The sequence below is a fragment of the Amblyomma mixtum genome, chromosome 1 (assembly GCF_055824585.1).
Source record: "Amblyomma mixtum isolate Tamu chromosome 1, ASM5582458v1, whole genome shotgun sequence".
In the NCBI taxonomy this organism is placed as follows: domain Eukaryota; kingdom Metazoa; phylum Arthropoda; class Arachnida; order Ixodida; family Ixodidae; genus Amblyomma; species Amblyomma mixtum.
In genome coordinates, this window is record NC_143012.1 from 257,775,142 (window position 1) to 257,847,230 (window position 72,089).

At 44.2% G+C, this 72,089-nt stretch overlaps 1 protein-coding gene across 1 annotated transcript; it reads right to left on the minus strand.

Annotated features, from left to right (window-relative positions):
• Positions 1 to 7,299: 7,299 nt before the first annotated feature.
• On the minus strand, positions 7,300 to 23,137 carry LOC149371564 (cytosolic non-specific dipeptidase-like). The gene is made up of 13 exons (XM_089580439.1): positions 22,942 to 23,137; positions 22,162 to 22,231; positions 20,321 to 20,444; positions 19,500 to 19,670; positions 17,989 to 18,144; positions 17,354 to 17,511; positions 15,716 to 15,790; positions 14,032 to 14,176; positions 13,084 to 13,183; positions 12,065 to 12,236; positions 10,620 to 10,705; positions 8,688 to 8,848; positions 7,300 to 7,347 (listed from the first exon to the last, which is right to left on the minus strand). The coding sequence occupies exons 1-13, from the start codon at positions 23,135 to 23,137 to the stop codon at positions 7,300 to 7,302; spliced, it is 1,662 nt and encodes a 553-aa protein (XP_089436565.1).
• Positions 23,138 to 72,089: the final 48,952 nt, after the last annotated feature.

The following is a 72,089-nucleotide window of genomic DNA, read 5'->3' on the forward strand; positions in this document are numbered from 1 at the left end:
GATTACATCCAACAAAAGCTATTCATCATACATTCATGAGTTCATTAAGGAATTGCATTCAGGAAATAAAACTTGTTAGAAATTATATTTTTTGCAGAAAGAACAACCACTGATTTCTGAAGAACAACAGAGCCTTATCAAGTGAGGTGAAACGTTGACAACGCCGGAGAGATAAAAAGTTTCATGCGGTATGCGACATTCATAGCTAAAGCCGCTCTACGCAATTCGAAATTAATGTTGGAAGTCTTAATATACAGTTGTTTTATAGTCAATTGTGTACTGATTATGATAAGAATGATAACGATTTAACATAACTGCTCCCCTAGCGCTGAAGCTTTTATGTCGACCGCTGGGGCATTAAGGGTACTATTAATGCATCCTCTTGTGATTTTAATTGGTTTAATTTTACGCCATATTACAAAGTTGAAATCTGATACCCACAACAGACATTTATTACATCGACACCGCACACGCATATTTCCTATACTTCGAACGTTCCCAGGGCCCAGGACACCGTAATTATGCTTCTCCGCTGCATACCGGAAGCTTCGAGCTCGCAGTAATGGCTCCGTCGACTCCTTTCTAATTTGGTCGTTGGCGAATGCATAGCAGAGACCCGATGGCACAAAAGAAGCCACGAACGAAGTAATTGCGGGTCGCTAATTGTCTTCCCCTCTGCGCCAGAAAGTCACGCCGTCTTCTAGTGGAACAGGGAAGTTATCAACATGTTTCCCCTCTAATTGAGACCATTACAGACTATGAGGTCCTTAAAAGAGAGTAGCGAAAATCCCTCCACCTTGCTTTGAAAATCAGGTCATTACGTTTTCTTGTCATTTCTTCTACAGAAACAATGAATATGTTCGAAGTAAAGAACACAACATTACTCGAGGCGAAAAGTCTGGGTTGATTACAAATAAGAACTCTTTTTTCAGTTTTTACAACCTCGGGAAGAAACTTTTAATATGCCTTTGGAAGCTGGCAAAGGCCAATGACGCGCATATGCTGCATAAACGCTCTCGGCGAGTAGCAAGTTAACTGAAGACTCATTGGTTTCATGTTGCTAGTCGACTTAAGAAAAGTACAATGTTAGGAGGTTAGAAAGCTCTAAAAAATTATGTAAAATGCTCTCTCCTTACTTTATGATGCTGATTTTTGAGTAATATCCCACTGATTTCGTTGCCTATGAATATATTTTATTAACGTTTCCCTCATAAGGACGCCAGCTTGTCCAATTTCACGAGAGATAACATGAGGGATGCAAGCCTATTTGCTCATGACGCATCATTTGTCACGCAGGCACCAACACAGAAGATTACTGACGCCTGAGAGGCTTAACAAAATTCAGAAATTTACTGCAAGATTTACACAGAAGGATTTGTTGAAATGACGGAACGTGTGGTGAGACATGTCAGTAAGCTGCGCGAATTTCTTCATACCTGAAAGCTAGCTATTATCTTTTCTGCGGAAGTCGTATTAAAACGTACGAGGTGGATAGAAATATTTTGTTTCATACCCTGCTGCATTACGTCTCCGCATTCTTTCTAGACAAATTCAAATTTCATGCTCAGCAAAAAATGCCACAAATGGCAGTGGTCTATTGATGTCTATCATTTTATAACAAACTTCAATATTTTCTACATAACTGTCATCAACATCAACAGCACGCAACGAGGAGTCATCTTTGGCGTAACAGAATTTTCGGAGAAGGCAGCACTCGTAGGTTGAGTACAAATGCCCACCTGCGTAGCGACCTTAGAAAACACTAACGCTCAAATCGTTATCACATCTAATACACTAGAGAAACTTTTATTTAGATCTGAATAAAACTGTACAATGGGCCCGTACACTTCTTTTCAGAAGCTTATTGTCGTTCCTGAACAAGTCTGCCCGCCTTCGAATTGAATCAAAGACTTAAAAACATTCCTTTTGCACATTATTCAAGCACATCAACACACTCCTGCATCTGAGCACCCTTCTCGGGCAGATTAGAAATTAGGAAGGACTGAGGCGGCCGAAACTGGTACAGCAAGGATTAACTCTAGGGATATGGTGGAAGCCTTTGTTCTGCAATCGATGTAATTAAACAGATATATATATATATATATATATATAGCCTTGACGCCATAGGAAGCATAAGAGGGTTCTCACACAGCTTCCACCCTTGTCGTTCGATGGCGTTCTACGTCACACCAGCGGTAACTCAGGACGTTCCACGTCCGCCGCTTACAAACGTGGGTGGCGCTGATGAACACTCTCAAGGTTAGGTTATTTGTAGGGGTGTGCGAATATTCGAAATTTTCGAATATAATTCGAATATTACATTTTAGTATTCGAATTCGATTCGAAATCCAAGTATTCGTGTTGTCTCGAATATTCGACCCGACGCGAATATTCGTATCAAGCCGAATATTCATTGTGAGCACCGGCGTTTATTTCGGTCCGCAAGCCCTATTGACAGAGACATAACAACAAGACGGCGTCCAGAGCAATGCGCATTCCTTCCTCCAAGGGCCATGCCGTAGCTGACTGCGCTGGAGAGCTTCTTTGTGGCTATACCTGCGAAGCTGGTATAGTCAGAGCTGTGCACAAAATACCTCGCAATACGAGCCAGTCCAGTGCCAATTGAGAGGGCATTTTCTGTTGCTGGAGAAGTCGTTTCAGCTAGAAGGGAACTACTTCTGCCTGACCATGTGGAGCAGCCGGTTTTCCTTCACGACAACCCTTTATGTTCATCCCAGCAACGCGTTTTTGTGCTTATGGCAAGCTAGCCTTGATCAATGCCGTGTACCAGCCATCTTCTATGATTTTTCCACTCTTCTAAAAACAATGTTCGAGACTTTGATACTTTTTGTGCAGCCATACACACCTTTTGTGCTCATTTCATCACTGATAGTTGAACTGTGATGTTCTTGGGGGCTCAAAAAAAGGTTTTTTAGTGGTTAAATGCGTCTATAGCCTTGATTATTCGATATTCGATTCGATATTCGGAGCCCAGTATTCGTATTCGATTCGTATTCGAAGAATTTGATATTCGCACACCCCTAGTTATTTGTAAACATAAATACCCCCGAAAGCAGAAGGTTTGACAGCCGTCGCCGTAGCTCAGAGTTAGAGCACCGGACGCGTAATTCGGAGGTCGTGGGTTCGGATGCCACCGGCGGCATGTGGTTGTTTTTTCGTCTCCTTTTTTTTTTCTTCTGCTTTACTAATCAATTAGCTTTAAGCGACAACATATTCAGTATTATTTTACTTTATCAACACCAAAAAAATAAATAAATAAAAAAAAAATCCCCTGTGCTCCTTGGTTTCTGTGGCTGTTGGCTTCTCTCTCATATATGTATATATATATATATATATATATATATATATATATATATATAAGAAGTTGGGGAAGTCACATTGAAAAACTTAACAGATTTATTCAACGTTTCGACCAGGGACTGGTCTTTTTCAAGAATGATCACAAAGTGCATGGAAGGGTCTTCTTATAGCAGTGAACATGGCACACACGGGGCTTGAAAAAGAAAATGGAAAAATGAGAAAAATCAAAGGGGAAAGAGGAACACAGCCAAGACACGAAATCCAAACGCTAAGGTGCGCTAGCAAAGGCGCCGCGTGAAAGAGGTGAAAGAGGGAGGTGGGCGGCACGCACCCAGTTGGGTGCGTTGAATAAATCTGTTAAGTTTTTCAATGTGACTTCCCCAACTTCTTATATTTTTAATCAGTTGCCTTGAAGATTTTGTTATCCCCTATATATGTATATATATATATATATAAACAAGGGAAGGGGAATGAGGGGCTCATTATAAATATGAAAGAAGCCAACAGCCACAGAAACCTAGGGGCACAGGGGATTTTTATTATTTTTTTGTGGTGTTGATCAATTTATGATATTACTGAATATGTTATCGCTAACAGCTAATTGATTAGAAAAGCAGAAGACAAAACAACCACATGCCGCCGGTGGGATCCGAACCCACGACCTCCGAATTACGCGTCCAGTGCTCTACCTCTGAGCTACGGCGACGGCTGTCAAATCTTCTGCTTTTCGGGGGTATTTATGTTTACAAGTAACCTAACCTTGAGAGTGTTCATCAGCGCCACCCACGTTCATAAGCGGCGGACGTAGAACGTCCTGAGTTACCGCAAGTGTAACGTAGAATGTCATCGAACGGAGAGGGTGGAAGCTGCGTGAGAACCCTCTTATGCTTCCTATGGCGCCAAGGCTGCCAGAACCGAGGCCCTCGCTAAGCAATTAAGCAAACAAGGGAAGGGGAATGAGGGGCTCGTTATAAATATGAAAGAAGCCAACAGCCACAGAAACCAAGGGGCACAGGGGATTTTTATTATTTTTTTGTGGTGTTGATCAATTTAGAATATTACTGAATATGTTATCGCTAACAGCTAATTGATTAGAAAAATAATACGTGGCTTCCTTTCTTCTAAAGAACCTGATTCTTCGCCATGGTGCTCCTCAAGAACTGCTCAGCGACCGTGGACGCGTATTCCTGTCTGACGCTCTTGAGGCCCTCCTCAAGGAATGCCGCATTATCCATCGAACCGCTTCGTCTTACCACCCTCAGACCAACGGCCTGACCGAGCGTTTCAACCGAACCCTCAGTGACATGCTGTCCATGTACGTCGACGCCAACCACTCCAACTGGGACCAAGTTCTTCCCTTCGTCACCTACGCATATAACACTGCGACACAAACCACCACTGGATTCTCTCCCTTCTTTCTTCTGTACGGCCGCGAGCCCCCGTGCACGATGGATACTCTTCTTCGTTACCGACCCGACATTTCTGAGTCCACGCCACTGTCCGACGCTGCCAGGTACGCCGAAGAATGCCGCCAGCTTGCTCGCTCGTTTACCACGCAGACCCAGTGGCAGCAAAAACATGACCGCGACACTTCCGCGGCCTCTACCTCCTACCCTGCCGACTCCCTTGTGTGGCTCTGGGTGCCTCCCACAACTCCCGGCCTTTCGCGGAAACTGCTGCATCGGTATCATGGTCCCTACCGGATTCTCAAGCAAACATCTCCGGTCAATTATATTGTTGAGCCGGTTGCACCCGCTGCGGATTTGCGTCGCCGTGGCCGCGAAACCGTCCACGTCGACCGACTGAAGCCGTACTACGACCCCTCTGTTCTTCCTTCCCCTTAAGACGCCAGGATGGCTCCTTTTCACCCGGGGGAAACTGTAGTGTGCCAGCTGTGACAGGGTCCGCTACCGCCATGCGCCGCCACTGCGCTGCGCCTGACGACGACGAAGTTATGCGCCGACACTACGCTGCGCCTGACGACGACGAAGTTGCCCCGCTCTCTTGGTGCTGGCTACGCCCGTCTACGCTGCCAGATCCTGCACGGCGGTTCGGTCTCTTGAGGACGCCTAATAAACGCACCCCTACACTAGTAAGAGAGCAGTTGCCAGAGAAATTGTTATGATGCCATCAGTGCTTGTCTGAAATAATAGCGCGGCGTGGTAGACAGCTTGCTGTTTTTGTTTCAATGCCTTGAATACTTTATCCAATGCAGTGGCATCCTTTTAAACTACGAATTCCATTGCAACAAAGCAAACAAAATTGGAAGCTTCTCCATTGGAAATGTCATAATGAGTTGGCGGATGCCGCCCACGTCGTGCGGAGAGTACCGGAACTATAACTGGGCTTAATATAAAGTCTGAATTTTTTTTTCGAGCCACTTTTAGAAGGAACTGAAGAGATTTGGTTACCGGTATTAAGAATCACTCATTTTTACTCACTGCATCGGTTTGAGCGCTCTGCAAGTACATTATACGCTAGAAAAAAATTATTTGGTGTAGATGCTATGATTGGACGCTGTCTATTCTAACTAGACGTCGTCGCCGAAGCTTCTCGTTACATCGCGCATTTTTGAGGTGGCCGAAAATAAGTCAATGTAATGGTGAGGACATGTGGCTTTCAGATGGTTTGCGATCTACTTAAAAGCCTGTTTCAAAGAGTCGACATAGCTGCTGCAGGCAACTGAGGCGTGGCGTTGCCGCGACTCAAATTAGGTCTCATTTTATCACCAGATCATAGTCGAATCACTTTGCTTGCAGGCTCCTACGCATGCAGTAGTGTCGCCTTTAGTAGCGTGCCGTTGCACCCCTCTATCATTGTCAGTTTACGTTTCGCCTGTTAAAGCTAAACTCAGCTTTAATCTCCGTTGACAGAGCGCTGGAAACGCGTTTCATAATGCCCCTTATATCAGAGCAGCCGCTTCTTGGCAGCATTAATGTGCGTGCTTTAATTTGATTAGGCGCCGGCTTGGTGAAGTTTCAGAACATGTTGTCGTGGATATTGTGATTGCCAGACCCAACGCTCATTTTGAAAAGTGATCCCACGTCCCTGACTGATGCGCGTGGGTGTTCTGTATCCCCATCGTTACAACTGCGGTGCTCACAACAATGACTACCATGAATGCTAGTTCAGCAATACGAGCACGCTCGAGGCGTCTGATTGCGTTATTTCGTTTCTCAGTCACCTGGTATGCCTGATCACGGTTCATTGCTCTGTCGCTGTATCTACTTATCATATAGTAGAGGTTTCAATTCGTTCTCGGCCACTGTTTGAAAAAAAGCCCTGCGATACTGCGTAGCTGTGGCTCATAGCAAGAGTAGCACAGCTTCTTGGAACAGCTTGTATTAGTTCTCCTGGACCTCCAATGCCTGCTATGCGCCTGCAGCGCCACTAAGTGACAGCTTTGATTGCTGACGCCATTATACCGAAAATTGGCAAGGTTGAGTAAAGTGGATTTTATAAAAGCTATGTCCGCTATAGAAGCGAACGAGGTACTGCTCGTGTAAAAAAATCGTAGAAATGCGCAGCGAATACGGAAGATGGGCCTTGCGAACTCTGAACTGTTCTCTTTTTATAGGTGTATAGATTAATCCCTGAAACGGCCTTTACTGTCCCGCTAGATACTTACGTGAGACAAGGTGGTTTCTTTAGGCTGGGCAATATGACAGCGTTTTCTTAAAGTTACAATAAATGCTGGTAGTCTGAAGTGGAGGTGAGATGGCGATTGTTCAAGTGGTTTGGTGGCCAAATGATGCCCAATGTTGCCGGTCTAGATGGCGGCGATCACAAATGCCAATCCCTCGTTCGTGAACAACGCTTGCAAATAGAAGCTAGACGAACAGCGGACATTGCACGACCAAATTTTTGTTGTAATTTTCGTATTGCAAAAATATGCCCTTGGAATGGAAGTGTAGGTAAACTTGTGGAAGTTTTTAGTGTTATTTTTTCAGTCTAAGGTCTTCCATTTCCGGCGCGGCTTCACGGCAGCCTGGCAATCTCGCAGCAGTATGCCGCGAACAACTTGGCCTGAAATAAAAAAAAGAAAGTATACTTTGATCAGGGTGTCGTCTGTACTAGGGTAACCTTAATTTACAGTGAGGCTATGCAGTCTTAGTGGGTTAAGAAGTTGCTAAAGAATCTGAGAAAGTGCAGCAGCAGACAGCGTGAACGAACTACCTCAAGTGTTAAGGGATTACAGATTAATACGGGTTCACACTAAGAACTAAGCGGGCGCTGGTATAGTTGTGGATAAATTTAAAGGCTATTCGTTAAAGAATTACTATTGTAGTCCCAGACAGCAGAAAAGTTAGCAGGAAAAAATAAAAGTTTTCGAATGGCAACGAACAAAAAACCAGGCCCTGTAACATATCTAAATGCTGAACAAATACGCGCTGCGCGTACGGCAACTCGCACACAACACGCTATCGGCTAGAAATGCGTAAATGAAGGCCGAAATATACCAGGTGTTTCAGAGAAAATTTGGAGTCATTTTCAAAAATATGCTTTCTGGGGCGAAAATATCGGCTTTGCGGCATAGTATTACCAGTGTTGGCGGACGCTGGAAAGCAGATGATTTATCTTAAGTAATAAGCTGGTTAACTAATCTTTGATAACAAACTTTCTAATTATCACAGCTAGGCAACTAGTTGCAATTAGAGATTTGTAGCCACCGTTAGTAACAGCCATATCATTTTTTTAGAATTCCGAAAGCGTCATTATTCTAGGCGCTGTAGCTCGACAAAATTTGGCTATACCGTGCCCAAATGCATGCGCTTTCGAAAAGCATGTAGGCAAAGCAACTTCTCCAGTGCACGTAACTAGTCAAAAGCGAAACTTTGTCGAGCCACAGCACCAAGGGTAATCTCGTTTTTTAAATTGTGAAAACTGTCATAGCTATTAATAACAACCGGCTACAAATCTCTAATTGAGACTAGGCGCCTAAGTCTAATAGTTAAAAAGTTCGTTATTAAAAATTAGTTCACCAGCCTACTACTTAAGGCGATTCACCGGTATCGTGGCGTCCGCCTACACTGGTAATATTATGCTTAAAAGGCAATATTTTTACCTCAAAAACCTATTTTTGAGAAATACTTAGTCTTCCCTGATACACGTGACAGATGACAATCCTCAAAGAACACAAGGGACCACCCGCAAGGACCCAAGAGGGGGCAGGCCTCCTATAACGCTGAAGGCCGACGTAACTCACCACTCGCCATGGCCTGTGTCTTCTTCGTTCGTTGTCTGATTCTACGTCATAATGGTTTCGAATGCCGGACCAATCAGCCAAATTCTCTATTTGACCAAACCCACATTGTTGGGTGGAAGGAGGCGGGACTGGGTGACGAAGGAACGGTATTTGTTCTCACCCCTCGAACCAGGTCCTCGATGGGGATGCACTCGTTTTCACAGTAGCCACCACAGGCACTGATGGGCATCTGGATCACGTTTGCGGTGACGTGGTCGCGTAATGCGGCTGCGGCAGCTACAGTTCCGCCACTGCGTATCAGGTCGGGCTCCGTACCGTACACTGCGAAGAACAAATGGAACGTTCTCCTGCCCAAGTGCGTGCCCAAGCTTCTCATAAGATAAATGCGCATGGCTGCCGTACCATTGTTTACGCGTTGTATACATTGAAGGTCATCGTACTGAAGCATAGCTAAAGTAATTAACATAATTATTTTTTTTATTTTCTTATGCAGTGGAATATCCAGCTGCACGCATTCACATGAAATGGCTGCTTGAAACATTTTCAATCTTAGCACTCATGTTCTGAGGAAGTATCAGCTCTAGTAGCTACAGCGTTAAACACTGTAGCGACCCGCGCACGCGGCCGGCAGTGGCAAAATGCCGCAAAGGACGAAGTGTCGCTAGCCCGCGCTAGAGAGCATCCTCGGACCTTGGCCTGTAGAATACTGTAGAATAAGATCAGCTCACCACCTGATTGTATTCGCGTTCGCAAATTCAAGAAGCATATGCATAACATGACCCCATTTTATTCTCTTCTTAAAAAGTTTTTTTTCGTCAGTTCGGCACAAAACTACCCTTTTGAGGTTAGGGTCGGCTTCAGTTCAAGCCTGATCGGATCCGGTTCTGGCAGGTGCGTTTGTTTCTTTCACAATATTGGCAACAGAGGGCGCGGTTGTGTGAAACCATTAATACGTAGTTAGCTGGAAATCTTGCATAGCATCACTACAGCTCTTCCTGAAAGGATGCTAGATTGCAGCGTGTTCAAAAAAAGCTACAGCGGGAGCAAGGTGCCTAAAAATACCTCCGTAAACAAGTAACATGAACTCCTGTAGTTTTCTCAATCAGCTCTTAAATGTTTGTAAAACTACTTCCAAGAGGGTATCTTTAAAACCATGCTGTGGCCATAAAAAAAATTCCCAAAGAACCCCGGTACCAACTCTTGGAGGAAGTAATAAATAATTCCATTGCATCCAGATAAAACCTATCTGAGCGTAAATAAATTACTTATTCCCTTTTGAAGGAATAAAGTAAACTCCTAAAGTAAACTCCTATGAGAATGATCTAAAAAGCAGATGGTTTTATGCCCATTTGGGCGTCATTATGGCGTACCATGAGCGTGAGAACTGCATTGTCTTTGAAAACGGTTCTGACATTTTTGTAATATTTGCATCTTGAATTAAAGTATACCTTGCTTGTGCGCTAATACAACTGCTTACTCATGCTGCGTTCCACATTGTACTAATGAAAAGCGCGTCTAGAATGCGGTCATAAAGCCGTTTATAAATTTAAATTTGCGTTCCGCTTACCGTAACTGTATGGCCCTAGTGGCGGCGGATCAGATACGTGTGAGATGCAACAGAGACTGGTTACAATGCACACGATGCTTTCGCTTCCAGTCAGAGTGCACATGCACGTACAGAAGTAAACGAAGCAAGCCATAGCTTTCTAAACCTACTCAGTCGTGGCTGAATGAAATTCCAGAGATATGGCATCCGCATTCTGCAAAGGATGCCTCCTAGGGTTTGTCGTTGCACACAGTGTTCCTTCAATTCTACTGCAGCAGCTGGAGTTGGAATACCGGTATTAGAATACCGTGGTATTAGAATACCGTATTCCATTGACTTACTATGTCCGCATCTGTACAAAGTTTCTATCCCCATGAACTGAACGGTGAGGGCAGGTTCGCTGCGAACTGGAAGCTTTTCTCTACTTGAAGGAGTGCCCTAGGCAGCACAGCTAATTGATTAGCTGGGCTGTTTGGAGCATTATTGCTCCAGACATTGCCGCGGCTCCCCTGTACGTTAACAACGCCCTTGCTATGCTACACTTACCGTGTTTTACAGCGGTTGCTGCGGATCGAAAATGGGCGCTCCTCGGATCCACTATCCACGGCTCACTGCAGGTGGTCGCCGTGATCCTGGAAGGAGGAGCGGAATTCTTATTGTCGTTCTTATTTTTTACTTAGAGAACATAGGCTATGCGTTATAACATTTACACCTGAAGAGAGTTATGAATTACTTATTGGTGCTACAATGAAACAACACACATGTAAATGGTAGAGAGATGGCTGGCGGATGTGAATCTACACATCGAATAAAAAGAAAAGTGAACAAGGATTAAGGGAGTTTAGGAGCCCATTGTAGAAGTTCGACTGCAGCTATGAAATCACAAGCGGGTTAAGCTTTTATTTCAGGAATCCGTTTACCGGCTTCATTTTCACCTCAGTTTGTCCGAAGATTTTTCTCGGTCAACCCGCACACACCACAAGATAAGGACTATCTCCATTTGGACCCCTGTCACGGCCGCGTGCAGACAGGAGGGGGTTTAGAGAAATTGATCAGAAATAAAAAATTGAAAGAGTAGGCCGATCGCAACAACCGCGGCTGTAAATGCTAATACTGCACCAACCGATGCCCCAATACCATGAACCTTTCAAGTGGTACGCAGGCCGCTAAAGCTTATACAAAGGCTACTTGATAGCCTGCCATTAGAGCGACGCTAACAACAACAAAGTTCCTAAAAACTGACGCTAATTTTGTACTTAGCGAACCAAAAAGAGGAACGCAAATATTTATATAAAAGACTGTACGCATAAAAGAATGCACAGTATCCTCACGAGATGATCAAAGAGAAACTCCTTCAAAGCGTTGAAGCTTCTGTCCTTCTGGAACGTGCAGTGCCTATCTTAGTCATAGGTCTCTGTTGCGTTCGTACGGAAAGTTTGTAGCCTTCCTCGCACGTGCTCTTGTTCGCGCTAGCTCGTTTTCTACTGTTCGCGTTTCTCCCTTCGACGCATTATTTTCGTGTGCCGAGTTGTTTCGTCGTGTCCATAACATATCTACAAATAGGCATTTATCGACGCTTACTTCCTCGTTCCTTGCATCGACCAGCCGGAGCTTACTAACAACGCTTGACTCAATCGGAAAATAAATGGAATTAAAAAGAAATACCTGCGCCGTGATGCCGAGAACAGTCGATGATTTTGAAGACGCATGTCGTACACGCTACGTCATCGATGAGTTCGTTTTTTTTTTTTCGTGACAACTTTTTTGTTTCGTTCCCTCTGCATGCGTGAGATCTAGACGTTGAGCAGTACGCATGCATCTCTGTAGTGAAGTAATGTTTTCGTTCTGTTCACTTCTAATAGAATGAAACACATTGATTACGCAATAACTAGTTTGTAGACGTATAGACCTGAACGCAAGTGGCGTGCCAAGGTAAGCCCAGGCACTTTATACACTGCTCTTTACTCACGACCTGAAGCCCAGCCACTCACTTCAGTTTGTTGGGGCTCTTGCGCTTGACAAACTCCTGTTCCACGTGGCTGGTGACGCATTCACGCACCTTCTGGGATTTCTGGTATGGTACTGTGCGGACGGAGAACTTGCCGGTCACCCGTCCTGGAATTACCGCCTTCTCACCGGGGCCACAATAATCGCCATGTATTCCTGGGTGAATAAAACATCAAGGGCGCAGTAAACCAATATGCTGTTCTGTTTGATCACAACAGGGAAATAGTCAGTGCAGACACAAAATAAGGGAGTCATCCTGCGGCATTTCACTTTGTTTAATGCAGTCAGATACTTAGGCTCCGCACAAATATTTCCCCGTTTGCTGTTCACGGGTAGCGGTTTTCAAAACTTCGGAATTTTCAGTTCAGTGACCGGAACCGTATTACGCGCCACGATGGCAGACACCAGGAAGCTATTATAATTTTAAGAAACAGCTTGCTATGGTTCGGTCAGCTAACACTAAAGCACAAGTAATGGCTTGTGTTTCATAGTTTTCACATTTTTCAGCGATTCACACTAATCTGGTCATCCACTACACTTAAGAAACCAATCCAAATCATAAATTATCTCCTTTAGCTACACCCAGTGTGTCGTTTGGAAACAATCAGAAGCAGACCATTATCTCACTCGTCGCAGTCATTCACGTGATATAGAAAAGCGTATAGTGAGGATACACGTGTTTTTCACGGTAATGATATTTTTATCTTGCACGTGGTCTCTTTGGGGTGAAATTTGTAAACCTTTCCTAATTAAGAGGAAATTAATTTCTCTGGAATTTATGTTTCCAGTCGCTTAAGGCGCGTGGTTAACACTCTTAATATACCAGAATGCGCTTTGCTGGTGGGATAAAGGTCAATGAATGTAAAATATTTTGAGAGCCCAGTGGGTCTTCCACAGTTCTTATTGGGCCAGTTATTCTTCGGACCTGGAGCCCCATTTCAACAATTTGGGAGCCAGAAAGACACAAATCGCTGGCAGACGTTTATAGAATCTGCTTCCCTACCGTGAATGCTTAGGGAAGGGCAGCGCCAGCGATGCATCAGCGTCTCTTTCTTGTCTTCATAGGGTAGTAGGCCAACACCAAGTTCCTCACGGTAGGCATTCTGGGAAGTGGACGAATCATCAGGACGTTGTCACGTCTTGCCAGTGAGAACAGGTTATTGGAGCTCGGGGCAACAAGGTACAACGCTGCTCAACTAAGGCATGAGAGTGAAGCTAATTATAAAATTTGTGCGCTATCTGCAGGTTAAGTGTGATCTGACTAGGGGAATATGAGCCTTGTTAACAGCCACACTGTTAAAGTACAAAAAATCAAAATCAGCAGCGAATACCCGACTTAACTGCTAATTGAGTAACACATCGAGAAGCGACGACAGTACGTTGAAACGGATAAAACTGGCTTTCACCCTATGAGTAATTTCCTCTGTCTTTCTATTTTGCAAGAAAAGAAAAAAAATTTAACAGGTTATCAATAAACAAATATAATATAGTGCCAAATTAGGGCTCGGCTACCGACGCCACGTTGAGGTTGTAAGCCAGCTTCGTACGCAGTAAAGCAGTCTGAAGAAGGGTTCTTAACGTTAGGAAAATCATGTCGAATACATTGTCTAATTTCAAAAGCTTCCGGCAAGCGCACAATTACCAAAGCAGCAGATTGTTGATCTTCCTCTCCGGTGCAGAACTGAAAGCCTGAAATGGCAGAAGCGCTTGGGTCATATGTGCAAGGTGGGTCAAGTGGATGTCCTGAACTTGCGACGAATGCTTTACAAGCTTTAGACACTTTTGAACCAGATGAAGCATGATAATAGGTATAAAAAATTCTTCGCTTCAGTACTTCATGTTGTGAAAAGTTTCGCCTCACAGTGGGCTTATATGCGCATTATACTTGCATGTTAGGCAGCTAGACCAGTTTCCTAAAAGCTGTGGCGATCAGATATTTAGCAAGTCATACCCGGCTGAAGTCAACATTTTCGTACATCCTGTCCTCCTCGGCTGTGAGATCGTCAACGTCATCGTTGAAGCCCGGTATTGTGATGCAGCCATCGTCATCGACAAGAGTATTCAGCAGATGGGTTGCGTCGGGCATAGCTTCTATGCTGAAGTCAAGAAGGGAGTACACACTCGTTAGATGAGGCGGTGGTGTTCGCCGGAATTTTTCAAGCGTGGAAATTTACATGTTACGAAACTGCGAAAACCCATGATTCACCTTTCCACTCGTCTTTACCTCACATGTAGCGAATGGCTGCAGTGTAGCACCACCTATTTACCTTTTTTTTTTAAGAAAGTGATGTAAACCATTATGCACAGAGATATTCTACGTAACTTTGCCGCTGATTTTGAGTAAAATCATAGCCAAAGTTTCAAGAAAAGCTAGCCGCAAATTCGTTGCTACACATTTTTGAGCTAGGTATCAAAGCTAAATCATCCACAGCAGCAGTGCTTTCTGTTGCGGTAGTGAGCGATAAGCACAATGGTAATAACTGGCAGGCATAAAATCGGACACAATGTGTCCGTTTCTTTTTTCGTGTTTGCTATATTGTAATTCAAACCTGCCCTGTACTTCTGGATAATGGCGATTCAAACATTGTTAATCCTCAAACGCCCACGTAGTCAGGACACCAGTGCAGCTCGAGCACAGTTGAGGCCTACCTCTACCCCAGGTGAACATGGTGTCCATAATTCGGCACGACTGCCTGCTAAAGCAAACGGTGGATATGGCACAACATAAAAGCAGAAAATAGAAATAGCCGTACCGAACAAGGTATTAGCGCTTTACGAGACACAGCTTAAAGGTTGAAATTTGAAGTTTTCGAGAGATATTAGCAAGACAAAATTTCACTGATTGCTTAGCAGCATAGCAGCTCTTAACTGAATGTATTTTGTTGTAAGAAATACCTGATTTCATTTACACAGTTTTTTGTACGTCTATAACCGCAATAAGACAGCACTCTGCGCAGTTCATATGGATTTTTTCTAATGAGCCAAAATTCATTTCGCAATGGTGTCGCATCACAGACTTGCAGAACAAAGCCAATGAGTATTCTCTTAGATGAATGTTCTCCTATGGAACACCTCGAACGCTAAAACCGAATAACTTCACAGCCTGCAAGCTAGTCGCGAGCTGCGCTAAGTGGGACCATGGCAGGAGTCAGGACCACCTGCTGCGTTTGCGCTCACAAAGGAAGGGAGGAAAGAAAGGAAATTGGACGGTCTAGGTTAAAGGCGTCTCGAGACAGGTGCAAGAACCGTGGAAGTTTTTTGGTTTTCCTCCAAAAGTGCTAACGGTTGAACGGCCCAGCTTTCGCGAGCCAAACTTGTAAAGCTGACAACGCTTGGTGCTTGAACAATAATGTGCAGGTGAAAAATAATTAGCTTCATTGAGCACGAACTGCGCATTGGCACTGCTTTTTAGCTGTTCCGCAAGAATTCGCTGAAAGGGCGCACGGCTATAAACTGCCACGTTCTGGTAATCGAAATTAACGTTCCGTTAGTCTACATAAAACGCACAATCGTTCATGGTCGCTTTCTTTGCTGCGTAATCTGTTACGTAAGGCTACCGGCGGTAAGTTAGACATGTAACTTACAGATGTGCCCGCTGATTGTAAGACTACCTGTCTTTCCTACAGTGCACTCACAGAGTTCCCCCATAGACTCCAGAATGAAGGTCCGATTTGGCGCAGGTGACTTGAATCTGGAAATAGCACAGGCCCCTAGTGGAAAGACAAAAGAACAGTGTGAACAGGTCTAGGGGCCCACAAGCCATAAAGCCTTGACAAGCCACGTACGCAATCGGGCCTGTGTACACTCCTGATCCATTCTGACATTGTCGTAGAAGTGTTTTCGCGTGCGGTATGGTCAAAGAAATTATCAAGAAAGTACAGCAACTTTGTTCATAGGAGCAACTAAAACCTCTGTTGAAGGGTTCGCGACATTTTTTTATTGCCATGAAAAATGGAGTAAGTGGTTCTCTTTGCTTGTTGTTTGGTTGCTTCTAACGATACGTGTGAGACTGGGAGTAATACTTTTCATCTGAAGAACCGCTGGTACAAGTAGTGCATAACTTGTACCATCGAAAAAACGTAAAAAATCTGCGTAAAGAAATACCCGAGCTTCGACATTATGCGCTTATCCAGAGCGACTACTTTAGGTCTTCACCTATATGATATCCGTCCTTGCATCCCCGAGTTTTCTTCAACGTGCTCTCACTCTTCCCTCTACAGCAAACTATATTTCGTGCAGGACGCAAAGTATAACCTCCTGGTTCTTTTTTTATATAACCCACTCTATTTCTGAAATTGAAGGCTGTACACCGGAACAGACTCTCAAGCAGAGACCTGGCACAACCTTTCTTGTAGTCGATAAGCTGGGCATGCGCGCATTACTGGGAGGCATATGCTGTTGAAGGAGCTCCAAGTAATTGAACAAAAAAATCTTTTGCTGCTCCACTTAATGAATTCAGGCTGCAGGCATGCGATTACCGCTACCACCCGTTATGCACTCGTTGTACGTAAGGCACCTTCGTCACTTCAGCTTTCTTTGATGTCACTTAATTGTTAGGCAACTGCGATGTACTGTAAGATACTATTATGACCTTAATGGGGGGAACGTCAAACTTTCGGTCGCGTATAAAAATAATCATGGTTTTAAGTTCTTCATGCACTCGCACCAAGGAGTTAAAACTGCCATGAAACGCCCGTGATGGGCCTTTTTTTCCCGTATTTGTGAGGAGAGTGTGCAATATTGTAAGATACTCTCAGGAACATATAAATGGGAATGTTTTAACAAGGTGCGATATCTTCCTCTTACTGCTTGTCCTTCGTTAGCACCGAGTAAGACTCCCTTAAGAAAACCAATAGGGCGGGCTTTTGGGAATAAATAGCAGAAAACTACAGGCGCGGCGAAGAGGATTTGCAGAGATATTGACTGTTATGATGCAATCCTACGATACGCGAAAAAATGGCGTTCATCAACAACTTCCTAGTGAAACACTGCGCTTTTCCATAATTCTAGGGTATCCTCGACCATGAATATATTGTTTAAAATACAACAGGCCAAGAAAGTAATCAGTGACTAGTTTGTACTTCTATTTTGTGCTTTGTTTTGGCTTTTGTTTCGGTTTAAGTTTTATTGTGGTTTGCTTATTATCGCTGCATATTATTCACCACTCCCCTCTGTAATGCTTCTGCGCTTGAGGGTAATAAAATAAAATGAAATGAAAAGCAGCGTTCCACCAACAATACGATAATGTGCGTTACGAGAGCAGTGGCTCGTACCTCAGTCCGTAAGAGAGGCACGGTTTATTCTTGGACAGCCAGCATCCGTCTGAGAGCACCACGGCGTGAATGCCGTCGAAGAAATCGGAGGATATTCCTGATCTCAGGTATTCAAGAAACCCTTCGGAACCAACCTCTTTCATTGGATCGAAGACGAACTGAAACACAAGTAAAAAGGCTTGTCTGAGCTAAATTTAGTGAGCACTTTTTTCAATGTAATTTCCAGTTGAGTTGCAGCGTTCCTTGTCTCGATCGCTACAATTGAAATCGTGAATAAAGCAAGACTACAGAAACCTAACCTTGAAGAGACCTGCATTGATTTACATCAGTTTGAATTTTTAGTAGCTGAGCTGCCAACTAGTGCATGCATTTTGTGCTCCTGTCTTTTCTCACAAAATCCAGGCACCGTTGCCGCTAGTAATCACTGTAATCAGCATAAAGAACATCTAGCTGTACTAAGTCTACGCTGCCTCCAGCGACCTATGTGCGCTATTTGCTCGAACCCTTTGATAGCAGATAGACAGCACCAGGTATGCTTTTATTTCGACTGCAAATGTTATATTGTCTCATTTCACTTTTTCGTCCAAGTAATATGTTGCTTTTGGCTTGCGATGCGTGATCTTTCCAGTACTCACCTTGATGTTGACAGGAAGTTTCACGCCAGCCTTGTTGAACGCCTTCAAGGCCCATATCCAAGCCACCAAGGGACCTTTACCGGCGGTTGTGCCACGGCCGAAAAGTTTGCCGTCCTTTTCGGCCGGCACGAACGGCTCCGTATGCCATCCATCAGACTGCACGAAGAAAGCGCTACTGAACACTCTCGAGTCATGCTCTTTTTTTCTAGCAGCTTACGTCACGGCAAATGCGTTGTGTCATCAAATAAAGTATAAAGCTCTCATAGAAACACCTCAGGTCTGGGGCGAGAGAGAAAGTCGAAGTGTTTTTCTAGCCTTTCCTTTCTGACCTTAGTACGGCGGAAATCAGTCAACATTGTGAGAACTTTGTTACCGGTCTGTACAAATTGTTTTCTTTCCGAAGCAACGACAGCCATGCAAACTTTCTAGCCTTCTTCATTGTGTAAGCTAAACAGAATAAGATTTCGGTTCTTAGCATTTATTGCGCAACATAACAGCTTTCTCAGAAATATATCAATCATAAAAATACAAATTCTGGCACCACTTCGTGCCTTTTCGACTTCAGCTAGTGTTGTGATTATTGTTTTACTTTGAAAAGGCAAAATGCGAGGGTCCGACTTGAGACTGGACGCATCGACCGGGTACCACTCACGGATAAAGCGCAAAAGTCACTGCTTCAAACCAAATGTCATCGCTTTCTGAGTTTCCGTTTCGAACGTTTCTATTCGTTCTTGAACAGAACTTTATATTCTATATTTATCATGAGGGAAGAAATAGAAAACATTTCAGCTCCCACATTTCCCGCCGCGTGCAGACAGCACCCAGTTATTTTTTTTGGACACTCTGATCTTAGTAAACAGAAAGCGATTTAAATGCAACACTGATGACATTTTAATGTATATTTATTTCCAGCGTCAACACCTGTAATTAGAATAAAACTGGCACAGCCGGCCACATTGTTACCGCTGCCTTTTTGAGAGGAAGTGCAAGCACTTGACGAGCTGAACTGATCACGAGTTTTAATCGTGCAACTTGCCATTACCAGATGTACTCTCCACAATTTCGATAACGTTTAAGTTTCCCGATCCGTCTGCGGATTTCGACCACCTCATAAATAATTAGCTAATAACCCACTAATATCTCACTCCGATTCCAAAGTAGACTGCACGTTATCCGCATTATTTTTAAATTAATGTTTATGATGGTTCGAATGACATCCGGCTTTCTGCCATGCACTTCGCACACATGCTTCCCCTTCAGCCTTCTCATCCTGTTTGTCTGAGGCGTGCGCCAACCAATATACACCTGTATACAGTGAAAAGGACGCTTGGTGGTGCTCGTCTCGTCACGTTAAAAATACATACCCGACGCCCATACCCGAGAAATACATACCCGATCATGCCAGCACTACCACAATCCTTAATTGTGAGACGCAGGAATCATCCTCACAGGAAGAAAAACTAATCTGAAGAGACGCAGACATTCAGTGATCAGTAGTAAGCGTGTGGTACCTTCTGAGCCGGGTGAACGTCCAGGTAGGCGTAGGCCAACACAGTTTTCTTTTCCTGGTCATCCCCTGCGCACCCCAGAAGAAGCGGAGGAGCCGGTAGCTGGCTTCCGTCGGGATACCTCTGGCTGCCCAGAGGCTCCAGATCCACGCAGACGCCTTCGTCTTCGAGCACCTGTTAAGGACGCTACATTGATAATTTGCGGGGATACCCAGCGGCACGAGCTTGACGACGGAGAATGCTTCCAAAGGTAAATAGCAGAAAGTTGGGCTAGTTGGTAACCATCCATATAAAAACGGCGCACAGAAAAACACGAAAAACACGGGGAGAACAGGACGGACAGGAGCGCTCCGTACCCATCTCCTGCCCTCCTAGCGCTCCCATCCGTCCTGTTCTGCCCGTGTTTTTCGTGTTTTTCTGTGCGCCGTTTTTGTGTTTCTGTCTTGTCGGTTTCTGACATCAGCTGCCTCGCAATAACAAGTGGCTTTCTCATATCAATGAGAAACGTAATCATGCAGCATTAGATAGTAGTTTTCAGGCCGTTGTAAAATCTTTTTTTTGTTGACTTTATTTCTCCATATCTAGATTGAGCTACTTTCTAGCCCCCGGCCGCCGAAATGTGGCTTCTGGAATTGTGTGAAAAGTATCGACCAGTGAAAAAGAGACAACGAGATGTCAAATATTACTCAAGAGTTCCTGATATAGCAGCAAGGACATAAAATCAAGAAAGACGAAATTTTCAAGAATTGCAAACGTAAGACTTGTGAAGAGCACGAAAGTGACGTGTAAACGGTTCACGACGGCCACGTGTATTCTCTGTTTGCCTTCTTCGTCCACTCGACGCAGCGATGCACGTCCGTTCGATGCTCCTTCCTAGCCGATACGCTCGGTATGGAGACCAGCTCCTTGAGGGTTGCCACAATATCTTGTTGTCTTTCCTCAATGACCCTGCAGAGGACAGCCTTCATAAAAACAGTGCTTGTTAAGGCGCTTCTCATTATGCAGTGCGCCTGACTTCCTTTACGGGACGGCGATAACTCATGAAAATTATCAGTCAACTGTAAACAGGAAAACGCTGATGGTTAAATGCCAGACTGCCATGGCCAAAGGCCAATAGTGACCCACTACGCTGACAGCGAGTGCGTCTGCGCAGACTCTGCCAAGCCATGGCAAAAACAAGAAGAGAACGCTGCCATGTGGGGAAGTTTCAGAATTCGTGTGCTCATCGCACGCACGTATCGCGGAATTCCCGATCTGTCGTCAGGAAGAGACCAAGGACCAATCACTCAATTAATCCGCCAAGGTAGCTCAGTGGTTATGGTGCTCGGCTGTTGACTAGAAAACGCCGGTTCAATCCCTGACGTAGCGGTCACATCTCGATGGAGGTGAAATGCTAGAGGGCCCTGTACTGTGTGATGTTACTGCACGTTAAAGAACTCTAGTTGGTCGAAATTATCCACAGCCCTCCACTACGGCCTCTCTCATAGCCTTAGTCGCTTTGGCGCATAAAACCTAAAAGACCAATCACTCATTTAAGACACCGTAGCAACGTTTGAGCCACTAGCTGATATTTGCAAACCCATGAAATTCTCCACTTAAAAATTGGCGGCTAGCTTTAGTGGATTAAATGTTAGTTACTTGATTTAGAGCATTTGACTAGGACAGCCTGAGGGAGAACGCTACGGACTCTACGCACGAATTTTTTTTCTGTGAGTGGATACTAGCAATATAAACTTAAAGCTACGCTCTATTTTGGTAAGTAGAGCCTGACTATTTTATCTAACGCTGAACTTAGGTTGTACTCTGAACCAAATGGTTACCGAAGACACTCCTGCTCTTTCGCTGTTCGCAATCATTTGAGTCAACGCTAGTAAACATGCCCCTAAACTAAACCACGTTGCAGACTGTGGAGGCCGCACTTCCGTAGACGAAATGGGAAAAAATGCGCCTGTTAGCTCCACATAGCACAAGTAAATGAAGAGCTCATCCCTATGGTGCCTGTTTCTCTACGTTTCTTCTTTCACCTCTTCATTCTTTTTTTAAGGCGCGTTGAAGATGCCTACCTTGAGGGCGCCAATAACTGCGTCTTACCTCACAAAACATAAGCAGGCTCTACAGCCTTACTTGCTGTTGTTATCTACCAAGAAAAAATATGAATTTGAGGAAATGAAAGAGCGCAGCAACTCGTTAACGCATTAAGCGGGGCGAGTCGAAAATAGCTTCTTAGATTCATCTTTTGTAGCGGAGTTGTCGACGCAGGCACTACATAGAACGAATGTGAGTCCTCGGACTAGGATAAATTTTTTCTTAACTGCAAAGTATCTGCCTTTCTTCTCGGTGAACACCTCAACTGCGCCATGACGGAAAGAATGAATGAGTTGAAAGAAGGAAATAAAAAGAGATACCGCAGTGGGGGCCTCCCGAAATAATTTCTACACCTGTGGATGTTTAACGGGCACTGACATTGCAAAGCACAGTAGCCCGTTTTACGTATCGCCTTCATAGTGCTTGAGGCATTTTTTTGGCCGCCCTTGTAATAGAAAGGGAGTTGACTCCCATGGAGTGCTAAATTGGCGCTCTAATACCATTTTATTACTGTAATACGAATGCTAGATCATACTAAGGCAATTTAAAAGCTGCAACAAGAAGACTTCTTAGTGCTTACCTGAAAACTGAAAGCAATTCTTGAGGTGTATCTGTGCCGGTCATTTTAGCTGGACTTTCTCGTGTACTTTCTGAAATGCAAAGAGGCGTCATAACAGAAATGAAGCTAAGTAAATTAGCCCTTAAAATAAAAAATCAAGCATAGACGGCTACGTCCACGATGCAAAAGTAAATTGGATTGAAGCATTTTGGTCATATAGGTACCTGTCGGCGCACTACTGATGCTATTTGACTGATTGCCACAGCCCATAAAAAATAAGTTATTTAATCAAATCAAATCAAATCAAATCAAAGTTTATTTCCCATCTAAAACTACAGATGGAGGAATCGTAGAAAAAAGCTGCCCTTGGGCAGCTTGACGAGTCTACAATCCTAATTATTGACAGGGAGGCAACACAAGAGTTATACAATGGGGCACTTCATAAGGTAGTAATCATCAGCATATTGTCACGAAGAAGACCAAGCTGGCAGTGGCGCAGGACGGAGCGCTTGCGCTAGGCCAGCGGCCATTGAATCATCCCCAGTTCGTCTTTCATGGCGCCTCATTCTTCGGCTGGCTGCCGCGTAACATTTGGTGGAGGTGCGGGCTAATCATCGCTATGCTGGTCTTGGAGTTTCGGCATGTTGCGTCTGCCATGGTCGCCGGCCTCGTGTTCCTGGTCAGCACCGCCCGGCTGTGCCCCAACCCATCTGACCAGAATCGACTCCGCCGTTCGCCCCAGCCGCGTTCTCCGCCCCGACCACAAGACACGACGACCTGATCTTGCCGACCAGACCCTACGCGACCCGACCGATCCGAGACACCTGCGCACACAGCCCTTCTGCCCATGCCGTTTGGTGCACCCATAGACCTCGGCCATCGACCCAAGGTGACCTCTGGGCTGGAAGCATCCAGGACCAGCGCTCATCCGATCATCATCTGCTCCTCTCTTGTATCGTGACGGCAAGCCCTGCACCTTCTTCTCGCCTGTGTTCATCCTCCCTGTCACGGCCATCATCACGTCCCGTATTTCACCGTCACTGCCGTTCTTCTAGTTCGTGTTATCGGGACAATCGCTTGGTAGCCGCGGGTATTGTCACGGACTAGAAGACGACAAAATGGGCAGTGGCGCGGCACGGAGCGCTCACGCTAGGCCCGCCACAATATAAACGTAACAATATATCCCGAAAAATTATTAACACACTCATCTCAACATCGACCGGGTCTTTTTGCGCAGAAAAAGAAAAATAATCTCCATTCACGGGCATTCAACAAGCAAAGCAGAGGTTCAGTACAATACCGTAATGACTTCTCTTTATCTGACGCCCTTCCTTTGAAGTCAGATAATGTACACTGAATGCTGAGAAAACTTTCGAAAACTTTTTTCTCCAATCAATAATCGCCATTAACAGCCAGCTAATGTAAACAGCAGGCCTGCAACGCCCTCTTACATTGATCCCCATGAGCCTTCTCCTGCGCCAGCCGCGCAATATGTCTGTCTTCCGCCTCCCAGTATGATCTGTTAGAACTCTGCTTTAAACACTCGCACAGGAGCCAAATGCCCCAATGCAGCTGCCGCCCGAGGAGGCCCGGAGAACCTCCCCGTAAGAAGTAACATGGTGAGAGCCCATTTCCTATCGATGTTCCCGCTTTATCGAGCGCCGCACAGCCGCGATGCTCAGGAATTGAAATCTACAAGTGAAATTGCAAACTTCCGTTATTTTCTTGCCACTGTTTCCTGCACTGAAAACATGAAAGCAGATTCTTTATTCAGAGCAATATAATTATTGCAAAAATAATGTTAAGTATGAAATGACCAATTTGGCATATACGAGCATCAACCCACTAAAGCATAGCTTAAGGGTCCCCTTGAATGTAACAATGAACACCTGCTTCTGCATGCCTAGTCGGTTTAACTACATCAAACCCCAACCACGTTTTCTACGGGGTTCGTGCTTTGAGCCCGTCAGACGTGATCATCCTTTCAAATTAAATTTTCCTTATTTTAGTGTCAGATACATCGATACTGAGGAACGTAGACTAAAAGCCATACAAACGTCTTGAGGAGGTCCACTGCCACGCACATTTGGTATATGTTTGCGCAGGAGAAAACTGTATGCAGTGCATGAACTTAAACGCAGTGCACATGCTTACATCGAAAGAAAATTGAAAACAAAAAGAAAGAAACAACAATTGTAAGCGCTAGAGGGCCCGGTTTAGTCCGTCTTTAAATGCTGCAGGCTGTTAACCGCTTTGTTTTGCCGGGGTGCTTCACATCCGAAAATTGGTGTGTTTTTGCATATAAAATTAATGGTTTGCCTACTATGTTTTGCTCTTATCTATTTTTGTGATCGTCCTTGCTACTGTGGATTTCTGCATGAGGTGTATTTTGCTGTGCGCCTTTTAGAAGTCCGTTTAACAAATGAGTTTTTTACTTTCAATGTTACGAAAAAGCTTGTCCAAAGACTGGTTTTCAGTGCTTTTGCTTGGGTCAATTTACCGTTCAATATATGCTGAACTTAGTAGAAATTATGTCCTTGTACGAATGCGTATAATGCCGGTTTCACTGGCAACATGAGTTTTTTTTTTAATTAGCTGCACACCGAGAGCTTGCCCGTGGAATCATGGCGTCAGAATAAGGAAATTTTGATGTCGTCGAATAATTGCCGTCTATGTGACGCTCCGGAACCAAATCGACAATTCTTACTGAATTGTAAATACTCAGTATTGTTATGGAATATTTCACAGAAGACACTAAACAAGGGAATTATTTTACTACTCATAGTGCACGGTACCTAACTGCTTTTCCATACTTTGATGAACCCCTAGACATCTTACTTCTAATTGGACTCTAGAGATAAAGAAAATTTTCTATGATCAACAGACATTGCGAATCTTTGTTCCTACTAAACCCCATTTCAGCCAAACGATTGCTCCTCTTCAAGAACTGTATGACCAGACTGACTTCGAACCAGAGTGAGGCTCACTTTTGGTGGCATGCTGAGCTGTGTATCCCTTGTATTTATTTTAATGGCTCGCCGTGTTTGGTTTTTGGATGATATGATTGCGCTTGCTGTAGGTTGTGTAAATGGCTCATGCACATAGAACATTATGTTGCTGCATTAAACACCATCCTTAAACCAAAACTCTGAGGCATTGTATATTAGCGCTGTATATTTTCAGCTCGCAGGAGAGCAGTTGGAATCTTCATCCTCCCTCTAAATTTTGCTCATGTCTTTATTCCCTTTAAATTATAGCACAAGAATATCTTGTATCAATCGCCTTGAGGATGCGTTACTTGTTAGGGAGCTTTCTGAAAATATTTGGAGGCAAATGAGGCGTTTCAACATCTCGCCCGAAATAAATTATTTCGCCCGTTTTCTTTTCTGAACCAACAGTTACAGGCTCGAAAATCATCCACCATTTTCAATTGGTGTGTGTTACCTTTTATGTCGCATTCAGAGACGTTTTAAGCCAAAACCATATTACCTGATCACCTACAAAAACAAATACGCGCACACTGACCGCAAAATAGTGAGCAAGCAATGACAGTTTGTTCACGCATACCTGTATCCGGCTTCTCGTGAAATAGCTGAAGAGGTTGTCCCTTGGGCGAAAAGTCGTCTTTGCAATACGCGCCGATTTCGTGATCAAATGGAGAATAAGCGGAGCTCTTTTCACAGGATGCAGCGTAGCGAGTGACCTTTAGTGCGTATTTTCCGGTAGCTAAATCGCGCGATAATCTGGTGTGACTTGACTGGAGAATATAGATTTTACAGGGTCCACGGAAGCCTCAACTGCGTGAAGCTGAGAACGCTGCTACTGTGATGGTCTCGAACGAGCGCATTGTGAACCGCGCAAGAAGAATGTGCTCTGAGCTGTTTCGTGGCAGGATAGTATATCAACGCAATGGGGAGAGCTGACATACAATGCACAGCAGAAAACATCAGTCGTTCATTCCTTTTTGCTTAGTCGAGAGTTTGTCATAAATCCGTCTGGTCAGGCATAGGGATTCGCTGAAATAAAGAAGCCGTCACTGACCATAGTCGAAAAGAATAGATGTTTGGAAACCAGTACGGGATTCTCGCTCACAATGAGAAGGACAGGAGTTGTCTTTTCTGTGCGAGCATGGTCGGTGACTGCTTCTGCAGTTCATTGAATTCTTCTTTTTATTTCCTGCTATCGAGAGAAGGCGCTAAAGGCTATCATATGAAAAAGGAAAACCTCGAGCAAGCTTCGAAGCTGGAACTAAAATAAACTTTGCGATTCCAAGAACTACGGGAACTTAACGAAGGAGCGAATACATGCGACTGAGAATAATACTGTGCGTCTGCTCTATATGGGCCATGTACTGTTTGTGCAATTTGGCGAAGCATATTTCCTATTCATTCTGTAGTGACAAAATTGGAGAAATTGGTAAACAATATTTACAAAATTTTACGGCCTACGTTTTATTCGCAGCTCACTCAACTCAATAAAGAGGAATGTTTGAAATTTAAGAAATTCAATCCTGGCAACGATTGAAGACAGCTTTGTCGAACAAAACGTTCTGTGCACAGAAATTATGCTCTTCTGATAAACTTGTGTTCATGTGCGGTGCTATAGTGCCGTTGTCGTCGTCATGGGTAGAGTGCGTGAGATCTCGAGGTTTGCAAAGCTCGGGTCGCAGAGGTTACAAGGGTGCCCATTCGACAACGTTCTTTTTCAGTGCGCAAGCACTAATCTGACGGGCATGAATGCCGAGAAAATTCGTCCTTTGCTTGTTCGCATCTTCGCTCTCCGTCCCGCGGCACTTCTTGCTCATCGTCGTCTGCTAAGTAGAAAAAATCCGCGCTTTCGCACTGATTCGAGTGTAATAAACATTCTCAGAACTTTTTTGTTTGCTTTATTACGGGACTCAGAAAAACACTTGTTACAGAACAATGCAATGCACTGAGAAAGAAAAAAAGGGGAAACTGACAACTCTCATTAAACCGACGTTGTAGTATCAAACACTTTACGGTCAGTGAAGGGTGGCATCATAAACGGGCCCTGCGGAGCACAATCTAGAGCTTTCTGGTCTTAGGACTAGTTAAATCTGGGGCCTTATTGAAATAAAAGGACTTTCTGTTTCATCAAGAGGTATAGGTTTAAGCTAAAGCAGCTAAAGTTTTCATCTTGCAAGCAATATTATGATATTAGCATGTTGCACTGTTCCTGCTATTATTGGCTGTTGTAGACAAATTGCACTGGACATTTACGTTCGCCGTAGAGTGTGTTCTCTCTAAAAAAACAAGATAGAGGTAAGAAACACCGAGAAAAAGATTTTAGCGAGCAAGAGTTAGTTCTACACAAGAAGCTAATTAATGCTAACCGGTGGTTACTGCGTGTGCTCTGATCAGGACCAACAATCTTTCATCGTGAGCAGCATGTCTTTATTGGCCTTGGTTGAAATTACAACCGTACCCAACAACAATTCATTTCCAGAACGCGGTCAAGAAACGTGGCTGTTCTGTTGGCCCCGCAAGAAGAAAATTTATGTCAACTACGCAGCATCTCCAGACTACTCAGTTTCTTTCAGGCCAAAGACAAATCATGAAGATTAGTGGCTTTTCTTGCTAATCAGGCTGGAACACGATCTGGTACGGGAATGCAACGCTAGTTTTGCGCTGACTAGCATGAAATGAGAAAGATGAGAATAGAATAAAAAGAAATAGGTGCCCGAAAACCAGGGGGAAAAAAAACAAAAGAAACCACTTTGTTGATTGCTCCCCGCGATTAGGGATAACCATATTAGGGAGTGCTTTACCGCAAATGTAAAATAAAAAAAAGCTCGATTCGAAAGGGCCTCTAACATAGGGTCAGCGCGTATTCATCAAACTGATGCGACAAGCCTAAATTCTATAGCTTTTAGAGCTTCCAGCACATGGTCGCCGGACGCGGAAGAAACTCTCGGACCTGAATTGTGTATTAAATGTTCCTACAAATAAATTTTAGAAAGAACAAAGGAAGCTAGAAATCGCAGAAACCTTTCCTCGACAAAACAGGCTACTCTGAATCATTTAGCCTCCAGGAATGATATAGCCATTAAGCCAGCAGACAAAGGCGGTAGCATAGCCATCCCGTGAGCAGACAAATGCAAAAAAAGTGGCCAAAGGCAACTCAACAACACTCGCCGCTATAAAAAAATAAATACCCATCATACTGTAGCGGATGAAATGGGTTTTGTACAGGTGAAGGCTGGACGGAACACAAATGGCCGGAAACGTCTCGGAGCCCAGATCAGTCTGCGCGCGCCTCCCTCTTCTTCCTCCAAGTCCTCAGTCAGGCGCTACGCGGCGTAACAATTTCTCCTGGGGCAGGGACAGAAAATGCGGAAGGGACAGGAAATGCGGAAAGACATTCCTAATACACAGGGAGAGAAACACTTTATTTGGCGACAAATTAAGTTCCAAGGCCTAATCCAGAAAAGTAATACATTACTACCGGCTGGGATCAGCATCTCCGAAGGAAACTTAGAATCTCTCAGGTATGGTGAAAGCTACACCAAGCCAGAGGCGACACAGCAAAGTTTCTTCTCGTCGTGGTAGGCCTGATGGTAGCCGGAGCTTCAGATCTGGGTCCAAGGATTGTAAACGGGAATTGCAAAATTGGCCGGAATCCCATGTTCCATCTGCGGGCATGACGAGACCATAACCCACATTCTTTGTGACTGCCCTGCCTACACCACCGAAAGGCAGTCTCTCAGCCGTGCGCTGGAGCGCCTAGATACACGCCCTTTCACGGAAATGAAGATTCTCGGCCACTGGCCGCGGCGGTCGTCGGCGGAGAAGGCCTGCAAGGCACTGCTCCGCTTCTTGAGAACTTCTGACCTGCACGAAAGGCTGTGACTTTAACGAACAGTGACGTTTTATAGTGACTTCAATTTTCTGTTACTCTCCTTTCTCTTTCTCTTTTTTATCCCCTCGCCCCCTTCCCCCCGTGTAGGGTAGCAAACCGATTATTTTTTCGGTTAACCTCCCTGCCTTTCCTCTTCTATATCCTCCTCCTCCTCTCAGGTATATTCCGACTCTGACGTTGTTCTTGAAAAAAAAAAGTGACCACCTGACCAGAGCAAAAATGATGCCAGAAGCGAAAGTCATTCTATTTTATTTCAATTATTAAGACCCTCAGGGCCATTTGGCATTCCATATGGGGATGAATAAATGGATAACACAGCAAACAAAAGTGAGAAAAGCAGTAAAATAAAAGTACAAGTTCTTAGGCTCCTAATTATACAGCTTTAGCTAGTGCATTTTAAACCGTTGATGGTCTTCAATGTGATGATAAGGCCCGGAAGGCGGTCCCAATCCTGTGATGTGCGTGGAATAAAACTGTGGGAACAGGAATTGGTGCGACGAGAAATAATTCCAACTTCGTGAGAGTGATCAACGCTGGCAGAACGATCGGACAGATTAGAGATTAGTTTTAAGGCGGAAGCCTTTAATGCCTTATCGTTGTAAGCAGGAGTTGTCGACAGAAATGTCATGCTTTTAAATTGGAATTGGTCCAAATGGTCGTGATGTAACATTGCGCGAATTTCAAATGGAGCCAATTATACTGTGGCTAGTAACCATGCAACCAATTAAAGAGATCGTATAGTGATGCTCCAACTAAGTGGGACTGTGTTTAGTTCATTGTTTAATTAAAAAATTAGCGTAATTAAGCTTTCTAGTCAGACTAGATAAATAAATAAAACCGAGAAGGAATTTTGTCGTGTTCGGGAACCGAACCAGGGTCTCCGGAGTGCGAGACGAGCACGGTAACCGCTCCGCCATGCCAGCTCAATGGTTTAGAATGAATAAAGGCGCGTCTAGTGAATACAGTCTCTTCGTTCACTCCCATTTTCCTCCCTTCCCTTAAGGCGAGTTTCAGGTGTCCACCGAGATATGCGAGACAGATACATTTCCTTTCCTCAAAAATAATTCAGCGACAAGCAAGGCGTAGAGTCGAACGGGCAATGGCGTTATGTGCACTCCCTGGCAGCGTTGCAAGACGCTGCTGCGTTCCACACTCAGAGGCGAAGCTTAACATCGTAACCACACATCAGTGACACTAGTAGCAACACCGCGCTTAAGGTTTTCGCCTCTCGTCGCTTTAGGTCAACAAAGCGCCCCTTTGAATTTTTGCGCAGGTGGGAGTTATGGAAGTATATTCTGTGAAAAATGCCGAGGCGAGAAATATAACGGCGAGAGGCAAGTGACGGTAGACTAAGGGTTTGTTGCGTGGTAGGGGCACTGGCAGTTCAATTGTAGTTATCAAGAATGAATCGAGTAGAATTAGTCTGAACAAGTTCGAGTGAGTTAGCTTAGCTGAGCTCGGCCCTCCCAGCGCTTCATATCGCCTTTTAATTGTTTATTTTGCCCCAACCTTCGTTACTTTAACCCTAGCACTCTGTTATTTCAAACAACAATGATTTAATGATAAAATAATCATGTCGAGTGCCAACTGTAGTCAGCTACGTAGGGACGAATGATGCACGATAAAACGAAGTACGTACTTAATCCTACAGCGCCAAGCACAAACTACGACACAAAGTGCGACACAACACAAGCCTCGTTCCAACCTAGTTTTTTTTCGTGCGATGTATATTGGCACAATGGCCGATCACCTTCCCGACACTCCTTCACCACAGGAACTTAAAAACAGGTAAAAGCAAAAACCTAGAAAAACCACACGCAGTGAAGAAAAAAAAAATGGCTGACGCTTAGCTAAGGTTAAGCCTAGTCAGATGCGAAGCATATTGATGGCTAGGCTTGATAAGACATGGCTTTCCTTGGTTGAATACTTGGTCATTTTAATACAACCACTAGAAGCCTTCGTCGTGGGGGAAGACAACGGCATGGCTACAGCGGAACGCCGACTAACCTCGAGACGCGCGTTGGGTGAGCGCCTGGATTGCCACGGAAGCCGCGTCCGCCTGCCCGGTGGAGCGAGCGTTTCACCTACACCGAGTGTGAACGCGCGTTCGAAATGCGCGGGAGTGTGACGTCACCATACCACGTGGTCTGCACGGCGTGCAACCGCAGCGACGGCACAAGTTGGAGCCCCGTCTCTCATCTGTCGTGACGTCATTGTGTCACGTGGTGTGACGTCACCATACCACGTGGTCTGCACGGCGTGCAACCGCAGCGACGGCACGAGTTGGAGCCCCGTCTCTCATCTGTCGTGACGTCATTGTGTCACGTGGTGTGCACGGCGTGTAACCGTCACGAAGGGCTTGGGTTACCCTATTGTAATATGCTTCGCATAAAATAGGGTGCATGAACCTACTGAAATCAATCATGCTGATATTTAAAACAACTAGCCTACTGCCATTGCTGTCCGAGAGTGCACGCGAGTTGGTGAACTTCGTTGCTTTTTAGCAACAAATTCTTTTCTGGATTGCTACGCTGTAGCGCGTTCGCGAAGTTAAGTGCAGTTCTCTCTTGCCGTATTCATCTCAGCAACGTGCCACAGTGGAACGGCATAGACCATCACTCACAATACCCCTCATATATACTTCAAAAAGCACCTAACAGGTCATAGCAGGTCATAACCTTTAAAACTACGTGTTAGATATTGACAGCGTTCTTTATCTTCTTACCTTTTTGCTGTAGTTAGTATTGCCTGCATATATTTAAAAGAACCCGCTATAGCCACCATTTCAGCCTCATTTGATGTTTGTACCTCCCTTTTGTCATTAAGCATTACGGTGTGCACCCGACAAGTCAGTAAGGGCTACAAAATAAGTATTACGTGTCACACAGTTCACAAGTGGGAAATCCTCTTGTCGTGTACGAAAACAAAGACATGCACACTAAGTGCTCACGTACGCACATAACGCGTTATGAAAAGCAAGTATAACCCATTTTGTCTAACTAAGCAACTTTGCGCCATCAACGACTTGACACGCATTAGCTTTCGTATGGATTGATATTGAAATAAAACTAATTTAAAATTCAAAAATGCACATTTTCGGTCGTGCAAACAAAGCATAACATTTAACCAGCATGTATGCAAGCACCACCAAGCATTCCGACCGCAACACGCTTATCAGCAGTAATAGACGTTAATTTGGTTTGGTTTGGTTTATTGGGGTTTACCGTCCCTAAGCAACTCAGGCTATGAGGGACGCCGTAGTTAAGAGCTCCGGAAATTTCGACCACCTGGCGTTCTTTAACGTGCACTGACATCGCACAGCACACGGGCCTTTAGAATTTCTCCATGGAAATTCGGCCGCCGAAGCCGGGAGCGAACCCGCGTCTTTCGGGTCAGCAGCCGAGTGCCATAACCACTGAGCCACCGCGGCGGGTCGTAATAGACGTTCGTGCAGACTGCACTAACAGTTTAGGCAGGCACCGCAGGCTCCATTTTACAGTTAAAAACATTTTATACATCATCCCAGGGTAAAAAAATAAGATAGCGACACAATACTGCTCTGGACATGCCAGTAGCTTTTAATCATCAAACAAAACAGCACATGCAAGCACAAGTTCATTCCATGTTATCACTCTGAGACGCTCTGAGACGTTTCTTAGGTGTACATGACAGCTTGTTGCTAGCCGGTGCCGTTCTATGTTGCTATTTTTTTTGTATGTGTGCCTCAGTTTTGTGCGCTCTGGTTTCCGTTAACAGAAAAAGCCACTCCACCTAATAAGACCTGATCTGCAGTCCTGCAGTTTATCCTCTTCTCTAGTTAGGGTGAAAAGAGCCGTGTGGACTACTCTGGTTAATTTCTGAGCGGCTTCGTAGCCTTCCATAAAAGAACGTGGAGATTGAGCCCAGCTCACCACTTCACTGTCTTCTGCTTGTGATATTCTTCTCGTTGCTAATTTTTCTTCATGTGACACAGTAAGTGAGTAGAGCGCGGACAACCAGCTAAATGCAGACGGTCGAGCTTGACCAGAACTACAGAAACTCGATGTACCCTCTCTAGACAATTTGGGGATCCCAGCAACCCAGCCGGAAAATTTACGGACGACTGAACTAAGTGTACAAAAGCACTAAGTGCACAAGGAAAATTGTTTTTATTCGTCGGGCGAGAAAATCCAATCAGGACTGCAGCTTGACCATGCGGACTCCATCTAGACAGCGCTGCACAGTCTGGGACTTTTGATAGGAAAGGGGCATCTAATTGCACGTTATTTTTTAGTTAGAAAGCACTATTTGAATGGGTAAACCCCGAGCAAGATCTTGCGATGCCTGTGGGTTTGTGCTGATCTTGCAATGTTTGTGGCTTTGTTCCAAGTGAAATAAATGTATAAAAATAAATCAAATGAATGTCAATTACTTAGGTTCTAACACGTGGTGGCGCAAAGAAATCGGCTTCGCTGGCCACTGCGCGAGAGCACTGGGTTATCGCCGCATCCGAACACGCCTCGTGTTAAAATCGCGCTGTGCCTTACACATGGTCTGCTTCAACATCTAATAGTAATATCTGACTAATATTCGCTCTTGAGCAATGTGGCGGTAGTGACAGAAGTGCGCTGCATGCGCTGGCATAGCAAAAACACTGTGGCAGAAACACGGCACTATAGCAATACGCGTTGGCGTTGGAAACACTGCTCCAGAAACGCGGCACAGGAGCATAGGCCGCCGGCATACATAGGGTAGGGTAAACGCCGCCGCGGTGGCTCAGCGGTTATGGTGCTCGGCTGCTGACCCAAAAGACGCGGGTTCGATCCCGGCCGCGGCGGCTAGAATTTCTTTGGAGGAGAAATTCTAGAGGCCCGTGTACTGTGCGATGTCAGTGCACGTTAAAGAACCCCAGGTGGTCGAAATTTCCGGAGCCCTCCACTACGGCGTCTCTCATAGCCTTAGTCGCTTTGGGACGTTAAATACCATAAACCAAACCATACATAGGGTAAACTGGCATTCACAATGAGACAGTGGAAGACGCGCTTAATTGGCTTCCAGGTACGTGACGATGGTGTCTTTGGCAACGCTATACCTCCAGCTTTTTTTTTTGTTGTCAGGAGAAACTTTATTTCAGTAAAACAAAAAATATGCACAGCACTATTTGTACCGACACTTTGAAAGGCTTGTATCCAGTCCATTGCTAAAATTACTAACACATTGAGCTTTAGAGGGTGGAATGCAGAAGAAATAAATGATAATGTACAGTCAGTGCGTAATTAAACGCGAACACACATATGCAGTACTCTTTTACTTTGCAGCGGGATATTCATAGAAAAAGGGTTTATAAATGTGTACTTTGGCAGATCCTTTACTCTGAAACATGAATCAGGCTAGCTGCATACTGTAGCTGGAAGGATATAGGTGAAATATTTTGTTTTCTTCATAGGCGCTGTTCGTATTTAATTCCTGCCTGACTATACATGCATCGGCACTACTGTACGTACACGTTTACAAAATACACAAGTGAAAAAAATTAAGAACAAACAGGAGACTCCAAAATAGCAAAACGATGTAAGCACGTTAACAGATAATTAGACGACAAAAAATTTAAGAACTCAAATAAAAAGCAAGGTATGAAAACAGAATTCCCAAACCAAGAGTTTCGGACAGAATTTACTATTTGTTTGTCTATAGAAACGGATACCAAGCTATTTTTGTCTTGTACTTCAAACCGGAACAGCCGTGACACAATTATTTCTCCTTGGTTGCATCCTTGTACAGTTGTCACAGAAAAAACCAAATCCTGAAAAGTCTTAAGAATTTAGGGTGTTTTAAAGCTGCTGTAACGTATGCGTATGCGGTAATTGTTTTTCTGCTTTGGGAGGTTTACAACGAGAGCTCGTCATGGAGCGCGTTGGCCGGCGTCGTCCCGAGAGACTTACTCCTCTGTTCCATCACCCGCACGTATGTGGCTGTAGTCTTCCTTCCACGTGCAGCGTTCAGAGCATACACTTCGCGTAGTCTGCATCCATGATGCTCCCGCAGGACTGTTGAGTCAGTGCGCTGCTGGCACTTTATCATGTCACGGCTGCTACTTCACAGGCGCACAAGGTGCTGTGATATCAAATGATTTCTTTACGTTTTCTTGAGATGAGCTTCATTGCGTTCGTAGGAGTTTTTTTTTTTTACTGCGCGGCTCACCTGATAGTGACGACGTTACCTCCAGACGCTAGGCAAGGTCTGTCAGCACGATATGGTTGCCTGGTCGTGGACGCTCCATGTCACGACGACGACTGTTATTGCTATTAAGGGCACAGGGTAAGCCCTATACTTCCCATGCATTTTAGGGCATGTTGAGGTACATGTTTCTCGCCAACTAATAAGTGTACCCTGGTAATATTTATATCATTTTGTTCCAAATTTTGCGCTCTTTTTACTGAACTAGAATAATTGAAATGTGTTGAAAATTTTATTTTTAATGAAATTTCTAACTGTAGTACATAAATTTCGGCTTTCTTTTCACATTTTAAAATTCATTACGGAAAAACTACTGAGTGAAATTGCTTACTTCTAGTTCAGTAGTTGCCAACTCTTATGTAGATGGTTGCAAAAGAAAATCAGCTTTCTGTCTTGAAAGACATTGGAAATAATGGTACCTTTGTAAGAAAAAACACTGTTTCGAGATAATTGAGCCTAAAGTGAAAAAAGATGTGAAAAACAATTTTTTATTCGAACAAACACATTCATAGCCATTGGTTTAGTAGCCCCCTACTTCGTAGTCACTCTCGCAGTCAATGTTTAGTGTTTGGGCTTGTAATTTTGCTTGCCGGGCCTCTTTTGTCAGCTGTCGTGTTGCTCGGTCCGCAAAGTACATACGCTTGTGGTCAGCTTCCCTCAGCCACTCGATGGTTCTGCGCCCTGGGTTCAATCCACACGTCTTCAAAACATTGGCCCATGCGATGCTACCATCATTAAATGAAATAACAGCGTCCAGTGCTTTGAAGCCTAACAAACACGTGCTTTGTCAGAATTTCGGTGAGCTCAACCCTTCCACCGCACTGTCTACACACACAACTGTGTGTAATTGCGGCACAAATGCCGTCCATGTTCATTAAGGCATATTCGCTGCTGCTCTGTAGCACATCCTCTTCCTGGAAGCACACAGAAAATCTTGAAAGCTTCGATGTCGAGGAGCTGGCGCGTTTGGCGTTCGGCGTCTCATTAGGGCGTGGACATCCTTTTGATTTTGCATGATGAGTGTAACGATTGCCGCGAAATTCGTGCCTGCCGAAGGCGTTCTTTGCTCTAGGCATCTCCTCTTATCAACAACAACCAACACCGGCAAAAAGTACAATACTCATCGGCAGGGAAAGCACTCGTACGCAGCTGCATGAAAGTTGCAGAAACGTGGAAAAAACGTGCGCAGCGTCTCAGGATTATCTTGGCTAAAAAAGAGAGCTGAACAATTGCTGGCAAACAATTTTTTATATGTAGCTGATTTAAGACAAGCTTTCAAATCAGGTGGTGGACTTTTTGGTTGAAAAAATTGGCGATAAACGCGGAGGATATCCGGAAAGGGGGCGTGGCCGCTGACTACTTGGTTTCGGAAAAAGCGTTTTTTGGCCTGAAATATGGCTTTCTGAGGAAAGTGCGATCATCGAACATGTGTAGAAAGAATGGAACTTCTCAAATTTCAAAAGAAAAAAAAAACTATTTTTTTCTAATTTTGCCTTACCCTGTGCCCTTAAGTAGATTCCGAGATTCCAGGCTTTAACAGCCAGCTCTGTACAAAGTCGCCCAGATGGCAGGATGTCATAAGTACTCGGCAAACAAAGATACCCTGTAGGGGCAACTCTAAGGAGATTTTTTTCTGCTGGGTACCATTCAAACTGAAACTTTCGAAATATTTAAAAAAGTTGGACTGCATGTTTGGTACCATGCTTGGGCTCAGGCTCGTCGCGGATTCCGGACAGTGGTCGCCTGAACTTGCTAAAAATGCCAACAATATGCCGTTTGTGCGTACCGAATGTTGGTCTGCTTCTCATTGTTCTTTGGAAAGAAATATTCATTATAATCGCGGAATGTCAAAAGAAAGACAACTCCGCTGCTACAGTTATTTATACCACCGGTTTGGATAATAAGTATGAGTACTTCGTTTTTCAGTTCATGAAAGCAGCGAAAGTAGTCATGACCGCTTCTGCTCAAAAACTACCAGAGACTTCGGGGTTCTTTCTGAAAGAGAAGTAGTTCACTGAATGCAAAAAAAAAAAAACATTAAGAACAGAGCACTAATCTGGTCTTCGCAGCGTGAACGAAAAGTAATAGAAGAGCGGTTGGCGTAATGAACATGCTGCCGACACGCACAAAGACAGGACAAACCCGGACTCAAGGAAAACGCTCACAAAAGCACACAACAGCAAAAGGTGCGGTGTGAAAACAGCAATGTCCTTCATCGTTCAAACACAGCTGTTCTCTGGCGATCAGCTCCAGTCATTCGAGAGGATGCGACGACTTCACGCCGTGAGGCGCTCAACTCAACTGCTGGCCCTCCACTTGAATCCCAAGGCAGTCGTAGTTCTTGGATTCGGTGCGGAAAAACCAATTACACGCTGCTTAACCCTTCCGCTCCGCCTGCTTTCTTCTGCTGTGTCTGCAGTGGTTGAGCTTCCTTGGAACGTTTCATGCACGTGTGATCTAATTTCTTCGTGCTATCGATGAGTTTACTTCTGGTACTCTCTGTTGGTTCTGGTTCCATTCACTTGCTGGGTATTTCTCCTCACCGCGCTCGTTTTTTCTTCCCATTCGAGTGAATAAAAAAAGGTAAGAGAGATAGAGAGTAGACCAGTACTCGGAGCAATCTCGTTGTGTTCTCGGATGGAGCCGCATGTGTTCGACATTTTTGAAGAGGCTGAGACGCTTCTGTAATGCTTATTTTCTGTTTTCGGGAGCTGACTGAAAAAGAGGGAATGATTCTTGTGAGAAAGCCGACTTTGAATGAACTTACTTGTTGAAAGTACTGTTTGCTTCTTGCTGTTCATATTGCGTATCGTTAGAAACAGCCCAAAACCTCATTATTCGAGACAAGGTTGGCGTTTGTCTACTCACGGCTGATGACTTGGCAAAGCGATCAAATTCATACACGCTGGAACATTTGAAACAACCACTAAATTAAGCAGGCAACACATAATTTCACTTCAAAAGAAGTTGCTAATTATAAGATGAAATCGAGATTCTTGAAACCAAGTGGCCAAGGACTAAGCCCCGACAAAAAGGAGACGTTAGTACCTGTGCTGTCAGTAAAACAGCGACTTGAATTTCTCGATATAAAAGTATTTTTCGATATAAGAGATATAAAATCCAGACCTAATTTTACAGCCTGTGTACAGGCAAACAGGAAAGCCCTATGCGCCGCAAAATACAGTGTTATATTAGCCAGGTCTGCTCAAGCTCGATTTCTGACAAATTTAGAAAACCACTGTAGAGTACCGAGTTGCTTAAAAAATATTGAAGGGGTAGGCTGGCGGCCCGAACATCGATGCAATCAGGAACTTCTAGAAATTAAATATAAGCGCACAGGTGTCAGCCGTTTTGACGGTCGTCATTTCCATGAATGGGTACTTAGGGCAGCAGAAGATGGAAGTATTAATAACTCCGAGGTCTTAAGCGCCCGTTGTCTTGACACCTGCCGAATTACCTTTGCGAAGTGTGAGTGATGCGGCACAGTAAGCGAGTGGTCTTATTTACCATGGGAAACAAAAAGCCCATAATGTCTCTGTGATGTTGCGATTTTAATTCTCGCCTTCCTTCCCTGTATCTATATCATTATAATGAATTTTTCGCTTTTTATATAGTCCCACTATCTTCCTCTCCTTTTTGCACCTCGGCAAAGTCCCATTAGTAAGAAAACTCTCAAGACCATAGATTAGTTTGCATGTCTTCTTGTCAACCTGTCGTGCAGGAACTAATTAAGAAAGTTCCCATGGTGCACTGCCTAACTTATCTTCGCCTTCGGTGTGAAAGCTGTGACTCTCGAGGTTTTAATATGCTCCTCGGATTGAAGTATGGCGCTACGCCAGAAATTTTTCCGCTTCACACGCCAATAGTCGTTCTTGCCCTAGAGCTACGATAGTCGTAATTAAGAAATCTGTCTCTGACTATGGTTTACACTTTTAAATTTCTATCATTGCTGCTAAGCTAGTGACACTGGCGCGGGAAAAAGGACAAAATAGATAAATAGCAGTCAGTAAGTCTATCTTTCATCTTCAGAGGTTGAGCAGTAGTTTGTCCACCAGCCGTTTCCATATTGCTTTTTATGTTCAGGAAATGTTTTAACAAAACTCGTTAGCCTAACCCGTGAAAGAACAGAAAACTTGAATACACGGCAGGTCTAGCGCACTTGCTAATATCTGGCGTGCCTTCATCATTTTTCATCTGAGTTTGGAATGCTTTGACCTGCGCAGAACAGACGCATGGACAAAGTATTTTTTCGTTGTTGTAGTGAAAGAGCGGCGAAGACTGACTGCGAGCAAAACCACGAATACGACATTGTCTCCAGCAGTGGTCCGGCGTCCTTTTTGTTGGGGCGCCATGCTTTACCGAGGTCAAAAAGCCGCGCTTATTAATCGTTGTAGCGCAGCAGGTGGTATTTGTGCTTGTGCTACTTGGTGCTTGGTTGTACTTGTGCTAGGGCATGTAATGCGAAGGCAAGATAATCGCTGGTCCGTATGGGTAAACGAGTGCATTCGAAGAGAAGGCTAGCGTAGCAGGGGGCGACACAAAGTTTAGTGGGCGGATGAGATTAAGAAGTTTGCGGGGATACGGTGGCCGCACCTGGCAAAAGACAGGATTAGTTGGAGAGACGTGGGAGAGCTCTTCACCCTGCGGTGCGCGCAGGGAATCTGATGATGATGATGCATTTCTGAACACAGCCGTTATAATATCCCAACATCCACACTCTTGCTATCCCGCTACCAAGACTTCGAGGCATGTCATAATCAAGTTGTGTATGGTTGGATGTTGGCTTACTAAGTTCTCTGTTTTCCGGTTCATCGCTGACAAAAGCAAAGCCAGCTAAAGGATACGCAGTACTTTGATGCTGGCAATAAAGACAATGTCAAACTCCTTTCAATACATGAAGTTGCACCTTCTTGGACACCTTTCCAGGTTTTTACGTATTTTCTTTTGTTTTTTGTCTCACAGAAACGCCGCCAGTGCGACCACGGATTCCACCCTCGAAATTGTCTTTATTAAAAAAATTATATTTCATTGCTGCGATATTGATAAGTTTAAGTTTTAGGCATGGCAAGGCGTAAAAAAGGCCGAATTAAAAACTAGAGGTAACGAAAAGTTTTAATAAGAGAGGAAATTGCTCACTAGCATACACCGAAGCCCAGCTTCAAAAAAAAAAAATCGATAAAGCTTCCACAGAAATTTTGTAGTCAAGGAAAAATTCGTACTCGTCCTCGTCGCTACATACTAAGTCAAACCTTAGTGAGTGCAGGAATCTACTGTCGAGCGAAAGCCTTGGAGCGTAGCTGCTGAGTTCCAGGTTCTCGGAAAAGAAACTGTTCGGATTTTGCAAAAACTGGTTGGTTGGAAGTCTCACTTTAGTAGAGGCCCCAGTTTCAATTTCGGTTTCTATGATTTTTACTTTGTTATAGCGGTTTTCTCATTAGTTTTAAAGAGCTCTTAATTTCAACTAAGTCATGGAGGTGCACGAAATGTGATGTGATAACCAACTCGTAATGTTTGAAACCCTCCGGACTGCCCTTTAATGACAAGGTCGTCCCGGTCGTCTTGTAGGCAGTAGCTAGAAAAAGCGCCCGACACATACGGCGAAAGATGTTATCCCAATGCCCTCAAATTTAGCAGCGGTAGCAACATACCCGCAAATTAGCTTCGTCAGCGGCTGCACTGGGTTCACGTTTCGCACCTCTCGCCATTTGTCGGTAAACCGGGCCCTAGAGAGGCTACCCGACACTCATGGCTGACTCGACAGCATTAGAATACTACGGCTTTAGTTTCAATAATCGCTCCGCACCTTGGAAAAAAAGCGGCATATAAACTTTTATTACGCATATTTTCTCTTTATTCTGTTACACCAGGGAAGTTGCTCCTGTGAACGCGTACATGCACACCCCAGTAACAAGATGTACTCGACATTTACTAAGCCCCATGGTTATGAAGGGCCTAGCTCAGCATGAGATCAGAGAAAGCTATAGTAAATTTAAAAAAACAAAAAACAAATGACGTGGAATGAAAGCTTTCTGCAGATTGTTTTCGCAAGGTTTTGTTGCCTTGTTTCTGCGAAGAAGATTGTGTTATATGTTGCCGGCGCTCTCTGTATTTCTGCACGGAGGCTGTGAAGGATGTTATTAAGGCTTCAGTTCAATCCACTACCATCGAGCGCGCACAGCTTTTGGCAAACAAACAAGAATATGCCGCAAGGAATGAGTGCAAAAAGATGAACGTTAAAATAACATACGCGCACCTGCACCGTTCACTTAAAAATTCACCTTAGTTTTAATAGAGAGCGGCGGAGTCACTTAGTGAAGGATAAAACTAGCGTTTGTGCTGTCACCCTTGCTCCGTAATCGTAGTGTCATTGCGCTAGTAAATGCGTCTCACGGTGGTATATTGGCGCATAACTGCAGCGCTCAAGCGCCCCCCCCCCCCCCCCCCCCCCGCCCCCCTCCTTTGATTAGGCCTGTAGAAGCAATATGACCAGCGTCGGTGAAGTTTAGTTGCAGAATAGTTTTGCATGTACTCTTGACGCGATATGTGTGTTCGTCGCTAAAAGTATTTATTTATTTCCTTATTGATTTATTTATTTAGTTTTTCATTCATTCAATACTCTCAGTGCCCGGAGGCATTACAGAGTCTCATAAATGCGGCGCTGCTTAGTTGTACACGGAGAAAGAAAGTGGACAAACGCTGAGGTTAAGCACAATCTACGAACTGAAGTTTTATTCCTTGGAATAGGAAAAAAGAAACACCAGCTCACGACGTAATCAGAGGATCGTGAAAGCACATAAAACATAACAGTCCACTGTAACAGCAAGAAGAACTATGGAATGAAACCATGGCAATAAGAACATAGGAAAATAAAAACTTTATCTCAGCCCAGGATGAAATCGCACTCAACGCTCCCCCCCCCCCCCCCCCCCCCCGCGCCGCGCATATAACAGACATGCGCGGGTGATCCTCATACAAGTCTTTTGTCTCTCCGCAACATATCTATTTCCCTGCGGGAAAGGGCTACAGAAGGGGCGCTAACGTATTCGCCTTCTTTGCCAGAAACCATCCGAAAGGCGTCAATCACCTCACGCTTTTTCTTTTCTGTTGCACGCGCCAAAATAAACAAAGACAAAAGACTTGCATGAGGATCACCCGCGCGTGTCTGTGAGATGCGCGGCACGCGGGGGTGTGTGTGTGGGGGGGGGGGGGGGGGGGGGGGGGGGGGGGGGGGGGGCGTTGAGTGCGATGTCATCCCTGGCAGAGAGAAAGGTTTTATTTTCATATGTTCTTATTGTCATGGTTTCATTCCATAGTAGTTCTTGCTGTTACAGTGCACTGTTATGTTTTATGTGCTTTCACGATCCTCTGATTACGTCGTGAACAGGTGTTTCCTTTTTTCCTATTCCAAGGAATAAAACTTCATTTGGTAGATTGCGCTTAACCTCAGCGTTTGTCCAGTTTCTTTGTCAGTGTACAACTAAGCAGCGCAGCATTTATGAGAAGATGTTCCAACTAGCTCAGTCCCAAGCACTTCTTAGCATCACAGAGAGGAGGGGCGTACAAAATCGGCGGCAATTTCCTTGAATTCCTTGAATCTGCGCGAAATCAGTCGACCATGGGTCCACATCGAATGAAGTCACGTGACAGCAGGGAGAAAGAGTAACATGCTTCTTTGGCAACATGACCTGTATAAGCGGGTTAGCCCAGACGCTACAATTATTCACCTCAATTGCATGACAAGGACAAGAGCTGCCGTTTACTGACTTTTCTTCCCAAGTCTAATATTGTCATGCCTGGCATACGAGAACTCAAAGTTGGACGCTACTCTTGTCACTCAGTAGTTCGAATGAAAGGAAGCATGTTTTAGTGTGATAAGGATGGTTTATTTTATCAAAGGATGCCAAGTATGGTGGTTGAGTTGTTTCCACGGTGCTATCAGGAAATGGACAGAATGTTTTTTTTTCTTCTTTTCGAGCGGTGAAATATTGTAGCAGGTCCACATAAGAAGACATTTTTGAGACGACATTAAAGATTAGCGCTGATAGATGATCTCGGTACTAAATGACATGCCTTCTTTTCAAATGCATGGTGCCTTCTTTTCAAATGCACTGTGTCATTTTAAGAACGAAATTTGCATCTGGGGCGCTCGTATTTGAATGAATCAGCAGCCGTGGCTGAGTGGCCACATCGATCACAGTAACTGCTCCCTAGATTCAGTACGATGTAATAATGATAAACCTCCCGATGATGATAAGACCCTTTACTGAACAGTTGCCTTAATGACAACGATCACCTTTCAATTAGCAGTTCCATTCTGTTTGTGTTATACAAACCGCTTGTGGGACCTATTAGTGCAATCATTGGTCATCTGGGCTATCTATTGCGGTTATCGTCACGCTTTGTGACAGAGGATTAGCCTGCGTCAAAGCGACTTCAACAGGGCTGGACAGTACATAGCCTTACATATATAGAAAAATCTCACCTATCATAAGCTGGGAATTCCGGGTCCTCTTCGAGTAATACATGCCGGCAAGTAGAAACAACGCAATATCTCGCGCGTTGCTTGCAGATAGCATGGCTGGCATGTCGACTGCCTGATGCTTTACTTGTTCATCTCTGTCCACAAATAGTTTGCTGAGTGCGAGAACGGTCAAGAGAGAGATAGGGAGTGAATGAACGCCACTTCAAAGCCAGGATATTAAGGCGAAAGCCTTTAATGTCTCATCGTTGTAAGCAGCAGTTGTCGACAGAGAATGTCACGCTTTTCAGTTGGTCGAAACGGTCGTGACGTCACAGTGCGCCAATTTAAAACGGGGCCAATTGTACTTTGGCTAGTAACCATGCAACCAATTGAAGGGACCATACCATATAGTGATGCTCCAAGTAAGTGGGACTGAGCTTAGTTAATTGCTTAATTACTCAATTAGCCTAATTAACTTCTCTAGTCAGGCCATATAAATAAATAAAGCCTAGCAAGAAATTGGTCGAGCTCGGGAATCGAACCCCGGTCTTCGGAGTGCGAGACGAGCATGCTATCCACTCCGCCATGCCAGCTCGATGGTTTGGAATGAACAAAGGCACGTCTAGTGAATACGGTGTCTTCGCTCACTGCCATCCTCCTCCCTTCCCTTCCGGCGAGGTTTAGGTGTCCACCGAGATATGAGAGAGAAATACATTTCCTTTCCTCAAAAACCAATTTACCGACGAGCGAGGCGTAGAACCGAATGGGCGATGGCGTTCTATGGACTCCCTGGCAGCGTTGCAAGACGCTCTCGCGTTCCACTCTTAGAGGCGAAGCTTAACATCTTAACCACACATCAGTGACCACACTTTAGGTCAAAGAAGTGCACCCCCCCCCCCCCCCCCCTGAATTTTGACGGGTGTCCACCGAGATATGTGAGACAGTTACTGCGTAATTTTCTTTCCTCAAATACAATTTCAATTTTCTTCACTACGAGAGAGAGAGAGAGAGAGAAAAAAATTAGGAGTCACTTTGGCGACTAAAGTGGTGCAAGGCGAAAGCCTTAGTACAGCATTCTGTCACGAATGTGGTTGTGAATGATGATTCAAGTGCTGCCAGCGAATGACGCGTCCATTGGCTGTCTGCGTGTGTTACTGATGTGTGGTTAACATGTTAAGCTTCGCCTGTAAGAGTGGAACGCGACAGCATCTTGCAACGCTGCCAGGGAGTCCACAGAACGCCATCGCCAATTCGGCTGTACGCCTTGCTGGACGGTAAATTTATTTTTTTAGGAAAGGAAATGTATCTCTCTCGCATATCTGGGTGGACACCTGCACCTCGCCGTAAGGGAAAGGGGGAAGATGGGAGTGAACGAAGACGCCGTATTAGCTAGACGCGCCTTTGTTCATTCCAAACCATTCAGCTGGCATTACGGAGTGGCTAGCGTGCTCGTATCGCACTCCGGAGACCCTGGTTCGATTCCCCAATCGACCAATTTCGTTCTCGGTTTTATTGATTTATGCGGTCTAACTAGAAAGGTTAATTAGGCTATTTCATATTTATATTATGGTATTTCTATCCATCGTGTTCTGTCATTCACCTGTCAATTGTTGGAACTGTCTAGGATGTTCGACACAACGTATATGAAACGAGCAACGTCGAACTGAGTGGGGAAGTGCGTGTTGGTGGAGCGAATGCGGTTTCGTACTTATCTGTTTTTTTCAGCAGCGTCTCCTTCCGCGGACGCTGTTGTCGATGTGGCGCGCGTCTTTACTTTTCCTCTTTCTTCTGGCCTCTTCATTCTCCTCTATCTTAATTAGGCTAATTGAATAATTAAGCAATTAACTAAACTCAGTCCAACTTAGTTGGAGCATCACTATACGATCCGTTTGATTGGTTGCATGGTTACTAGCCAAAGTACAATTGGCCCCATTTGAAATTCGCGCACTGTGACGTCACGAGCATATCGACCAACTGAAAAGCGTGACATTCTCTGTCGACAACTCCTGCTTACAACGATGAAGCATTAAAGGCTTCCGCCTTAAAACTTTATTTACAGAGGAATTCGGGGCACGCCCCAGGGTCCCCGCACGACCCCACTGCACTCAAGTGTTTATGTTCCGAAGGTACATAACACTGGCAGTACGGCCGGTGGCGATGGTCTGCACGGCCGGGTCCTCCGAGCGCAGCAGGGTCTCCCAGCCATCTTCGTCTTTCTTCTTTCACTCCCGCCGCCGCGGTGGCTCAGCGGTTATGGTGCTCGGCTGCTGACCCGAAAGACGCGGGTTCGATCCCGGCCGCGGCGGCTAGAATTTCTTTGGAGGAGAAATTCTAGAGGCCCGTGTACTGTGCGATGTCAGTGCACGTTAAAGAACCCCAGGAGGTCGAAATTTCCGGAGCCCTCCACTATTGCGTCTCTCATAACCTTAGTCGCTTTGGGACGTTAAACCCCATAAGCCAAACCAAACCATCTTTCACTCCCACTTGAAAGATGGTTTGGTTTGGTTTATGGGGTTTAACGTCCCAAAGCGACTAAGGTTATGAGAGACGCCGTAGTGGAGGGTTCCGGAAATTTCCGGAAATCTTTCACTCCCACTTCAAGTTGAGAGTATCTGTTCTCGCTTCGGCGAGCGCGGCTTCGGCCGCTTATCTGTTTTTTGAGCAGCGTCCGGTTCGGCGGACGCAGTTGTTGCTGCGACGCGCGTCTTTTCTTTCCGTTTTTTCTTTCCTCTGATCTTTTATCTCTCCTCTGTCTGCACGTGGCAGCGGTGGTGGCTCGGATCGAGCCAGTAGCAGGCCCGTGCAATTTCCTTTTCATCCTTCTCTCAGTCACAACAACAACAACTCCCACTTCCTCCGTTCCTCTACGGTGCGGTTCAGGTGTCCACCGAGATGACAGAGATTTACTGCGCCATTTCCTTTCCTCAAAAACCGTTGCGTTGAAACGGCAAGGCATCGCGCCGAACGGGTGGTGGCGTTCCGTGGACTCCCTGGCAGCGCTACAACACGCTGTCGCGTTCCACTCCTAAAGGCGAAGCTGAAGCTTAAGCTTAATTAGCAGTTAATTAGTATTGAGGCATTAATCAGTAATTAACCATTATTTGGTGATTTGTCATCACTTAGTAATTAGTACTCAATTACATGTGACGCCACCAGTGCCACAGAAGCACTGAAAGTGGTGCGGAAAACGCTTTCGCCTCTACGCACTTTAGACAGTCAAAGTGCCCCCTGAATTTTTTTCCTAAATCATTTGGCAGATATTTGCGGCGTGTGCGCAGATGCGTTGCTAGGTGTCGTATACACGGGTTCATGGTTATAGAATCGTCAGGCAGTAAAGAAGTAATGAGAATGCACCCAGTTTGCGTGCTGCACTTTCATGACAACTGGGCACACGTAGCGCTTCAAGCGCTGAACTAGTAGCACATGCGTTCTATATCAACGACACACACTTATTGCACTAAACGAAGCGTGGTTCTGAATAAACAAACGAACTTAATACACACGTTTCTTTTGGTTGTTTGCTAGGATAAATTAATGAGGCCCTGCGCTTAGGAAAAGAAGCGATGCTTGGGGGTTTAGCCGGTTACATTTCCAAATCACTTTGTTGTCACTGCTTTGGACTAGCTGAGAAAAAATTTTCACAAGAATCGAAGATTAAGTGAGAATAATTTTTACAATTTCAATTACCAGAATTCTGATTTTCCATCCTTATTCTGTAAATATTGAACCCACATAAAATAAAACCACTCCGTGAGTCACAGTCCTTATTACCAGTTTTCGGCTGGTTACATAAATGTCTACACGGCATCCTCAAAGCGAATAACGAACGACTGATGAAGTGATCTTTTGCGTTGCTTCCTCAAAACACGGACGTTAACGCTTCTCAAACAAGTGTTCCAGACAGGAAAGCAATCCTTATAAAGAAAATGAGAATAAATGAATGTATACTTGCCTTGCTGTCGTATGGATCGTTACTGCATTTTTTTTTGCAATGAGTCCACCTTTCATTTGATCTAGCACAGGAAAAAATTTTGGAACTTGATTTGCACATGAAAGGTGCAGTCTTCTTTTTCCATGGCAATTCACACAAAGCGTGAATGCAGGAGGTCCTCTATCTGCTTCCTCTCATTATTTATGTTGGTATGTTGAAAAGCCTGCGCGTGAAGTTGGTGAATTTAAAGCATGCGGAGAGGTTTAGATGCACATAAGTTAAGCAAGCGCTCAATCACAGTAAATCGTTGGTGACAATACGAAAAACAGGAAAGAGTCATGCCGCTCTTATTTACTTATACCGCGTAAAAAGCTCTGAACCTCTGTAGAAAAAAATGCAGCAGCCAACATGCTAGGGTCACACGTTTGAAAAGGCCTCCGCTTAGCAGAGTAAAAGATGAGGAGGGGATCTAGCATGCAACTGCCAGTTCTTTTGAACGTCAGTGCTCCCCGGGTTATTCCACTGAAGGCAGCACTGTACAGTTCCCGGAGAAAAGAAAATGAGTGCATTTTACAATCAACTTTCGTTATTCCACCCCAACTCCGTTAGAGGATAGGGGTCTCGCCTTTACATACGTCAGCGAAGCTATTGCTAAAACTATAAACAAATAATATTTACGTTCACTTCACCCCGAGGGCCCTTTTAAGTTTTGGATATGCAAAATTTTACCTTTCGTTTGCTTCTCAATGCGCAGTTCGAAAAGCTCTTAGGAACAGTGCAAGAGAATTGATCAAAGAGGCCCAAACCTGGGAACGAAAACAATTTGAGGGGGTGGAGGCTTATGACCAACTTCTTTACACAGTTAGCTCATTTCTCAAATGCCCCGCCGCGGTGGCTCAGTGGCTACGGCGCTCGGCTGCTGACCCGAAGGACGCGGGTTCGATCCCGGCTGCGGCGGCTGAATTTCGGTGAAGGCGAAATTCTAGAGGCCCGTGTGCTGTGCGATGTCAGTGCACGTTAAAGAACCCCAGGTGGCCGAAATTTCCGGAGCCCTTCACTACGGCGTCTCTCATAGCCTCAGTCGCTTTGGGACGTTAAACCCCAACAAACCAAACCATTTCTCAAATGTAAGGAATCTTTCAAGCTCTTTCGGCCAATGTTTCTTTTTCAGTTCAGTCGGTTTCTTGGAGGGCTTGTGAGAGATAATGAGAAGTATAAAACATTGTCTTCTCTCAGGACGACCCATTGTTGAACACATTGGGTCTTATCGTCCGCTGCTCTCTGCGGAATGAGCGGTAATAACTTATCAATGCTAGATTTTCCGCGAAAAGTACCTTAACGGACAGAACTGTTCAAGTAGAAAATGTGATTTAACCGCACCTTTTTAATTTTTATTGGATAATTTATTCCGGCTGCTAACAAAAAGGCGGTACAACTTTTTGGTTCAACTTGAATGAGGTTATAGGAAATGCTTATGTTAAAAAATCCCACACAAAATGTTAACTAATTAGAAATTCTGGAGTTATAAGGGTCTTAAAAGATGTACACAAAGATTTCCCGCTGCTTCAGTTAAATTGCTCGTTAGACATCGCTGTTATTTCTTACTGACGCATATGGAATGGCTAGCCATTCCTCCTTCTGGTAAGGTGTTCTGCCTGCTGTGAAACATCACAAAATGGGTTCGAAAATGTTCCTGTTTTACAGAACTGTGATGTTGGTGACAAGTTCCGTGATAGATTGCTTTAAAAGTTACCTGTTCAAAGCTGGTCTCGGTTGCCAAGAATTTGAGTGACCTTTGAAGCAATATTCGACTTCTACAATATTGATTAAATTATTCCTTATGTAAGTGAGAAGACAGCTCGTGTTCTATATAGACTGCCCACCTTTTTGTCGTGCACCGACTACCGTGCGGCAGGGGAGCTATACATTGGCCGCTTGGACAGGAGCGAATTGATGGGCACCTATTGTTGGGGGTGGTTGGAAAGTTGGGGCGACCCCATCTTTAAATGCTTTGCGTGAATGATCTCTGTAGAAAAATCATTTGAGCCATTGCGTCATCGCAGTAAAAAACTTTTCGCTTGTTTAGAAGGGGTTGATAACCCTCTCTCTTTGCCCTCTCTTCCTTTAATTCACCTCGCGATGGAAAAAGCAGACAATATCGTCAATGTGCTTCTATGAAAGATATGGGAGGGTCAGCACTAGGCTAATAGCCCTGTCGCATGGGCCCTCTATATGCCCATTGAGGCAATGGCCGCCGAAATATTCGAGGGACATTTAGATGCACCGCTGCCCCACGGCGAATTTCAGTTATAATTGAGTGGGTAGAGAGTATGCGATCCGACAGATCCCTCTAGGGGTAGCAACACTGAGCAAAATTACGAAATGAAGCAGAGTAAATTGAGCCAAATGTGATTCATTTAAACTTTGTTCGGAAAAGCTATTCGAATAGTTAACAGTTCCACAATCTAGAGACAGCGATTGCGGGGCGACGATGGGCAGCGCTGCCCACTTCGTCTTTGAAGAATTCACTTTTCGCCGGCGAAGTTGCCGGTGATCATGGCCGTCTTTGTCTTGTTCACAGCTAACAAATGTCGCTGCATTTGCCGGGAACATCTTGGTCTCGGTTGTCGCAAAGCGTGCTAAGCGGCGAAAATGGAAGAAATGAAGTGGCACCCTACGGCGCCGCACAAGGCTAGGGTCGGTTTATTTATATCTGATCGCCAGGCGTTCTGTGGAGGGGTGTTGTTGACTACCGCAAAAAAAAAAAAAATATAAACTAGCTCAACTGAAAATTATGAATTGAAATTTTTTTATTAAATTGAAAAGATATTTTTCTTTATTTCAAGTTTTTATGCCATGTTTTTTCAACGTATAGCGAGTACGAGGCAGTTCTCAGTAGCGCTTGATATTTCAATGACCATTCGCGAAGTTCTGTTGAGTCGATATCCTACGAGTTAAATGGTCATTGAAAACTGCCGTGTGCCTCGGGCCGATCTCTATTGAATTAGATGTCCACGCACTCAATGGGCGTTGAAACTGGCCGTGGGACAGGGATATAAGGCAGAGGCCACAGTAGTCTAAGAGGTACTTGGAAGCACGAGAACTCCATGAATGAGTGCCTTACTCGAGGTCACTGTGCCCACCGGCCTACTGCTGGTGCATTCTTCCGGCACATAGCACTAACACGTCGAATGGTGACGCAGGATGAGCCGACCACAGCGTTCGTGTACGTATTGCATCATTTCGCAAACTTTGTTTCCCAGGACCCGCGGAGCATGGCGGGCTCGCGCGGAATGTGCTGTGACGTAAACCACTCTCAGTCCCTGGTTGGTCAACGGCTTTCCGCTGTCTTTCTCATGTTCAGAGACCACGCAGGACAACAAGGGTGAAGCTTTTTTCGTTGGATGAGGAATGTTGCCTCGTGTCTGGATAGCATCACCACACCGCAATGTTCGTTGTTATCGCTTGGGCAGCACACAGGAATAGTTTCTTCCTTTTTCCATTTAGAGACGCACCCGTACTATTGTGGAGCGGCTCCAGGAGTGTTCTGATGACGTCATAAGAGTTTTGTTTTTTAGATGAGGTGCACAGAAACAGTCCCGCTTTGGTTTTGTAACACTAAAAATACCAGACATTTCGGTAATCAGGCACAGCGATGTTTCGTGTTGTGTTGTCAGCGCTTTGTCAGCTGTTTTTATATCGTGATCTTGAAAAAACAAGTCAAGTCAAACTTTCCACCCTTCCCATTGTTACCTACGGTGACTCACACGACGGCGACACCCAGAGGCAGTCGTTAAGAAAGCGAGCCTCTTGCTTCCAACTAGTCAGCTCTGAAGAAGGAACCGAGCTCGCACCGAAACATGTGACTTTGGTTGGAGTATCAGTTTTCTCTCTAATTCGACTCCCGAGCAGGCAGGTCTGGTGAAATGCTCACGTTCTAAGCGATGTTTTCAGTTTTTTGAATTTCCCAGAATTAAACAGTGCCGTTAGTTCATTCCGGTTGCGTGTTTACCGGCCGCATCAAACGGAGCTACTAACCGTGGAACTCACTTTTTTGTAATCCTTTCGGTTTGAAGCAGAAAACCTAAAACTCGTTCGAATTATGTCATAAATCCTCTGAACTGTAAGCCTACGCAAGACGGAAATTTTTTGTAGCAATGCATTGAAGAGATCACCTATGACTTCTCGGGGTTGCGGGAACGTATCAAAAAAGTTTCATGGCGCAAGCAGTTTCATTTCACTTGCGTTACATAGCTGAAGAGAAGAATAAGATAAGCTGTCGGACTAGACGATGTTTCGTCATTTTTTTATCAGCACGTAGCAAAGAGGACGTAGCACAAATGCACACGATTGTGTATCGTCTTCTGTTAAGTGTTAGTGTGTCATTGTGTTTGTCCGCGCTCCATCCTCATTTGCTACGCCCAGCTGATATAATAAACAGCATAACTGCTCATGACGAACTCGGCATGTACGGTCAGGCTAGATGTGCTGAATACCATTGTCAGTGCTGCTTGCGTTACAGTCACCTTCTACACTTGAGGTGCTTGGCAATTACGTACCGGAGTAATGCCGCGAAAACAGTTCTTCGTTTTCATGTTAAAACATTGGAAGAATAATTGCAGGCAAGCTAGCAAAAACGGAAACTGCTTTCTGGCATTCGCGACATTTTGGCGTCGCATTTGTTCCTTTCCTGACTAGTTTCTATCGGACGCTTAAAGTCTTCGGTCTGGTTCTATTCATCAAGCAATGTTCTTTGACCATTTTGCTTGAGAATGGTAAAGGGGGCAATTAACTGCTCATTAATCAACACTTAAGCCAAGGACTCCAAAGTTCTTGAAACTCCTCAAACAAAGGAATTTTGTTTTGTTTTTCAAGTAATCACGCATTGCAGATTTCGGCACAACATCCTTGGCACGCGTTTTTTTTTAAACGAAATCATAAAATGGTTAAACTGCTGACTGTCCTCATGATAATTCTTTGAATGCACTGTGATCACTTCCAGATGCTTGCAGATTCTTAATGTGCCTTAAGTGAAACAGGACGCGGGCTTGGAAACGGAAATGGAGCGAGTTCAAAGCTAAAGCCATCTGCATATTTTGTTTTTTTTACTTTCTCGACCATCAAATGAAGCCGCCGCGGGGCTTAGTCAGCAACTCTCTTCTCTGTGTGTGCCTCCCACACTTTCGGTACGAAGTTTCCTAACGAGCTTTGTTCGAAAGAATTTTTTTTCGCAAACTTTCCACCACCCAATGTGCCATGTGCATAAATTCAGGAATATTTTATATGGCGGTCGTTTTCCCTTAAACAAAATTCCTGTAAAGTTTCTGTGTGAGTTGGCAGCATAAAGCTCATTAGAGTCAACGCAATGCGCAGTTCTGTGCCAAACATTATAGGAGTCAGAATACGTTTTCTTTATGCGATTTTTATGAGCAGTGCGGTCGAGATATTTGAACGCTCCACTACCTAACTATTACACGGAATGCTAAACATGCTCAAGAAGCTGGTTAGAAGGAAACAGGAGTCACTGGTAGTTGGCATGGTCTCCGAAATAACTCCGGGATATTGAAATAATATTATATCAATTTGTTATAAATCATCTATAGTTTGATGTACGGCTGGGTGATTAGCCAGCAGATGCCGAGGATAAAAGGAAAACAGAGTTAGCATAAACTTCATCGCAACACAAAACTAAGAGACTTCCTGCGCTCGAATATTTCCTCTTGTATCGAGAACAAAAACATTTATTTTAATTTTGACGCCTAAGAGAGGTCCTCAACAACCTATGGTTTTTATTCTAAGTCGTACTCAAGAGTTTCTGTGCATTTCTTTTTCATTTAGATGCACTTCCGCCTTCTTTATTAAGAGATCTACATGAAACGCCTCTTTTTTAATTAGTATTTGGACTTAACAACAGCTATTAAACAAGGTGGTGTAATCACCTGCTTCTCGCTTTTTCACTTTTGCAGCTTTCTTTTTATGGGGGGTAAAATATTTCTTTTTGTTCTGTTCACCGCATTCTCTTCAATCAAAGGTAAAGACACAATTATTTGTCGTTGAAGGCCGATGTACGAGGAAGTTTGTTTACGTGACGCTGCTGTGCGAAAGCCTGGCCGTCTTATTCTTTCCACACAAGCTGCGCTTCCGAGAAGTTCAAGTTCCTGAGAACAGAGAAATTTCGAGTTCGAGAAATTTCGAGAACAGCGCCCGCGTCTTTCGTTTAAAACGCGCTTGGCAGCGGTGCAATAAGGTTGGTCAAGAGCGGAATCACGTGTCTTTTTTTCATATTTCGCGGGCTTTTTTTAAATGCCGGAAAACGCACCACGTGGAAGAAGGGTTGCTAAAAAAATACCAGGTCGACTGTGAACAGATTTTTTTAAAGCCTTCGATCAAGTTACGTGAAACACCAAGTGCAATGGCAGGCTTGTATTTTAAAATGGTGCTTGGTTTTCCACCTGCGGACGGCGAGAGATCGTATGGTTACAGTTCATGACATAACCATGCACTATAGCTTAGGTCGGCTTCTGTATCTATCCGCACATAGATCTCTCACGAAACCCCAAGAGGTTGTGTGGAAGCATCTCCAAACGAACACCTTCTCCAACCCCGCGATATATGCCCGCATATACCCTGGGGTCTACTCCCCTTCCTGTCAACTATGTGGCCAACATGCCACTCTATTCCACATACTCTGGGCTTGCCCTCGGGGCTCCCCTACTCGAGGTTTGCAGCTCTCGAAACTCGACCAGTGGGAGGCTGCATTGCTCAGTTCCGACTCGGACACACAGATCCGGGTTGTGACAAGAGCCCTAAAAGACGCCGAACGCCACGGGCTCATGGCCACTTGATGGGGCTATAACCCCACACCATCTGCTACTTTTGACGGCTGAAATAAACTTCATCCTCCTCCACGGAGATAGCGGGTGGGGGGCGATGGAGGCGTTCTGATTTTTTTGCCATGCCCTCACTTACACTGCAATCAATTACTCAGACGGAAGGATGGTAGAAAATAATTATATCCTAATGGCCTTAGATTAATTACGTCCATTGCAGTACATATGAATAAACTGCTAGCACAAGGGCAGCTTATTTGTGACGACAAAACATAGCGCCGCAAAAGGTGACCTCATCGTTCTGAATTCATACTTAAACATGCTACACATGGTTAGTAAAATTTAGGGGTAACAGAATGGCAAAATGATGCAGGAATATCAGTGAAAATCGAATGATAATGTTGCGAACATTTCTAGTTTGTTTTTTTCCGCTAGAGTCATAGAAGACCCTGTAGAGCTAATTGCAAGAAGTTTCACTTCAAGTTTTGTAATTTGCCCGTTGTACGTATTCATCCTCAATGTCACTGGTTTTGAATTTACTCCGAAGCGCGCGTCGATCATATATTGCTGTTTTCGCGCCAGCAGTTTTCGAACGGTAGACAGTCTTTCTTCATGTTCGCTCTCATTCGTTTCCATAATATAGAAACGACACTGCTTCGCTCATACGAGGCTGCCAGAATCCGCGAACAAGCGTTAGTTTACCCTTAAGTATTAAACGCTTCCAGGTCGGATCAGGGCGCCCTCTATAGGTCGTGAAAATCGCCAGTAGCTGCTTTTTTTAGAAAATTGAAAATGTGGTATTTTAAATCACTAGTTAGGCGCAGCTCCCCCAAAGGCGCATTTAGCGATGTATTAGAGGTCTGTGCATCTCCCGGCTCTTTCAGTATCCCTAAATACTGCGTTCTTTTTATGCGTGCGTGCGTGAGTTTGTCAAGTTAATAAATACTGGACCACTGCAATTTGTGCCTCTCCTCTTAATGCTTATCGCTTTCATACCACCGCGGGTTTGACGCAGTACACCTACTCTTTTGGACGCAACATTTTTGGCACGCCCTCTGTCTGCGTTCCTGTTCCATAATAGCCTATCGAATACAGCAGGTTTGGGGAAGCTTTTTTTCACTGAACTTCTGCCAAAAACTTTGCGCGATTCCCGCCTCAGTTAAGACCATGTTATTCCCTAATGCGTACATACTATAAGCACGACTTGATTAGAGTTGGCTATTGTCTATACGCCTTTCTTTCGCTTGTACCAGCATGACTGATAGTATGAGTGACTTGGTCCCCATTTGAGTGATGTCTTTGTATCGCTTTAGTAACTATTCTTCTGCGGCAATAACAGCGGCAATACGGTAGTACGTTTTCTTGGTTAAGTAGAAAACGGACAGGGAAACAACGATGACAAGAAAAAGAAAATACTGACGCAAGCGTGATTTTAAGAACGGCAAATACTTCTTTTTGCCTCAGGGCAGAAGCTAAGTTATAGTATTTAAATGGAAAATTTGAATCCCTGGAAAAGTTTTCCTTCGGGAATATTACGCACTCCGTCAAAAATTTGCATATTTCATTTCCTGCCTGGAATCGTGCTTCCCAACGCTTAGCAAGAACGCATTTTTATCCTCAGATAATCGGCTGCAGTTGCGCCTCAAAGATGTATAAGAAACGCGTTGGAGTTTGCAAGCGAAGGGATCAATGTCACTTTCATAAGGATGCAATTTTCCCGCCGCCTTCTTGCGGCTTATGGCGTTCACAATTTATTTTGAGGCCTCAATCTACACCTAACATATAGCGGCACTGCTGCGCTTCTGAGAAACTTTGCGTGCCTTCGCCTCATTCCCCTCTGTATCCATCTCTTAACTCCTCCGCATCTTACGAACCCGAATTCGGCCTGAGCGTTATACGCCCAGCTTGCAATTTCAAAGAGTACTTTGTGTTAGCGGTATGAACGCAGGTGTGCTCGATTATGGCCTGCGTTTCAAAACGAAGCCGCTGCCTGACTGTGCCTTGAAATTTTTTCGAAAGCAGATCCCCGAGAAGCGGAATTAAAGCATGATCTGTGTATTTTTTTTCTCCCTGCGCTCTTTAATAAGCGAGTTGCTACAGCAGTACGTGCAGCTTTATTTCTCCAAATCCGAGACGTCTGTTTCAAAGATGACGAAATGCAAAAGAGAAACACGAAACTGCTTCTGCGACGTGTATGTAATTTATTTTAACGTTGCGACGACCAGCACCATACCGAAAGACTGCGGCCTCTTTAAAAGACATGAGACTTATTAGAATGTTTTAGAGACAGAAGACTTTCTCACTGGAAGCCCAACTAGGCTTAACACATGCGCCTGGATGAAAAAAAAAAGGCTTACGATCCTATCTCGCGTTTGCTAGCAATTTTCAAGAGAGTGAGGAAGAATCATTGGTAACTTTCACTTGGATAAGCAAGCATTAATGTCTTCGTAAACGTACTACAGCGCAAAAGGCTTTCGCAGTAACATTTAAATTGGGGTGAGACTTTGAAAATCAGTTTCAAAAGTTGCCTCTACAGCAGCTGTAGTAAGAGCTATGGCTGCAGAAATTGCAAGGAATCCTAAAGATAGACGCTGCTTGCATTGCAGCTCAAAACTAGCGTTAAATTTTATTTATTTTTATCTCTTTATTGTTTTGTACTATTGTACTTTTTCTTAAAATCTACTCTCCGCAGACTGTTGCAATTTCGCACGGAAGTAACAACCAACGTTTTGCACAAGTGAACTAAAACTATGCACTTCCAACGAAAACTTGATTTTTTTAATCTTTGTCGATGCAATAAAATGGCCACATTTATCAATGATTTCTTTTTAGTCAGAAAAGCACAAAGCACCCAGGCTATTGATCATAGTTCCAGTTATGTAAACGCTATTAACATCTGAAAATTTTTCTTTACTTATGCCTTATAGTTCCCCAGAAAAAAGTACACAAAACTCCAGACATGTTACTAGAAAAACACCAATAAAGTTTCTGAAAACAGCTTTATTCATCAACACTTTCCCTCACAGAAGAGCTACAGGAGGAGCCTTAGTGGCTGAGAAATGTACCACGAACAAGGCTGAAGTCCAAACCGAAACCAAAACCTGTGTTTGCGCAGAAAATTCAGCCATTTATCTTTTTTTCCATACTCTCTACCACAGCAACACACCATTTTCAAGTTCTCATCTTCTCCCGGCACCGCTAACATCGGCTCGTGTATATCAGATGATCAAGAATAAACCCATTTTCGCCCGGACAGAACGATACAAATATTCACCTTTGGTCCTGGCTATTGAAGAGTGGAATTCATTTCCTTCTAGCATTGCGGCTATCCCTGAAACATCATTTCAAACAGCTCTTTGGTCCTATTTAGAAAATTCTAACATATATTGATGTGCGTTCTTCTTTTTTTTTATCACTGTGTGATTCACTTTTTTGTTTGTTTGCTACAGTGTTTGTGTGCAGGCCGTAACGTTCCGCAAAATGTTAGATGCTGTGTTTAGTAACTTTTGAAGGCAGGATTTCTCTGTATTTTTTTGTGGGATTTGCTACATGTGCATTTTTTCAAATACCTGTTCCTAGCCTTTTTTATTTCTATTATTAACTTGTACCTGCCTTCTTAACTTGTTGACTTCTGTTTTCAGCCGTTTGTGTTCTGTGTTGTATATTTGTTAAATTTTCTTTGATGAATCCCCCCTATGTAATGCCCGCATTGGGCCTTTAGGGTATTGAAATAAAATAAATGAATAATGTGTGTAGATAAACACTTGGAAATTTACCGCTGGAGAAAACGAAAGGAGTGATGCATGGATGGGTAATATATATGTGAAGGCTGCTCGGCTATAGCATGTGGTGTGACGAATAATATTTCTACGAAGATCTGTTGTATTCGGCAAAAGTATTGCTAATTACTCGCCATGCCCAAAATATAGTTGGGGCATTTTGTTTCTAATGCGGCTGCTTTTGCTGCCGACAAAAGCGTCGTAACAACTCCATGCCTTCAGTGACCACTAGTGAACCCGGTAGTGAACACCAGTTATGGGTGCTAGTGTGCTTGCCTCTGTTAAGGGTAGCACACAGAAACTGATGGCGGTAAACTAATATCACTGATGTCTATAAATTACTTCCCGAAAATCTAGCCTCTGATATATTTTCTAAGGCTTCTTTTTGTTGTGCTTGTGACCCTTAGCGACAAAAGGCTGAACTAAGAATGCATTTAGAACATATTGTATTAACTCATATTAATTTTGTATGTCCTGTTACTATACATCAATATTAAAACGAATGGTACCTAATTATGCTTGGAGTAATATTTTGAATATTTTTAAGCATATTTCAATAACACAACTTTTGCCCGCTAAGTATATTTATTCTACATTAAAATACACTAAAAATATACATCAAATTACATTAATATTGCGTTAAATTTAATTACATTAAGATGCAATCAGTTAGGCTTTAAAAAATTACCGACGATTACGTTACTTCCTAATGCGAAATTTGAGCGCAGCAAATAAGCTGTTTCACCTTTTCGATAGAATGAGGCAAAGAAATCGAGCAACACATGTATGCGCTATCACAGAATTTTTTTTTTATTTTTCACACGTATTCGCAATTTCGGCTCGGGCGGTGCACATATACAGAACCGCCGCCACCGATCTGGCTCTCTGATTGCCACCGCACAGGGGTTGCATTGGAGGAGGAGCGAAGAAAGGAATTAAGTTCGAGCCGGCGCTTTGACAACCGGAGACTCGCAGGAAGAGGGGGGAGGGGGGCAACGTGTACACCCAGCGGCAAACGATGGGGGCAGAAGCGCGCGCAGCAAGCGGACAACACAATAAAGGGAGGAGGGAAGAGATAGCAGCGATTGACTGATGCCGCTGACGCCGATAGCGCTGGGGGGATGAAAGGGGGGCAGAGCTGGTTACGAGGCCGACGCCGACGCGAAACCCAGGAACGGACGCCAAAGAGCTGCGCTCTAAAAAGGGCCACTACTAGGCATTACATGCAGAGACTAATCGAAGTTGTCAACGGCAGAATTAACCACTGACCCGCCGACGGAACCACTTGATCGACAACGCCTTTTAATGCGCAAGCATAAGGAGCCCCATACCTGAGTAAACGCTGCGTTGGTCAATGAGAGCTCGATGACGCTGCAAGGTCACGTGATGCCAATACGACGGGACAGCTGTCGCCACACCGCAAATGCCGACCGAAAGTGACATCAACAAAGTGGAAGTTTTCCGCCGAACGTGATACTTGTTTTAATTTATATATACCCCTGAGAGACGACATACTATCTTCTCCGGTGAAACCTATCTGTCGCAAAGACTGTGGTCCCCAAATTGTAGAATAAGTGCGAGATTGGTTGTGTTCGAATCGGGGGGCGATTAAGAACTGAATTACTAGTCCTAACTGGCTTTAAGCATCGGTCATGAGTTTAACTGTCAACCAACAAATAAATGGGCGTCTATGGGAGCTGCTCGGCCTTGCGAGTCAGGTTCCTTTTCGCTGGCATGTTCGGGCCCAGAGGTGCCCAACTTACCGGTCTAATGCTATCATGTTCTTCACATGTATTGTAATCAAGTGGTTATTGCCTTTCTGCTAGAAGTTGCCATAAACGAATGGACGACAGAAAAGAAAGGGTTTTTGCTCTTCGCCGAAATGTGATTTCGAGCATTAGATTGTTCCACGGTATCCTGAAGTGTGCTGCAAATATGTTTAGAGGACTGCCCATTTATTAGAATTGAAGTATACTTTGGACGAATTAAGTTTATATTAACGAAAGTACTCTTATAGTACGCTGCCAACATGCAAATACGATTTCCTGAAGTGCCATTTCGAGCAATAGTGTGTTCTACGGCAGCTAGAAGGGTGCTGCAAATGGGTTTGAAGACTGCCCGTTTGTTAGAATTGCAGTATACTTCTGACGAATTAATTTAATGCTTATTAAAGTACACTATTAACAGATAGACAAGATGATAAAAACCGCATATATATTTTTTCATGAATTTCAAACGTGCTCAAAGCATGCTTTAGGTGAGGTATTTTTGACAAAATTCAAAAATATATTTAGAATACTGAGCATGTAATTTCGGAACCTTTTCCTGCATATATTTAGTGCATTCATGGATCAAAAATATTTATTAAATACAGTATAAATATCGTGCATATCTAAAAAGGCGCGTCTAAATTTGTAAACAGAATGATTGCAGCACCAATAATTACGAGAACTGTTGTGGAGGCTAAAGTTTGTACTATCCACACAATTTTTATTACTCTGGAACAATGGTCCGACGTGGAAGAAAATCTTAGGTGCCACGTTTGTTACAGGCTTTGTACTCAGGTAGGCCTAAAGTATCCTAAACAATTTTAGTATGAGGCTAGTTACCGTGCTACACAGTTGTAAAAATGTCGCCTTGAATCTTGAACATGACCATCAAAATTGTCATGAACACTTAAATATCTCAGTAAAGAATCTTTTTGCGCCACTTAATATGGCTTAGTTGCAAATTCTATAAAAAACCTGCACAAAAAAAGAAAGCTTTGTCTGCATCTGAGTTTTTACAGGGGTGAAGACTACACTTATTTCTCTAACTGTTCATGGCTGTTCATCGTAAAGGGCTTCAACTGTCTTCCATGGTCGTTTTAAACATCTTTCATTAATTTGTTCTGCGTCACGAGCGTGACACAGGAATGTGGCGCACGCAATAAAAAACGCAGTCGACCCCGACGTGTATAGTGCGAGCTGACGCCACCTCCTCTCCTTGATAGGCTGCCATTGGTAGTCAGAGACGCTGGATATCAAAAGCTAAGAGAATAAAAGTTGCTGATGACGGAGACTGCAAGACCCTAGTTCGGCTACCGGCGTTTGTGACCCACCCTAAAATCCACGAAGCGTGTTTTGCAATGCATGTCATGCTTGCATCTGCTCTGGACGAGGATATAGATTGCGATTCTTTGTAGAAGAGATTGCTGGGAGGTGTGTTTACCTTTCGCTACAGTGTTTTGGCTTCTTGAAATGAGGTTTAGGCATAATAGGGCGAAACTAGACACAATAATCAGTAAGTATAATAAGCGCACCAATGCAGACCGTTGTAATGCATGAAATGTAGAGATGTGCCACTAATGAGGGCCTTACAACAGCGGACAGACCGATATAGAACAGGGTCGTACGTACAGCCACCCTGATTATTAATAATATAGCGCGAGCGTCGACCGAACTGCTGGTCAGCGCCTTATAACGGCGATAAGCGTGCAACAAGGCGAGAGTTCGCGCACGCGCACGAAGGCAGAGCGTCGTCTGATACGCTGTTCCGAGCACGAGGACACACGCCCTGCCACAGTATCAGTTCGAAAGATCCCGGTGAAGCCGTAGAGCGCATGCGCATGATTAATATGCGAGACTGCATCAGACGTGATTTCTTTCTCCCTCTTTTTTTTTTGCCTATTACGGGAGGCCAGCCTGGCGATGCAAAGTTATGATAAGAAAAAATAAAAGGAAATAAATATAGCAGCACACTGAAACCATGCCCTGGATCGCGATAAACGGAGTTCCAACAGATGCCTTTTTATACCGTCGAGACACTGCAAGGCTGATTAAAAAGCTGGCTGGAACCCCGTTTATAGCGATCTAGGCAATGGTTTCAATGTGCTGCTATATTTTTTTCCTTTTATTTTCCTTATCATAAGTTTGCCTAGCCATGCTGGCCTTCCGTAATAGGCAAAAAAAAGAGAGAAAGAAATCACGTCTGATACAGTCTCACATATTAACCATGCGCATGCGCTCTACGGCTTGGCGGGATCTTGCGAACTGATATTGTGGCAGGGCGTGTGTCCTCGTGCTCGGAACAGCGTAGCAGACGACGCTCTGCCTTCGTGCGCGTGCGCGAACTCTCGCCTTGTTGCACGCTTATCGCCGTTATAAGGCGCTGACCAGCAGTTCGGTCGACGCTCGCGCTATATTATTAAAAATCAAGGCGGCTGTACAAAGGAATAGTGTAGCAGCACGACCGTATCTACATTTATCAGTGCTGAGAGCTGCACGTTAAAAAGAAAATAAACCACATAAATCAATGAGGACAAATCTATTCAATTAGTGTTGTCAGAAAAAAAAACTGAATTTATGATTCTTTCTTGGTATGTTGATGTTTACCGGCAGCAAAAGACTCAGTTTTGGCTGTGAAAAATTCAAGTTAAAAATATTCCTGCCACTTAATTGATGCTTTCCATATCCTTGCCAAAAAGAAAATGGTTTTCGCTGTTTTGAAGCGAATGACAATGTAGCCCACCACCTGGATCCACGTGCAAAAATCGATGTCTATGCCGGCATTTTACTCGCGAATCCGGCTGTTGATGGCGACACCTGTATTTCGTTGTGCACTCGCTTAAATTTGCTTCGTTTTCAGTGAGAGTCGTCCCCCTGTGATTAGTACGCGGTAGCGTATCTATAGAGGCCAGCTTTATTTTTTGCCTCAGTTTCACTAAGCGATGTGATAGGGAGCTGAAGGGCCAAGGCTTGTGTGCGATGCGAGTGCGCCATCTCGCTTACCAGGGTGTCAAACGTGAAAGCGATCAAATGTGCAACCACGGCGTACAAAACATGTTCGAGCTTAAAAAACGCAAGCAATGAAGTGAGCGTTGTATTGCGGGCAGTGAACAGAATCCAAATTGAAATACAGCTGCCACGCATGTTAGAAAACATGACATATAAACATCAAAACAACGGAGCCTCGAATACATTTCCTTGGCGAAGACATGCAGTCGGTGCTTACGGCACGACCGAGAATATCTGGCTGCCTGTTTGTGATGACTTTTGGGGCTCAGTTCTTCCGTGATGCTCTGTTCTCTCTGCCGACATATTTATCTCTTTCAATTAAAAAAGAAAGCATACTTTCGAAAAAATTAAAATTTTTAACTCTTACCAAACCAGGCTGCACCAGTTAGGTAAAGTATAGCCTTTGCTTACCTGCGTTTACCTTTCATTTGAGCCAACCTCTTTTCGTAGCGCATTAAATGAAGAGGGTGAATCAATGTATAGCCAGCGCTCAATACTCTAGGAAGGAATGAAGTTGTCGGAAAGAAGAATCGATTAGTTAGGCTGATGCTAGAAGCTTCCTGCTGTGGGATTAGACGCCGTGCATGTAAAACTTTTTTAAATGTTGTGAAAGTTTAAGACAACCGAAGAGTGCACTGTACGCGCACAATTAATGACTGCCTAAGCGTCGCACAATCAGTGTGAAGCTGTGCTCCAGGTAATAAGGTGAAAAGCTCCGGAATTTGGAATGAGCATAGATTAAAACCGCTTTCGTATGCACCGCTTGTGCTTAACAGATGACCCTCTTTTCTCGCTAATAGGCATGCTTTGTTTATCGGGGTGATTAGGCCCCTCATGCATCACGAAACTCGGGTTAATGAGTAGGGTAGCGGAGACTGGGCAGCAATCAAAGCAGGGTGGTCTGCCCCTGCCAAGGCACTCTTAAGTGCCTAAGGACTCCGTCAGGACGGCCCCGTGCACCTGGAGCATGTCCTTGGAACTTGGAGTTATGCGGCTTCGACTGCGCGAGCGAAAAAAACATCACTAGTTTTTCTTAGGAACACGGTTTTGGTGGACACCCTTTGATAATCATGTGTGCCTGTGAGTGCGTGAGTGTTGAGTATCTTTGATGTCCCCCTTCACCCTTTTTTTCCTTTTCCTCTCTTTCCACCCTCTTCTTCCCCCTTACCTGGAGTATATCTGTCGATTTGGCATTGTGCTACAAAGGCAGTAAAGCACTGTTCTTCCTTGAACATGCCGCCATCCTTCCTTAATTGTGTTATATTCGGTTGTGCGTAGTGTCCTTAGGGTAGCACAAGACTAGCGATTCTGCTCACAGCTCACTTGGTTACTTCCGTGACGACCGTAAAAGAATAGTGCTCCCAGTACAGCTTGCAAGAAGAGCCAGGAGTTCCGCTGGCTACAACTTCTGTGCAACAGTTTCTTTTGGCAGCACGCCCTCAGAGGATTGATAATGCTACTTATTATGAAAAGATTTGGTCTTGTTTTTTTTTTGTCCCAGCTGCTAAACAAACTTTAGTGGCTTTTTACGAGTTTCGGTAGCTGCTTCTTTTAAGTGTCTAGAGTATCCCGTGTCCACAAGTTATGGTACCCTTGTCAATAGAAAACGGCAATGTGCTGCCCTATTAAACCACAAACACTTCGTTTTTTATTCCGTCGACATTACAAGAGCTGACCCATTCAAATGCGCAACTTTCATTTGAAGTCCCTTCAGGACATCTTGCTCGTTATGCATGTATACCATCATGTAGCCCAGATATGAGGAGCTGTTCTTCCGTAAAATATTAAATCAACAAAACGAAAAAAAACCGCGTAAACCGCAGTTGGTGCCCCATTCAGAAAGAGGAGTGTGTCCCCAGCTGCAAACATATCTATTATCGATAATTCGAAAGGAACCGAATGATTTTACTCTATTTGAAATCTGAGTTACCCACAAATATGGAACATCCGGCAGGTTGAATTGCACAGGAGTGACTTATATATGTGGCATAGAAGTGCGCAGCAAGCAATTCCTCGACTACTAAGATCTCATATTTTACTTGGGAGCAAAAGTGGTCCAATAGCTCACTACTGTTTCCAGTCCATATAATGATACTACAAGCTTTAGCTATATGATAGGCTTTACTTCACTTCACTTTATTACCATAAAGACCCTCGTTAGAGGGTATTACATAAGGGGTGGGGCACACAGAAATGAAAAACAGAATAAGTAACAGATAAGTGGTTAGTTATATAATATAAGATTTTCACTCAGCAAGTACACGCGCGATTCTTTCCAGGAACAAAGATTGGCATATGATAGCAGCAAGCTCTCTGGGGAAGGCCGTTCCAGTCGTTCGCAGTCCGGGGGAAGAATGATGAAGAAAATGTTGTGGTGCGGGCCCGAGGTCGTGACACTTGCTGCTGATGGCCGGTGCGAAGGGAGATGCCTGGTGGTGGTGCGCAGGTGCAGGGTTCCTGTCGTAGCTCAGAGTAAAAAAAAAACTTGTGAAACAAACATAAGCTAGCAATCTAGCGGCGATGAGCAAGGGTAGGTAGGCTGGACTGTGACTTGAGGGATGATATGCTGATATCAAAGGAATACGATGAATGAATGAATCTAGTTGCTCGGTTTTGAACTGCTTCAGTTGAATTACAGAGATATGCTTGCTTTGGAGATCAGATGGGAGATGCTGAGGAGCAGAGCGTAGGTGACGCTTTAAGAATCCTAGTGTTCTGTTAGCGGATGATACGATATGTGAAATATGCGTATTCCATGTAAGATCCTGACAAATATGAACACCACGGTATTTGCGCAAGAAGACACTTTTAAACCTCATCGTTTAAAGTTTGATTGCAGTTTTAATATACTTTGAGCGCCTGGTTAGTAGATCAGACCAAATGAGTGCCAGTATCAGCATGCGGCGCTTGGTGGAAAATATTCAGCCCACTGAGTTCGCTTTCAGCCCATGCAGCGCAGCTCGTTTTGGATCGTCGGTGCAGAAAATCTCTGGAAAATGAGAGGAAGTCTCGCTCTCGCCAGCGGGCCGGCTTATTAACAAACCCCTGGGATTGTGTACCGGGTGAATGTTTTTTTATTTACACATTTTTTTTCTAATACCTGCGAGAGATACGTAAGTACGATCTGTGCACTGGGATTCTATTGCAAGGAGGTCATCATTTACTCATAAGGCTAATATTTGGACCAATATTGAATAAAATTCATACGAACCTTTTTCATTTTTGTTTAAGGCGCGGGATTATATTGAGAAATTAAAGTCCGTCAACACTGCTGGCAAAACCACTTCTAAATTTTTATGATCTGCAAGGTGGTTCGGAGTATCGAACGCCCAAAATGCATTAAGGTGGCAGTTTGGGCTTGTTGGTAACACAAATGCGCTTTCGGAAGCTCGTTGAGTTGGTTTTTTTCGCATCGCATATTTATCAAGTGACGTCGAAGTGCATGGTTTCGTCCCAAAAATCAAGTTTCCTTTCCCTTAGGAAATACAGAAAAAGGACGCCAGTGATTTACGCTTAAGGAGTGCGAGCAATGCTATTTTATAAATATGAAAATTAGGAAAGCCACAATGTGCTTTCAAACACATATTTTTGGCGTTCTATATTTATGCCCACACAGCCGATTAAGAAAATTTAAAAACTTCGCTTTCCTTCGACGGCAGCCTTCACTTCCGCAATACAATTTCTGCACCCTAAATTTATAAGTAAAAAAAGTGGATTAATTGATTATATTTTTTTATTCCTCTAAATATTGAGCTCTATCGCGTACATGATGTCCTCCTTGATATAGAATGCACCTATACAGACAGTACCCACGTACCTCTCGCATCTTCTAAACCAAAATTCTGGAAGCGTTATGAAAATCGCCCCTGTATATGTGGCAAGGGTTGTAAGCGTAGCACAAGTTCAAAGCCTTGTATAGCTCGAAAAGAGAGCCACATTAGGAAAGTGATGACGGCCAGATTGCAATTTCTTTTTGCTGTTTTTTTTCTTAGTATCGAAGTTTTAATTTTTCCTTTTTTTTAACTCCTGGTTGCTTTTTGCCTTTTTTACATGAGAAAACGTTGCATTTATAGTTAACGTCTTAGCGTTTGAGCAAATAGTAAAATATCAAACCTGCTGTTTGGAGTGTTTTTACTCTAGTTGTAACGGTGGAAGACAATGTTCCTAATTCTAGGCTTCCATATGGGAAGGAATGCTGCTGACATCGGTCACCATGGAAGCAAACAAATCCTGCGCTACCTAGTCGCCAATACTACGGCAGAAATGATTCGCTCTTTGTACGCAGTTTTTGCAAAGAACCATGAAATACGACAATATTTTTGAAGTCGTCGCAGCGTACAGAACGTGAGTAACGTATTCGAACTCCATCTGCTGTGAGCCAGAACTTAACAGAACCCACGGGACAGAGAAGCAGTTGCGATAAAACCTGCAGAGTGTGCACTGCAACGATCGAGGGAATGGCCACAGAGAAACTAACCCCACAAAGGAAAGTCGGAAAAGCGAAACAAAGCCTAGCAAGCTGTTGTAGATCATCCGCTACTCAAAAAGTGGGTGCAGTGCTGCGGAACACTCGGACAGCTAAACAGGCGTTAGCCACGAGCATGGGCGAATTCTTGACGTCCCCTCCTGCACAAAAAACTTGTCTGGCAAGCTAGATCGCAAGATATATCATCTCTCCTTTTTGTCCTTCCGAATGCATTCTTTTTATGATTTCATGGCGGGGAAAAGTGGAAAGCAAAACTGACGGAAAATCTTACTGGTGGAATGATTTGAACTGAATGAAGAAAGGGGAGAGCTAACACAACTAGGTAGAGAAAATATGAAACAGGAAGCGGCACGAAGCAATGCGTTGACCTGAGAGCACGAGCATTTCCTTCATCTTTTTCCCATTATTTCCCCCCAGCCGCCTCCAACGGGATCCAAATCATGCGTGCTTGGTTGTGTGCCAGGAGAGACGTGTTGCGACTGGAAAGCAGACCAGCGTTTACGCTCTCAAAGAACTCGAACGCAAAACGCTTCTTCGCAATCAGCACGCCTGCTCCTTACTTATTTTCTGCCCATACCGTCTGCACCGTTCATTCAACAGGATTGCCATAGAGCCGAAATCCGCATGGTCTTGCTTCGGAGATTCCGGAAGATGCACTCAGGCTCGTCGCTTCACAGACAGTCGTGCAATGGACCGTAGTTTCCGCCGCCGAGCATGCTCTGAACGGCATTGTCGATGTGGGCGCCCCCAGGGGTCTCCCTAACGCTGCCCATGTTGGTCATGCGCACCATGATCTCAAAGAAGAAAGCAAACAAGACACAGATGATATGGAGTTCACGCCTTGGAACCCCTTTAATAGTTCTGCACGTTTTTCAGTTACTGCTTCCATTCAAGAGGGCAAACTGGACGAAAACAGCCTGCATCTTCCGTGTCCGATAGCGCAGTACCGATAAATAGCCTCTACAAAGTGTTCACGTACCACGAGCAGTTACTAGCGCCAGTCTCTTATCTGGCGCCACGAACTCATAAAGGTGCTACTAGAAACGTTGTCTGCGGGAATTTGTCGGCTCTTTTGCCGCAGTTGCCGGACATGTAACGGTATATAGAATAGAAAATTGCCCACACTGCGCGTAGTACGAGATCACTGAGGGCGGTATGGAAACTGTATCACGAGCATTCGAAACACAGGGCTTGTCACGCAGAAAGTGGCAAACTAGATTAGTGTCGCAAGGAAACAAACTTCCTCATTCTGACCTTTTTTGCCTTTTATTTTTTTTCCGCGAACTACGTAACGTACACTCGCTGTGCTAACATCCACATTTGCGATTTTTCCCGCCTAAAGAGACATTAATAGAATGAAAATGAAGTTTATTATATTTTCTTTGTGTTAAACTCCTAGTACACTCTTAGATTCTACTCTGCTGAATCTGCTACAGTTTCGCAATTCACTGAAAGTCTTGTCGCTATTTAAGTATGTAATCCACTGACACTATCAATGGCAGGTTGACTGCATAAGTAATGATGAATTTGGAGGATTTTGGGCCTAAAATTTGGCCTAATTGGAAAAAAGGAATTTTGAACAGCTGTGAGAAAATTTAAATTAGCAGCGACATGGGAGAAATTTTTCCGGCTAAGGGCATATTCGGGTAATGATAAAGATCAGGGCCAACGAAGGCACAAGCCCCGTTACGGACGAAGAAATGAAAGTAAGAAAACGGTGCAATAGATAACAGCGCGAAGTGCTTTGGAGCCCTCTAAAAGTACAGCACTTGCTACCATTTCTAAACCGCCCCCTCCCCTCTCTGCTCTTACTTTCCAGTGAGAGAAGGAAGATTCAGTGAGTAAGGTGATACAGCAATCAGCCAAAACCGCGCCGATAGCGCTTTTGAACTATGATTCCTTCGTTGTTCGATAAATTACTGCCATTAATGCTTCAAAATTACAAACGAAATTTATTTTTTCTCAACCTCTAAATATGGTGTCGACCTATATCATAGATCGACTAATTTGGTAATTAGTTTGCACTATACTGCGTTCTCGGAGTCACGCACAGTACGAGATCGCGCTAACGTTTGCCGGCTTATTTCTGTCGTTTCGAAAAGCAAGAGTATTCTAACTGAATAAATTTTGGATTTCAATTCATCGCCAATTTTTATTCAAAGGCGTAGGCCATAGGTGGTAATGGCGGCCAACTTTTCTCACAGGTTTCCACTGTTCGAAAGAAGCGGTGGAGCGTGTGAAAATAAATCACGAAAGCGCAACAAGTAGTTCTTCACTATCTACCGCACTTTTCTGCCCTCATTATTCTCGAGATCCGGCAGGGGTGAATTGAAAACATGTTGAAAATTAACGTAAAGAGGTATAACGGGATTTTGCAATCTACTTCAGGGAAGTTTGCTTTGGAAAGTCTAAATAACAGAATTTTCTCTTATGCCGTGGAACATGACTGGACTGCATTACATGAATCCAGGGGCTTCTGTTCGACTTTCTTTTACTTGGTTCTCGCTTCACATCTTTAAATGAACTTCGCAGGGATATTTGGTGAGAAGATTCTTTTTGCAATGTTTCCACTTAGAAAATGATCTAGGGATTTAAGTAGGTTTTCTATTCTGCGCTGGATATGCAATTTGTCTAGCAGTACCTAACATTGAAAAAAAAAAATACATTTCACGAGATTCATCGGTGTGAGAAAAGCTGGTCCAATCGTACGAATAAAAATGCCGAAGAAGGCGCACAAAAAAAATTAACTGGGACACCTAATTACCTTATGTGCTGGCAATATGACAGCCTTAAAAAACGCTGATGCCTTTACTGAAAGTGACGTAACTTGCGTTCTGAGAACGCCACTTCTCGCCAGCCAATGGGAATTATGCGTTCTGGTGACGTCACATCTCTCCAGCCAATGGGCGAATTTTATGAAAGATGACACATCTTTTTCACGACGAGGCTTTTAATGCTATCGCAGTGATAACCTCAAAAGCACATATATTCAAAACGTTACGAGTATAATCATGGCTTAGAAAGACAACCAGGATACCAGTACGGCATAGCGCAATGTAGCAACTTTGTATGACTAGAGGCCGCATTTCATTCCTGAATGCGGAGAAATCTCTGAGGGTCCGTAATACAGAAGTGGTGCTCACGTCTTTATTTGGTAATATTAGCCCAATATTCAAAATAGACATAGCGCCGCACGGCCGTGCCCCAGCCCGCCCGACCTGAACCGACCTCGACGCTCACCCCAGCCCCGTCCCCCGCCCGGACCACGCTACACGACGACTCAAGACCCGACGGACCCAAGACCCCACCGACCCAAGACCCCACTGACCCAAACGTGAAGACACTGTCCCCCTGCCTCTGCCATTCGGTGCGTCCAGAGACCTCGGCCGTCAGCTCCTGGCACCCTACGGCCCGAATGCTTCGTTGACCGGAATTCATTCTCTCATCTTTCTCATCGTGGCGGCCAGCACTGCACCATCTTCTACATATTGTTCGATCCTTCACTCAAGACCATCGCCATTTCGCCGTCTGTTCGTCACCGATCGGGACGATCGCTCGGAGGCCCCGGGTAGTGTGACGAAGACGAAGCTGGCAGTGGCGCGGGACGGAGCGCCCGTGCTAGGCCCGCGGCCATTAAATCATCTCATAGCCATGGTTCACCACGTCTCATTCTTCGGCTGGCCGCCGCGTAACATTATTTTTAACTTTAACCGCTGACAAAACGTGTGCCCTAGCGGTTCTTCGATAACAAAAAGTACTCAATCGAAAGCGGCAGACATTCCCCCCCAGCTATTGCCTCTCATCTTAAATCGGCTCGTATTGTGATGAGATGGACGTGCGTTATATATACAGAACCGTACTAGGGCGAAAGCAACAGGCGCGCTTCCAGGTAAAGCATTTTTCTTAACTTTGGCACATTTAAATTAATTAACTTTGGCCTTCATATAGGCTGACAACAGTAGTGAGCATTTTAATTTGCAATTCAGAACCTAGAATGAAGTTTATATTCTCAGGTTGTTGCAGCGAAATCCGAAGTTACACATAAAGGACCGCATTTTACGCGGAAGTAGCAGTGAAGTAGCATCTAATGAAAACGCGTTATTTTTTTAATTTCAACACTATTTTTTCATATGCTCTTAAGAAAAGCTTTTTCAAGGTCATGAAAGCGGCTCAATAGGAAAGTTTATAAATATTATAAGCAGAAAGTTGGACTTCACAGCAAAAGATCTTGTTATGTTTAGGCATGTTTGAGTTACTTGTTTTGTTACTTGCGACCGCAGACAATATAAGGACGCACATTGCTTGTTTTCTTAATGGTACCACGAAACGTTTCTTGAAGCTTGAGTGCAGCTTTCAATATAGTCATCACAGTTGATTATCGATTGATAGTTCATTTCTTACACGTATGCATGCGCTGCAACCTAACTTGCTACGTGATCTGAAACATATTAGCGTGTTAATATTGCGATGTTAATTTCATTTGAATTACACATGCACTCTTGGGGAAGCTCTTAAAACTTATAACAACATAAATATAGTAATCGCTTGTGCGGTTCAGAAGAAAATGTCAGAGGTGAGGATAAAAATTTTTT

What these genes read in the sequence shown, in the direction of transcription:
- LOC149371564 (XM_089580439.1), bottom strand. Translation starts at nt 23,137, where the DNA reads ATGAACACAGGCGAGAAGAAGGTGCAGGGCTTGCCGTCACGATACAAG. An exon ending in AAGAGCCCCAACAAACTGAA is followed by an intron (nt 10,706 to 12,064) that starts GTGAGTGGCTGG and finishes TCCTCCTTCCAG; the next exon opens with GATCACGGCGACCACCTGCA. An exon ending in AGCAACCGCTGTAAAACACG is followed by an intron (nt 8,849 to 10,619) that starts GTAAGTGTAGCA and finishes TGTTCTTCGCAG; the next exon opens with TGTACGGTACGGAGCCCGAC.